We start from the raw sequence: 70,985 nt of genomic DNA on the forward strand, positions 1-70,985 counted from the left end.
AATTAAAAAGTTTTTAATAAACCGGAGGCTGAAATTCGCATACATTTCTATATAATAAATTTGTACCATTTCCCAATTTTCCATATCAATTTGTAAAAACAATTAAACCAGAAAATGAAATTAATGAAAAACACACACACACACACTCACTTTTGCCGGGGAAATGTAATTACGTAGAGGAATATGAATAAAATTTTATATATTTTCATGTAATTTCAAGCATCATTATCGATGGGTTTTGTTGGGATGAAGAGAGGTTTAGGATGTATGAGATGAAGTGTAATAAGAAGTATAATTGACTATTGTTGTAGTGGAATGCGAGTACTTAATAATAATAATATTCTGTGCTTTTCTACCAAGTGGATGAATGCAGTTTTCACTATAAAAAAAAGCATTTAGAAAATACACACCCTACAGTTGATTCCCTCACCAGATGTACATATAGAGCTCTTCCTATTCGATCTTTTTAGCAAGTGGGGCAAAAACGATACAAAAAAAATTGTATTTTTTAACTGTAAATAATTTCTGTACAAATGCGAGAAGCGAGAGAATGTATTTCCAGAGTATTGTTATTTAATTCTATTAAGACTATGAGTAGATGTATTTTATGGATATCCAATGCAGAGTTTTAAAAACGGTTGTTTTTTGTCTCTTCGTATCGCTTTTCGTTCGACTACTGTCGAATTGATTGATTGATACTTTTACAAATTTAGTGAAACGAGGTATTAATGAAATTAACTGCCAATAAACAATATCTATACATATAATGAGAAACAATGTACTTAATTGTAAGCGAGAAACGTGTATTAAAAAAAAATATACTTAAGTTATTTATTTCCTATTCGTATGATAAGTATTAATGAGAAATTGCAGTATTTTGGAGAGACGATGCACGCGTCTGGTTCGTTTCGACGTTCGGATTTGTGTGTACATTTTGATCATCATCAGGTTGGAAATGGAGTTGTATATAATTATTTAACGTTACATACAAGTATGATAATCAATCTTAGACAAGTTGTAAGTAGACTTGCACTATATTGTAATAAGCAATCACGAAATACAAGGAAATAAATGAGATCAAAGTAATATAATTAATAAAAAAAAAATTAATAAAAATGTTGTTTTATCTTTTATAATTCCTCATCATTCTTAAATCCAAAAAGAAAATGCGTCACAATTTATTGCAGGTAATAAAGGTAAGTGATGTAAATTTAATTTTTTAAACTTTTTTTAAAAGATCATTACATACATAAAAAAACAAGATATAATTTGATTAATTAATAAAAAAAAAATCAATATTTTAATTACAAATAATAAATTAATTTTCGTAAAAAAAAGTTTAATTATTAAATCATTATAAACCCAAATTTCATTTGCTAGAACATCCATTAGATATTTTATTAGAACTACTGACATATTTATTTAGTTGAATTATGTCTTATAAAATATTAGATCTAAATTGTATTAACAAAATTCGTATATTATTCATTGATTAGTTTATTAAAACTAGTTTAAATTGACATAGTTTAATTAGATCATATAAAATATTACATTATGTTAAAAAAGTGTGTTTAGTAGTGATTGGTTAGTTTATTAGAACTACATAAATAACAATGTTGAATTGAAATTAGTTTAATTATATCTTATAAAATATTACAAAGATATTATTTTAAAAATGTATATAGTTTATTGGTAAGTTTATTACAACTACTTTAGTAACGTTTATATATTGAAAATAGTTGAATTGGATCTTTTAGTTTAGTTTATCAAAACTTCATAAGTATTACAGAAAAAATAATTTAACCCGTAGCTAATACTGACAAATAAATAAACTACAAGTTTTACCTATGGATCAATATGACCCATACAACGCACGTCCTATTTGTTTCATAAAAGAATACCTAGAATTATGCTTTTCCAATGGTGAGGATAGAATGAAGTAAATCTCAATTTAGTCTCAATATAAAAAAATGTATGATAAATGTATTTTAATTCGGTGTTAGTGTGATGTATACTGGATACAATAATTACAGATTTTCCCCGTTTAGGTATATGGGAAACTAATGTTATTCCTTTTTTAAAACCAAATGCTGATGATATTTCAAGAACGTATATACTACTATAGACGGGTCATTTTGACCCGATATACACTCTACAATAAAATAAGTACCTATCGTCGCGATTGCTTTGCTCCTATTGAAAAGTGCATTAAAAAGGGATAGTAGGTGAACACCCAAAATTAAATTACAATAGAATGAAAACATATATCAGGTGGGTCATTCTGACCCATCCGTAGTTCCTATGACTTAAAAACATGTATAGTAGATATATGTTACTTTCTTATAAGTACTTAAATAATAATTTTAAATTGAAATTAGAATAATTGGATCTTAGGATATTTTACATAAATATATATAGTAGTGATTGGTAAACCGCAGAAGTTATTCTGTAACAATGAATTATTTACATACAGAGCTTAATTATAAGCTAATCCGTATTCGATTGAGTTACTATGAGCATTCCTAGCATATCTATATTCTCAAATTTAAGTTTCGTGCATGATTTCGCTGCCTTTGTTAGCGTGGAATTGATTTATATTACATTGACATGAAGCAATCCACACAATAATGTGCATTGCAAGGGCAAAATGTACACAAAGCACACCGCAACACTTGACCACTTCATCCTTACTAAACCGCTCCAATAAACCAATTAAAACATCATTATACTTGCGGTCTCTTTTTGGATGCATTAGCCTTACTAATACTACGATACTCTGCATCATATACATGAATTATGTAATGCGATCCATTTATCGAACAGTGTGTTGCTGTCAGACAAAAAAAACAGAATATTGTATCTAACCTGAATATAAAGTCAAACGCAAGATAAAAAAAAACCTTGCGCAAGTTAGTTTAAAAAAAGGGCAAAAATAGTGGGTGGAAGGTAATAAATTTACATATAATTATGCTGATGCGACGTTTTGCTATTTATTGAGATACTGTCTCGATCACTTTTTGCAGCCACTTTATATTTTTATTTTTTTTGCAGATCAAAGGTCACTTTTTCAGAAAAATGAAAAGCACAGAAAATGCTTTGTTTGAAAAGCATCGATTATTTTTTAACATATTTTATTTATAATATTTATAAATCATTTATTATATTCAATTGTTTCTGAATTTACTAAAGTTAAGCAATATTTGTGCTTGAATACTTGGATTGGTAAGCTGCGAAATTTTGCTAATTTTTGATAAAACAAAGTTAATAATTAGAATATATTGTAAATCAAAATTTATTTTCTTCCAAAATAATTTATTTGATAAAATCACTTTTCACAATTGATTATAGTTAAGCAATCTTTGTAATTGCTACTTGAATGGATGATACATTTAACCAATTTTAGACAGGCAGAAATAAAAAGAACATTTTCTTTCACATTATAAAGTTTTTTTTTATACAAAAAGGAAAATAATATTTATTTGAAATGTAAGAAAAATTTATCAAAATTGTATTTATAAATTAATGAATATACTAAATCAACTTTCATAGTTAAGCACGACTACAAGAGTCGGTGATAAGTACGCTTTTTTGCCAACTTAATCAATCAACATAGATGAAAACTTCGTATTATCTTACATAATAATTTCAAAATTAGCAAAAAAGGTAAGTATATGTTTTGATTTATACCATTTCCTTATTTGATTTCCTTTAAAAAAAATACTTTTTGAATTTTTTTTAAACAATTCGAAGAAGAAATTACATAAGATTTCGATACAATCGGGATTTCAATAGTTCGGTTGTCGGTCTTGAGATATAGACCCAGTATTAATACCTCACAAATAAATAAATTGTATTGCTTTAAATTAACTTTCTATTAACTTTAAACTGTCTTTAGTATATACTATAGAAAATTGAGAAATTAATTGCAATTATAATGCAATTATTAATAATAGTCAATAATTAAAGTTTCATTAAATTTAAACTTTAAAATAATCAAATCATAATTCAATTATTAAATATGGATTAGAGTAGAATTCAAAACATCTTTATTTCTTTGTAAAGAACACAACTCAAACTATAAATATTAGAGTTTTCAACAATTAAGATTAATAAATAAGTTGATCATTATAGAATGATTGGCTAATCTTTGATTTGTAACAAGAAAGTCACACAAAAGTATATTATTCAACGTTCCAATAATTGATTAAACTTCAACACTAAAAAATATATTTCATGAGGCTTTTATGTGACAATTGAAGGGCAATGAAAACATTGTTTAACCCGAATGAAAATCAATAATAAACGCAAAGAATTGAAAATGTGTTTTCAAAAAAAGCAAACTGCTGCACGAGAATAAATCGATTTCAATCGTCACGTAAATTTTTGAAGATTTCATTTGGACTATCTCCCCCGCATTCAATGGACGTTCCGGACCCCAATTGCATAATAGATGCAGGCATTGTTTAATATGAGCTCCATCAGAACGAGCCAGGATGATATCTGCGAACGCAGTACGATTTTCGTTCATTTTACAAATGATTGTTTTAATAATTCACCGACCATTGTAATTCGTGATATTCGCATTATTTGCAAATTTAAAATCCATCCATCATATTATCGAGCTCGTCGCATCCATAAACATCACATTTATTATGCATAAAAGCTCATAGTTCATTCAAATCCACACTGAACAAAAAAATATATATATATATATATATGAATGGATTTTGCACAGGGTGTGAATCATACTTTTCAATCATCGAGTTACATTATCATTGTTTATTAATATTGCGTTCGTGTAGATTATATTACAAAATTAGTTTGTCCATTAAAATGGAACGCGTATCAGATCTGAATGATGAATTGGTTCTAGTTCATTTCCACAAATTAAGTATTAATGATGCTTGTTAACGTGTCTTTCTAATGCGTATAGGATTACTACTGCCTTTTGAATATTTCAATATATATAATTGAAATACAATTACAAACCTAATTTAAATACTAATTAGTTTTACTAATTATATTTACTTTTAGAATTAAAAGTAAATATAATTTATTTTTTACTCAATTTATCTTAACAAAATCTTTTCAAAAGATTCAAAGAAAACACTTATAAATTTGTATAAGCAATATTTTTAAATTTACTACAATATAGTTTAATTGTTTTTTACTTATTGATTGAACAATTGTTATTATTCTATGAATATTACAAATATGCATTAACAAAATTTTAAATAATTAAAACTTATAAATAAAATGAGATACATTTTATACACATGAGTTCTGGTTTATAGGCTAATCTGATCACTCGCGGTTTAAACCATTCTTAATTCTTTGAGGGGTGGAGGTACACGTAATACATCACCTTTTAAATATGTGGGGTATTATTATAATTTTTTGGAAAATATCCTGAAAATAGTAATTACCTTTAATTTGGTGAATCTTGATAGGCCATGTCATCCGATGTTAATTCAGTTGACGTAGTTGTCTAAAAATTTGTTGGGTCTAGAAGTTTAGGAATTTATGGCTCCTCAAAGAGTTAAGTTACATATTTAACTCTTAACTAATCACCACTTAAAAGATTCACAAACTTCCAGGTTATTGACTAGTATACAAGCATATGTACTAATTAATTATACCATTACTTGAGCGCTTATGTCATGCATGTTTTTGATGTGATTTTTTACTTCGTGCTTTTGTTACGGAGTCTCCTTATATTTCATACAAGTTAAAAAAACGGTTAAAGTAAAAAAAATGGAATATTTTAGTCATGTGTACAACATGTGTTCAACATATTTTGATAGGTGGACGGAACAAACAGAACTCACCCACACAGAATCTGACATATCAGGACAGAAACATAATTTGATACAAGAGAACAGGACAAAACAATTATATTTGTATTTTTATTGGAATTTGTATCCATATTTTTTTCCGACGTACTATTTTTATGCTGTTCTCTTTTAGTACTATTCTGTTTCATCACTCTTCATTATTCTCTGTTAATATTGTTCTTTTTTAGTACTATTCTGTTTTGGTTTATCCTCTTGCATCACGTTCTGTTTTATCCTATCCTGATATGACATGTTTTGTCCTGTTTTAGTTTTGATATGCACTTGCTTTTTCTTTCTGATTTAGAATATTTTTGTTCAATTTTCCATTTTCCAAATAAGAACTTAAGAACAATTGTATAGCAAATAAGACAAACATTTGGCAATTATATCAATATTTGTCATTTAATTTGGTCGTATCCTTGAAGTTTTTGTTATAAAATCTATTTAAGTTTATCGAATATTAAATCATATTATCAACATTATAATTTATTTTATTAATGAATGATTTATTCAAAATTTTATTTTTTTTTTTCATAAAATTAATGAGAATTATTCAATAAAATTAAAATCTTTTACCAAATAAATTTCCTATACTGAAAATGTTCATAGTTTTTATTTTAAATTTCTTCAAATTTTATCCTTGACAATAATAATTTGTTAATAATTTCTTTCATTAAAATTCCTTGACTGAAACTAGAGAGATTTGTCTATGTACGTTGAGATTTATATTAATTTTATCAAAAAATATGACATGTTTTGTTCTGTTTTAGTTTTGATATGCATTTGGTTTTTCTTTCTGATTTAGAATTTTTTTTGTTCAATTTTCCATTTTCCAAATATGCACTTAAGAACAATTGAATTGAAAATAAGACAAATATTTGGCAATTATTTCAATATTTGTCATTTAATTTTGTCGTATCCTTGAGTATCCTTTTATATATTATTTCTCTCATAAATGAGGCCACTTCCGTTAGAATTATTGATTTAATAAGGAACATCCTCAAAATTTTATGATGAATAAATATTATTCAATCTGTTTCAAATTAAACATACGTTATATTTTCATATATTCTTCATTATTTATACATTTTTATATACTAATTTTATTAATACCGCATAGTGCGGCTTCGATTAATTTACTATAGTCCGATTTGCAAATTTCAAAATAAACTAAATTTTAATTGAGACACAAATTATTTTCAATACTTTTATTATCTTTCCTTAATACAATGTATTTTCTCTATTAGTCTCTGTTACTAGGCAAAACCTGGACTATACGAGGTATTGCTGTATATATATATTTTTTACATCCATTAATGTTTGCAAAATAATTAATTTTATAAAAAATGTTTAAACTTTGCTTTTTTTGTATAAAGTGAAATAATCTTTAAATAAGCCTTCAATTCAATAAAAACGTTTCTAAATTATATAGATGAGGGAAAATAAATAAAACAAACAAAAATGGATGTAATCCCTGCATTTATCCGGGATTAATAATTCCTTTCAGTTAATTAACACGAATATCCGAGTATAGGATGAAATTAAACGTGGAGCAGCGCACATACTGAAAGAACATTTCGCAAACTTAAATTGCTTAATTAATTACAGCAACATTGTACGTGTGTATCCATCCATCGCTGCAAGGAAATCTCTCCCGAAAGATTTTTCAATGTAAACGACCAGAAGAAATATAAATAAAGTTTTAATTAATTTCGCAACTGATTAAGTTGTTAATCGCGAATAATAAAGGAAGCAATTCCTTCGAAGATGGGATATTTTGAGAGATCGCTACGCTTCTACAACTCTACCTTTATTTCTTTGTTGTTTTTGTTGTATGTTTCTGCTCTCTGCTCGTGTTTCTCTCCCCTTCACACGCGCTTATGTGTAGAATCTTTTTCTTGTTGTTTTATTTTGGGTTATGTTGGAGGAGAGGTCTGGATCGATATTTTCGTCTGAGTGCGAGCGGAGGGCAGGTAGTAAGAGGTGCATACATAATTAACATCACCTAGATGTCACGGCGTCGTGTATTTACTGCATACCTTCTCAAACTTACACAACAGTTACATGTAGTGCTTGTAAATGTCACTGAACTAAGTGGCCGGAAAAATGCGCGCCGAGGATTCGTATTCTGTAAAAGCCCTTCTCTATTTTCATTTTTTAATAACAGGTTGAAGATGCATGACCGCGGCAGACGTGTTTCCACATTAGCTTCGTCAAGAACCGCATTGCTTTCCAACAAAAATTAATGAACTTTACATTTAAATTTCAGACTGAATACATTTCCTAGTCTGGATAAAATTTCATTAATTATATCAATAAAATTAATCGAAAAAGTAATCATATTAACACATAATTCTTTATATTTATTCAAACGTTTTTGTTATAAAATTAATAAAATCAATTTAAGTTTATCTAAAACTAAATCATATTATCAACATAAAAAATTATTTAAAAAAAAAAAATAAATCATTCATTAATGATTTTTTTTTTTTTTTTTTTCATAAAATTAATGAGAATTATTCAAATCTTTGACCAAATAAATTTCCTATACTGAAAATGTAGATAGTTTTTATTTTAAATTTCTTCAAATTTTATCCTTGACAATAATAATTTGTTAATAATTTCATTCATTAAAATTCCCTGACTAAAAATTGAGAATTTTGTCAATGTAAGTTTATCCATTCAATTATGAGATTTCCATTAATTTTATCCAAAAAAATGAACTTTTCATGAAAAGTAGATTTCTCCAAATTTTATCCTAGAATTAAGATGACAATAGTCATTGTTTGAAATAATTTCTTCCAAAACAATTATTGAACTTTTTTATAAAAAAAAATATTTCATTAAAATTCCTTAACTGAAACTAGAGACATTTGTCAATGTATGTTTATCCATAAAATTATGAGATTTCTATAAATTTTATCCGACAAATAAAAAGAACTTTTCATGAAAAATGATAGATTTATCCAAATATTATCCTAGAATTAAGATGACAATATTCGTTTTTTTAAATATTTTCTTCCAAAACAATTATTAAACTTTTTATCAAAAAAGAAAATCTTTCATTACAATTCCTTATCTGAAACTAGAGACATTTGTCAATGTAAGTTTATCCATAAAATTTTGAGATTTCTATTAATTTTATGCAAAAAAAAAACTTTTCATGAAAAATCATAGATTTTACCAAATTTTATCATAGAATTAAAAAAACTTTTTTTTTAATAATTTATCCCAAAACAATTATTGACCTTTGACTTAAAATTTCTGGAAATTTCACTTAATTTTATGAGAAAAAATAATAAATGACAATAATAATATTTTTTAATAATTTATTTCATAAATATGCTTTCACTGGAAATAGAGACATTTGTCAATGTAACTTTACATAAAATCATTGGATTTCTATTAATTTTATTAAAAAATCATAGATATATCTCCAAATTATTGAACTTTTAATAAAATTCCTGGAAATTTAACTTAATTCTTATTCTAGAATTTATATGTCAATTATCACATTTGTTAATATTCTATTACAATAAAAATATTGAACTTTTCATAAAAGATAATAGACTGGAAATAATATATTATATATTTTTATTAATATTTTTATACTGAAAATGGATGTATTGATCAATGTAATTTCATCAATAAAACAATGGATTTTTCTTCAGATATTTTGAGAAATTTGATAAACTTTTTATTAAAAATCATAGATTGTCATTAAATTTTTCTAAGTTTAATCAAAGAATTATACGACAACAATCATATATCTTTTTTTTTCAACAAAATTATTCAACTTTTCATTAAAATTCTAGTCAATGAAAAAATTTTGTCCAACAGAATTAATGAGAATTTCATTTATTATAAATATTGACTGTAAATATAACAACACTTGTCAGATTTAATTTCTAAGTGAATTAATTAATTACTATCGATTTCTTAAGAAAATAAATTAATTAATTTTGTAAAATTATAATTTAAATGAATCCACAAAATAGCATAACTTCTATAATATTTCTAATTTAATGATTAACATTATAGATAAAGATTTTCATTAAGTTTAGTTTCTAAAGACAATCTTATTCCTAGAAGAAAAGGCAGCGGGTGCATCAACCTGCGAAAATGGAAATTGCATGCGATGCGAAAGCTTAAAACGTAGAAGCACACTCAAATGAACATGAAGAGAGATCTTCGCATTCTCCACCTTGCTTTTCTCAGGTTTCGCGATTTCCATTATATTCAGTTCCTGTCCCGGACAAGAAAATTATCACAAAAACAAGAAAACAAAGACACTGAGGAGGACAGGAATCCGGTTGTGGTGATACAATTTTCTAGTTTTAATTAGATCAGTTGTCTGGGGAGGACGGAGGATTAAAATAATCCATGGTAGTTTGCTGGTGCGAATTTGTTAAATAATTTTGCTTGTGGAGCGTAATTAAATTTATCGCTTAAATGGCGATAGTTTGCACCAGATTACATTGTAATCCAGTTTACGCAGCGCGCATACAGCATAATAACAATAAATTTTCTTTGAAAAATGCTGCACGTCCATGATTTATGCCTGCCATAGCGAACTGTATTTACGACCCCTCTTTTTTTTCGATTATTTTAATTTTCACCATCACAAATCGAGGAGAGCAAAAAAAAATTAATATTGTTACAAATATGACTGTTGTCATCTACCCTACAATATTTATTTACTCATGACTTTAATTGAAACATTCATCATTTTTATTATTGGAAAACACTGATTTTATGAACTAAAGTTATGATTAATATAATCATTGACAATATTATATTTTAATTAAAATATTCAAGAATTTAATTGAAATTTTCAAGATTTTAGCTGAAAAAATTATAAGTTTTATTAAAAATATGCTATTTTTTTTAAATTAGAAAAGTAATTTAAACTTTAATTAATTTCAATTAAATTAAATACATAATGTAATTAATGACAAGAAGGTGAGTGACATTTCTTTATTAATTAATTTTAAAATTGTTAATGTAGAAAAATAATTATAACACTATTTACATGTGATTACAATAAGTGAAAATAAAGAAACACTGTATCTTGTTGAATTTACATCATGAATCATGCGATAAATATGTAATCAGTTTCTAAGTCCTTGATGTTTGTGGTATGATCGTTGAGATGTCCAGATGAATCCCCACAGCCATTAGTCCGTAGTCTGTAGGGATAGCAGGGACCTAATTTATAGGGATCCTGTAGGGTTTTCATGGCCAAGGTTGGAGCCGCCCTTACTGCTCCCATCTGACACCTTTCCAGAAATAATTGCCTTATATAAAATTCCTGTTTTTTTTTTCTCATTACTCCAGCAAACCCATCGACGCAAGAAAAAACCCTTCAGTCTTTTAACAACTATCAAACAATAAATTATTATTTACTCATCAAAACATTCAAATAAATATCAATATATTTTCGACATATTTTACTTTTTTATTTACGTAAAGGCGAAAAAACCGCTGAAACTCATTTAGCATTATGTGAAGTTTATATCATTGATTGTTTAACAGAATATTCGCGTCAAAGATTATAACATTTTGGTCTACCTACTGAAGTTTTGATGTCATAATTGAATCGGTTTGTAATCGTTATATCTATCATTAATAACTGAAACTCACTTAAATGTCTTTGTCTTATTAAGAATCTTGATATTAGCATGAATTGAAAAGATTCACTTAACATAACAAATCAATACTTGCAAGATTACGCTACCAATTTGGGATTAAAATTGTGTTATCTGCATCTAAGGAACCAAACGATCAATTCAGGTGTTTTCTATCAATAACTGATGAAACTTGTTTTTTGTAGAGAAGAGGAAACCTTATATAGGGACCACGAGTGGAATCGTGGTCCTGTGGGATTCTTACCGCACTAAATCCTCTCCTCTTCTTCGTCAGCATACAGGATCTGTATCACTGTACTTCTCTGCGATGCTGATTGTCCTTGCCTGTCTGGCACTTCCAGGTTCAGGTTTCTCCAACCTAATGAAACTAGAGGAAGCAAACAAAGAAAAATGGCCTAAATTGGCAAAATATGTTCCAACAAAAAAATGTTACTCATGGACAATTATTATAGCTAGGTTGGGAAGTAATGTCGCATCCCCCATAAAGCCTTGACCTTGTACCAATTATGATGACCTAAAATTGCACTTGTTTTAGTGTTTTGTTGATAAGTACTAGCAGTTTTATGAGCATTCCGGTTTTATTTCACACTAAAATACCGAAAAAAAACTTTCTTGTCGGTCCAACATAATTATTCCAGCAAACGGAAAAAAAACTTTAGGATTAACAACTATAATAAATTAAGATTTACTCATCCATAAAAATAGACTTATAATTACTATAAAACAATCAAATAAAATTTCACAGAACAATCAAATATAAAAAGAAATCTTTAATAACTAGAATAAAATATGATTTCTATCATTACAAATTAAAAAAAAAACTAGTACAAAAATAAATATGAATCACTTTTGAATAATAAGTTGTGTTGTATGTTGAAATATATTTTAATAACAAACAAAGGTTTATTGGAAAACAAATAAAAAACTTTTGTTAAAATGTATATTCGAATGTGATATTATTAACACATATTTATTATATGTAATAAACAGCGTTTGATCTGCGGAAGAGCGTGAAATAAATATCTGATGTTGTTGTTTGTTATTTTAATCTTTTGTCCTGGATTTACATAATAAATATTATTGAATGTATTTACAATAATAATAATGCTATAACAAAAGGTATAATAAGTTAAATAACATACATACATTCGTTCGTGCGTAAACACATATTAATGAAATTGCATTTTATAGTTCACATTTTTATTATTCTCCTTTTGTATTATATTTATTATGTATATAAATATCGTCATGATTATTCAAATAAAAATAAACGTTATTTTAAATTATATTTAATAGGGTGGAAAGTCCTATGATTAGTAGCCCTTTGCAACTGTTTATTATATAAAATTGTTATACTTCGTTTAACGAAGCTTTGATATAACGAAGTTCTAAAATTAAGGCCAGAAGTTTTACAAATAAAAAGGAAAAAACATACAATAAATTAATAATTAATGTATTCAGAAGTGTTAATCAATAGGTTTTGATGAAGAGAATGTTATAAATTGAATAATTTTAGGGGATGATGGTTTTGAAATAGAAGATTTAGATTACTTTGTTAACAAAGACAAAGAAAATGAAGACGAAATAAAAGATCTTCCAAAAACGTGATTAAATGCTAGAGTAAAAAGTATTTTTCTATTGAAAATGTTAGTGATTTAACAAATCCGTTTTTAAAAACAATCAATTTTAAACAAATGTTTTCTAAAATATCATAGTTATGAACAATATTTTGTAGTTGAATAACCCAAATATATTAGATTCTAACATAATTGCGACCCATCCCAGACATAAACTCAGTTTAAGATAGTTCTATATTAGTTTGCTTATAGTTTATAAATCAATTACAAAATACCTTTTCATACCATATTAATAACATTTTAGTATCTTGTATGATTTTCTTTATATTATATTAAAAAAAACAATTAATTTAATATATACACAGGATTGATTCAACTATAAAATAATAATTTTCAATATTACACAAAAAATTAATTAATATTAACCCGGCGCATCCACATGAAATAATCATTGGATTTTATATATTTCGAATGAATAATTTTTATACTCTATTTTTAATTTAAATATCAATCAAAATTTATTTTTTTTACGTTATTCATGTAAAATATTGTACAAACATATATTAATAAATATTAATAAATTTCAATGATTCCAGCATCTGAAAGCAATTTTTTTTCGGCATTTTTCTGTTTCAAAAACTAAGATGATTTTGAATAAATAAATGTTGAGTTAAATATTTTCTTGTAATCAAAAGAATTTTGTGTGTAGTTAGAAGAAAACTTGCTGACTTTATATTTTTCGAAGCTAACAAAATAGCAACATTGGATTTGATTATTTAATAATATGATATAAATTTTAGAAAAAAAAACCTCTAAAAATACGACCGTGCTATTATTTATGAAACAAAATTTAATAAAAATATATAAGTTAATAATTACTATATTTTACAAAAAAAATATGGCTCGAAAATATTGGTTAGTTGATTTATAATTATTTTTTATGAAAGTTTCTAGTCTGTAAAAGAATAACTGATGGAAGGACGATGATTACAATAAATGAGTAAAAGAAAAATTTTATGGTGGATCGGCGGAAATACACTTGGTATATTATGAAGGTCTTTTGAAGTTATCCCGTTTTCCAAGTTCTCGTTTTTTTCCCCGTTCATATCCCGTCCATTCAATATTTCCCCGTTTTTTATTTGGAACGTCGGGTCCCTGTAAGTTGTTGCGGGTTGAGATGGTGTGGGTTCGGTAAGGATCAAAAAGGATGTAGGCAAAGGCAAAGGATGATCACGAGAAGCGGCGTACGGTTCGTGATTAAAGAGTGGATTTCATTAGCGTCTAGACGTCTGCGGGCGTCTTTCATTAGATCCCCCGGATCGGCCGCTATCGGCGTCGCGACGCTCGCATCGTTACCCGCGCGATAACAACTAATTATCCTAATCCACCGCGCCGGAATTAATTGCGGCAAGAGTTATCACTTCCGCCGCTTAAACGAACTATCCTATACCAAAACCTAAAACCATGGAATAACTGCATGATGTCCCGAAGGCACAATTTTTCCGTATGCGCCCAATACCTGCCGGCATCTAATTGATTATTGATTTTTAACATGAACTCTCGCATTTTGATGAAAATCTAATGAAATACATCAATCCGCTCGGAGATTATAGCCCGTGGCGGTTTTATCCAACATTTTTCGCCAAAAACCATTCCACTCCCCTCCAACTGTTTTAATTACACCGCGCAACTCTGATTAATACCCGAAATCGAATATTACGCAACGTAACTTTCCGGTTAATTAATTTGAATGAGTGGTTATTTCGGTTGGAGCCGGACGTATTTATTGGACGTTCATGTATTCGTACCCATTCTAATGCAATTATCTCGAAGTTTGTTGTTGGAATAAAATAAATGGTATGGAGAGGAGGAATACGCGTATTTCCTGCTTCTAAATATGAAGGTATGTTTATTAAATTCCTGGACGACATTGTGATGGTCCTCTTCTCCTTCCAATGTAGAACGTACAATGCCTTAAGTCCACCTCGCAATTCGATGCAAAAATTCCCAAAACAATGCGACCATTCTTTTTATCATTGCATAAACACTATTCTTAGTTTGCATAATAACTACATAGTTCTTGCATACTTTTATGCATATCTTTAAATCCAAGAAAATATCTCAATTATTTTGTGAATCGAAATTGCTTATTACAAATATTTAATATTCATTCCAATTAGAAAGAAAACTAAAAGAAATTTTAAAGTTTTTTACAGAATAATTTCAAGTTTCTATATAGAAATTTGTAAGATACATTCGGATATGGAAAGAAAATTGAGGAAACATAAAATTTCAATTAATTATTTAGTAAAAATGTAAAGAAAGGAAATTACAAAAAAATTGTATTTTGAAATTAATTTTCTTTTTGCTTAAACAAAATTGAAATTTTAAAATATTTTTTTAAACATCAAAATAATTACTTTGAAGATCGAAACTAATTATTAGAATATATTATTTATAAATATGTAATATCCATTGCAAAAATGGAAAGAAAACTGAAAGAAATTTTAAAGTTTTATACAGATTTCAATACTAATTTCAAGTTTTTATAGAGAAATATGTAATATGAAACATATTATTTTTTTATTAAATTTTAATTAAATATTTACTACAAACGTAGAGACTTTTCTGAATAAAGAAAACAAATTACAAAAAAAAAATACTTTCAAACAAAACTGAAATGAAATATGAAATAATATTTTTTTTTTAAAGAAATTCATAAGAATGAAAAGAAATTCCTTATACTATAAATTTATAATTTATATGTTTCAATGAATTTTTATGAAAATTAATTTAGTTTTGAAAACAGTATAGTTGATCTCTTAAATGTGAATTATCCTATTAACATGATGTTTCTAAGTGAAAACTTTATGTATTTATTAAGTTTTTACGTAAATTAAGAAACTTTTGCAATTATATTAACCTTTAACTACTCGCGTCGGTGTAAAAAGTACACCAATATTCTAAGAAATGATACTAGCTATATCTGTATTATCTTTCCGCCATCTATAACACTTAACGTAACCTATACTCAAAGTGTTTACTAAATGCTGGTGCAATATTGTGTTGAGTGCGACACAGAAAAGTTGTTTTTGTGCACGTTCGTTCTTGCTCTGCAGTGTTGGTGTTATGCAAACGATGCTGATTCCTATACTGACGAATATATAGAGGGCAATGAATTGTCTTCATCTGATTTAGAAATTATTATAATAATGTATTACAAATAGTTATGAATCTAATAAATAAGCAATAATTAACAAGAAAAAAGTTTCTTGTAGTAATACAATCATTTATACATGTGGTGTATAAAATACACCGCGCGAGTAGTATTTAGAAATTACAGTGCGCGAGTAGTTAAGGTTAAATTATTATGAATAATAAGAAATGTTTTATGAAAAAAACTAAAAATCTCAAAAGTTTGTACCTGGCGCATCAACTTAAATGTATATAAAAGTCAGTTAAAAACGTAATTTCATTTGATTTCAATTATACCTAATTTTTATTTGCAAATATAAATAATTTCATAATTTGAACTTTTTCTAACATTTGAACTTTTTCTGAAAATTAATAAATTTTTTTTTAATTAATATTTTATTTTTTCCAACTTTAATCATTTTTTTTTGTTGCATTTGCACCTAATTTTGAATAAATATTTCAGTATATAATTTGTAACTATAATTTAATTTACACAAATCAGACATTTAAATGAAACTATGAGAAACGCTCTAATTCTAGATGTAAAATGTTTTATGGTAATAAAAAATAGTTGTGTAAATGCGTTGGTCCATCTAAATTGCTTTGAATATAATGAATGTGTGTTTTATAACATCATTTGGATGGACGAACGTTGTGATAAAACGTGGACATTTCCTAAATGTATATTTATTTGAGGACGTGCTATAAATAATGTTGGCGTGCTGGAATCGCGAAGGAGACATTGAATAATAAAATTGCCAGAATATGTTTGTTTGCCTGCAGAAAATGTGTGTAAATACTTAATCGAAAAACGGGGTTGTACATAAAATGTGCGACTTATCGGTGCTGTCGCGAAGCCGTAATCTTTCTGGTGGCGGCGGTTTGCGGAGGCGGCGCATACAGGACCGGGCACAGATCACAGCAGTACAGCACAGCAGGGTAGAGGAATATCCGTGTCCATGTAAATATTTAAATCGCTCCGAATGGGCCGAACGCGTTGCGAGAGTGCTGTACGTATGTAATTTGTGATTCCCTGCTGAACAACACGGGGATGGTCCTGCATGCACTACTCTTCAATATGTAAACACCAGAAACAACAATAAATACAAATGAGGATGGTGGTTTGGGCGAAAAGCCTAAGGAAGCGGACTAGACTTGAAGAGGAGAAGGCAGGTCAATTGGATGCGCGACTTTTTATTGCCGGTTGTTATGTGGATTTTACTGGTGTACAAGGGGGAGGATGTCTTAAAAGACGACTGACCGAATAGTGCGGAACTAAATTTTCTGCATTTTCTACTTCGTTGCAATTTATTTACCTTTATTTGCAAATAAATCGGGCATATATAAATGATCTTCTGAATCTTTGCCCCATACCAACGAATATATTGGATAACATAAACCCAAATATGTAATTTATAGACTTTACTGTAAGCTCATCACAAATTAGCAAAAGCTGATAAAAAATTACATCAATATTACACAAAATTTACTGTTACAAAGGGCTAATGACCATAGGTTTTTCCGAACAACTTTGAATTGAAAATGCAATTAATATTAATACAATTTTTTACAGAAAAGAAAAGCAGATGTTATATAAAAATCAGTATATTTTAAAATTAAAAATAAAATTGAAAATTGCTGTTATTAACAGCACCCAACTTTAACTGCAGTGTTTTTGAAACATTGAAGGCATTATAAAATATGTAACATTAAAAGCAACCAAATTGACAAAAATCACGTTTAAAGAGCACAAAATTCATTTTCACCTGAATTATTGAGTTTTATTTACAATACATTTTTTTGTTCAACGAAAATTTATAAATAATAATAATATTTATTACAATTTAATACAAACTTACCAAATAACATAAGAAAAATAAAACTAAATTGAATTGTTGCAAAGAGCTACTGACCATAAGTCTTTCTACCACGAAAATTTATTTGTAAACATTTTATTATATATTTTTTTTTAAATTCTATTTTGTGATATTTTACAACTTACGAGAATTAGATTTAAGATTAGAATAACTATTTTATAGTAAAATTTTCTAGACAGTAAATCATAATAAAATTTATAAACAAAAACTATCAAAATAGTAAATTATTATCAGTTTCTCTATTTTAATAGCAAATAAATTAATACATTTATTAAACAGTATTATCATATTAAGCTTTTGAATTGAATGCATTTCGAAGTTTAAAAAGTTAAAAAAAACTATGAATAAAACATAATCTATGATGAATGAAAAAATAATAGTACTTTAACATCACCCCATCCCTTTTGTTTCATACATTCTCTTTTACATCCTTCTCATTAATATTTCATTTCGCTTCTCAAAGTTTGCAAAGGCCGTTTGGCAAAAACTACTACTTTATCATTTTTTTAAACTGTATCTTTATGAATAAAAAAAACAATATAACATACTTATACTCTCCATAACTGTTTATTTATTTACTCTTGGAATCATTCAGTATTTCCAGTTTATTAGTATAGAGATAGAATGGTAGTTGATATATTAACGTTTTAAATATTGCTTTACTTTATGTTATTGTTTACTTATTATTAACTCTGAACTGTTTCAAATCAGTGAGACCAGATTAATTTATTGTCAATAGTTGAAGAAAAAAACTTTGTTTATTAAATCTTACAGTTGTCCAATATTTTCAGTAAAAAATTATGAAAACAAAACACATTTAGTTTAATTTATTTGTCATTTTAATTGTCAATAGTTTAACTATGTTTATTAAATCTAATGAAGTCAAATATTATGAAGTCATAAACACAATAATTTTAATTTATTTGACGTTTTAATTGTCAATAGTTGAAACAAAACTTTGTGTATTAAATCTTACAGTTGTCCAATATTTTCAGTCAAACATTACGAAATCAAAACATATTTAGTTAAATTTATTTGACAATAGTTGAAAATAAATAACTTTGTTTATTAAATCTTACAGTTTTCCAATATTTTCAGTCAAATATTATGACGTCAAAACAAATTCGTCGATTTACAAACTATTTGTCTGGTATTATAATTTTCTATTTCAAAGATTTTGAAGTTTGATTATGTCTGTTTCAATTATTTGACGTTATAATAGTCAATAATCAACAAATTCATATAAAAAGAAGATGTAACATTAATGTGAGTATGACTGTTAATAATTTAAATGTTTTCAGAAAAAAATGATTTTGTATCATAATAAAAAAAACATTAAATAGATTGAATTATTTATAAAACATATTTTTTGACTCAACATAATAAACTTCCTAATGTCATTTTTTTGTCAATATATATTAAAACCATGAGCTATGACCCAATTTCTAATGTAACACATATAGTAGGTATCATCTACTGTGTAGATTCTACACCATATAACAAAAAAAAACAGTGAGACCCAAATGAAGCCCCATTTGTATTATTCCGACCTCGGGTCCGTGGCTCTGGGGAAACCGCGCTAATTTCGTTGCCGTTTAATCCACCGCCCCCCTAACTGTATGGATTCCGTAATGAATACTAATACCGACACACAACTCCACTTTCGGCTGCAACCACCCATCATTTACCCGCGAGGACCGACCAATAAAATCGGCAGTTGCGTGGGCGTCAGAGGAGGCGGCGGCAGCAGCTTTATTGCAAACGTTTTTACGATTCCTTATGCCCGTGGACCGTTTTGCCACAGGTATCATAAAATAATCGTTAATGTAGAAAACTTGATTTTAAAACTTTGTGCACTTCCTTCCAGCTTTTCTTCCGCCCGCAATTTTTACAACCCAAAATACGCCCATTCATTCGACCATCTCGCATACAACATTCTGACACCCATAAAACTATCCAGAAACTTTTATTATTGTATTTTAACACTACACTTCCTCGCCTAAAGGACGAGATATGGTTCCCATAATTTTGCATTTATGAGAAAACGATTGCAACTTTACAAATATATCATTAGATTACATCATTCCTTTTTAGTTTTATTCACTACAAATTCATTAAATAATACTGATACTTTTTTTCTTAAACTAAAGACTGTAATAATCCATTTACAAACTAACACTATTTGATGATTTAATATTGAAATAAAAACCACAATATTCAATTTAATTATTTATAGTGTACAAAAAAACTAATCTAGTCAATGTAGAAAAGCTAATACTTCATTTTTGGACCCGAATTACAGCCAAATGGATGAAACCCACATCAATATCGTGATTCACGTTACATTCCTTAAACATCCACCTTTCTTATGAATCTTTTGGATCCATTCTATCTATTACAGTTTCTGAGAAGATAACTAAAATGTGAATCTTTTCTAGTCAATATAGAAATACTAAGAAGTTACGTAAAGTTTAATCAAAATATTATTAATTATCAACACAAAATAAATATTAAAAAATAAAAATGAATGGATTTCAAAAATTCTATATTTTTTTGTATGTATTTGATCAACTCAATAAATATATACAATGTTATTTGCATGAGTTAATAAAACTGCGTTAACAACAAATTGCATATACAAAACAAAAGTAAACCAATTTTATATTGATTTTGATTGATTAAAAACAAATAAAGCATCTATATTACCGGTTGATATAACAATATACAAAATCTCATGAATATTAATACAGGTTTCTGCAATTGTTAAATATAAATAGACGGACGTACCGAACTAAATCGTTCATATATTGGACCCCCGGATAGATTTACGAGCAATAAAGAACGAATATACAAATTGGACGCACGGGATAATCCGGCTAGGGATTATGCTCATCTCAGGAGAAGAAGAAAAAAAGAAGAGGATGAAAGTAGAAAAGAAGTCAAATAAAATAAGCGGGATTTAGTAATTTATTGTACCGGTTTCAAACGTATTGTAACTTTTCCTATACATTCGAAAGTCGATATTTTTTAAAAATTACGTTTGTATTATTGAAATTACTTTCAGTTTTGAAGAAACAGCATTAAACAATTTACTATTTTTATCGGAAATCGATGTTCACAGTCTTCTACAATAAAATATCCAACATTTATCGAGTGTTAATTTTTTTATTACTTCATATTTTAGCGCGAATTACAGCCAAATAGATGAAAAGCACATCAATATTTGAATACACGTTTCATTCTCCAAGTATGTGTCTTTCATATGCATCTTTTAGATCCTTTCTATCCATTACAGTTTCTGAGAAAATCACTGAAATAATATTTCATTACTTCATTTTTGAACACGAATTACAGCCAAACGGATGAAATCACATCAATTATTGAATACACGTTGGATTCCCCAAATATCCACCTTTCATATGCATCTTTTGGATCTAATATATCATCAACATGAAAAAAAAAGTCAGTTCTTGAAGAGCAACATTAAGGTTGTCATAAGTTATTCATGAACTAAACCCAACTGTTATTAAGTTGTATTGAATAATTTACTAAATCCTTATCCACTAACATTATCTTAAATCGTGTTGATTAAGGCTATATGTATATTTAATTTTAAAACGTTTGTCCGTTTACAGAATACAAGATTTGTGCGTAATATTCATTCGGTTATGAGTTTGATAAGGGTACGCTAGAAGTTTATAAAATCATCATTTATGAATGATAAAGGATCATAATTGCGTAGATTCTAAGACTTCTGAATTAGTTTAAAATCCTGTCATAACATTGGATAATATTTCTACAAAAGCCGTTCACGTCGCTCAGTATTCAACAAAATCATTGCTAAAGCTTGAATTTGAATAGTTATAATTTCACAATTAACTAAGTAATAATTATGTAATAATTTACTTGATAGTTTGATTCAATTCAATTTCATTGAAATGAAGACAAAGATTGATATTCCTTAAAACATCTATGCAGTAAAACTTTAATTGTAAAACTGAAATTCCTGAAATATCCAATTAAGCTGAAGATCTTCCTCATTTAAAATATGAATAGGTATTTGCTCTTGGTAGACATTAACATGTGCTAATACGAACTTCAAACTGACGAACCAAATGTCAAGTTGATGTTTGCTAGCAATATTTTCTTTAAGTTTATCAGAGACTTGTTTTGTGTGTTTATATATGTGCGGCTGTCTTCGCAGAATAAGCAAACACTTGAATCCGCGACGAGAGACGGCGGAAATCTGGCGTAAAAGTGTTTAAAAATAAATTACTTGGAACTTATGCCGAGTGTTAACTGTGCAAACGTTATTGCGCTTGAGTGAAGGAGGGGGGAGGACCGTGGTACGGATTATATAATCTGTGACAGGATTCCGTCCAAAAGGGCACCCCCGACGTCACCTTCTCCAACCCCCCCCATCATTTGCACTAGCTTAGCAAATCGTAAATAATTTCCGAATGGAAAACATTTAGCGGAATTGCAGCGGGGCGGTTGTAGGGAAAGGACCTCCGGTTTTCATCCCCTGCGCCCCCACGTTTCTCCCTCAAACCAGTTTTCGCGTTTACACAGTATACATATAATCCGCGGCTGTATTTGCATGCAGCGCGATATTTTCCCAAGAGCATAAACTACTAAAGTCATTACGCAAACAACTTACAGCGAAGTGAATTCTGTGTTTTATTGTGTCGAGCGCGGACCCACCTGACACATACCCTAATACTCCATGTATTATTTAAATAACCCTTCATTGTATTACTAATAGCAACGTCGTGTAAGTCTTGTTGCTTACCTTGTGTGAACTTTGGTGTACTTCATTCATGTTTTCATTGTTGCATTACATTCATCTAAGAAAGTTACATTTATTCAAATCATCATTAATTATTTCATAACAACAGTTGAATTTTTCAACACACACTTATTATCTATTACAGATACGACTTTTAAATGACTACCAAATAAGGTAAAGTTATCTAAGGCCTTCTTGTTATTAAGATCTTTCATAGACGTTAAATTTATTATGTAAATAACCTTATTAGCTATTACAGATACAACTATAAAATTACTCCAAAATAAGCTAAAGATCTAAGATTTTCTAAACCTCATTTGAGTCTTCTTGTAAACAAGATCTTTCATAAACAGAGAATGTCCTTAGATTTATTCAAATCATCATTAATTATTTCATAAAAAAACATAACAAATACAACTATAAAATGACATCTAAAGTAAGCTAAAGTTATCTAAGCTTTTCTAACCTCTTTTAGACCTCATTTGAGTCTTCTTGTAAACAAACCTTTCATAGACAGAAATTTTTCAGAAAATTACATTTATTCAAATCATCATTAATTATATCATAACAAAAGTTCTTTTTTTTTTCAACACATGCTTATTACCTATTACAGATACAACTATAAAATGACAACCAAAGTAAGCTAATGTTATCTAAGCTATTCTAACCTCTTATAGACCTCATTTGAGTCTTCTTGTAGACAAGATTTTTCATAGACAGAAATTTATTCAGAAAATTACATTTATTCAAATCATCATTAATTATTTCATAACAAAAGTTCATTTTTTTCAACACATGCTTATTACCTATTACAGATACAACTATAAAATGACATCCAAAGTAAGCTAAAGTTATCTAAGCTTTTCTAATCTCTTTTAGACCTCATTTGAGTCTTCTTGTAGACAAGATCTTTCATAGACAGAAATTTATTCAGAAAATTACATTTATTCAAATCATCATTAATTATTTCATAACAAAAGTTCATTTTTTTTCAACACATGCTTATTACCTATTACAGATACAACTATAAAATGACTTCCAAAGTAAGGTAAAGTTATGTAAGGTTTTCTAACCTCTTTTAGATCTCATTTGAGTCTTCTTATAGAGAAGATTTTTCATAGATGGAAACTTATTACCTCAATAATTTATCTTCGGTTGTTTGATTTATTATTGTTTACACTTACTTTCAGAATGACAATATACCTACGAATTGAATCACAAATATATAGAGTTTAGAATAATTCATGACAAAATTGTCAATAATTATAAAAACAAGAAATATAAAGCAGGACAAATATTTGAAATAACGACAAAATATGTATTCTAAATACTACTAAACATTGACTATACAGGTAGTTTTATTATTTTTTTGGTAAAAGTATATAGGGCTAAAATTTGTCTTTGTATAAATTTGGTATTTCAAAACTAGTTAATAAAATTTAGCCCGATAAATTTAGAATAATTTGCGACAAAATTGACAATAATTATAAAAACAAAAAATATTAAGGAGGACAAATATTTATGTATAAATTTGGTATGTTAACACTAGTTAATAAATTGTATACATAAAATACTTAAAACTAGAGCTGCAAAGATTCTTCCCTTTGTATAAGTATTTGTTTTATTTATGAATTTAATAAAGATCACTTTATTTACCACATAAAACTAAGCTTTTCCAATGCTTGAAATGCCATTAATTCTCATTTCAATTGCTCTCTATAAATAATGTATTGCATCATATCCTTTTATACTCAGCAATAAAAGATTGAAATCACTAATAAACACGTCTTCCCTGTTTATATCGCCCTTGGAAATAACAAATGACACAAAATGAAAATGTAAAAGTTTAAACGAGTTTCGCTGTGGCTTGGAAAAAACGAGGGTTGAAAAAAATATATATATACACGAAGCAAAACGCAGAAAGCACAGGTAGAAAAATTTATTAAATATTCATTGTTTCCTAGTGTGCGAGGCCGTAAAGTTTAGAGTTTTATTATCCACATACTAAAATATGAACATATTTGCATGTAAAGTATTTGCGGCAAAGAATTTCTTCGCCGGGCGGCAATTTAAGTCACACACATCCTAATACAGCATGTCTCCGTCCGACTCGACACTGTTACATTTTAAAATATACAATTTCTCGTATACATACGGCTGCATAACAACGACACAAAAAAAATTGTATATATAAATGGGAAATTTTCATTTCGTGTCATCGTCAGTGTTTGTCTCTACTTAGTTATAGTTGTGATATTTTTATAAATACAAATATTTTAAATACTATTTCATTCCAATTCTTAAAACAAGTTTAAAAACACAAAAACAACAAAGTAATAAAAATAATATATTAACCCTGTTTGTTTTTAGTCACAGTTTCGGAAATAAACATAAATAATTGTTTTATTTGTAATTTATGTATAACAAATTATGATAATCTGCCCTAATGATACAAATCATTTAATTTGGCAATCTAATCCTAATTTACACCCATTCAATTTTATTATAAGCGTAGTAAGTATAGTATATTAATACAATTCTTGTAACAATGAACTTTAATTAACAGAAACCTGCAAGTAAACTAGCGAAATATTAAATGTCCACTTATAGTTCAATGATTAATGTTAAATGTTAAATTAAATAACAATAAATGTACTCGATAATACTGCAAACGCAAATAATCGTCAATCAGAACATTAACTGCGAGCTTATAATAAACCGAAGGAAAAATAAAGGAAACCGTTATTTTATGGTCTGATTCTGCGGTTTAATAGGTTGCTTTTCAACAGTAAACCTTTGTTAAACGATGCGGAAACTTTAAAATGAAGGAAACAAAGCAGGGAATTTGTGTGCACAAGTATATATGTATATATAGTATAGCTTTGGGAGGAGGGTGGAAAGAAGGACTTGAGCTCTAAATAAATCGCGCTGTACCGGTCTCGTATCCGAGGCGTTGATAAATAATTAAAGGGAAGTTCGCGATCGGCTTCGCAGCCCATTAAAATGCAAACCACGGTCCACCTGGGATCAGGTGTCTACCGCAGCAGAAGACACAAATGCTACTACTGCCTTACCTTCCTTTCTTCTCTCTCCTTTCATGAATTTCGTTTCCGGTCCACCGACTTATCCAACGCTAACGTGCAAGATGAGAAAACCCTCATCCACCCTCCTACAATCCCTAATACGATAATGTGTGTTGCGTAATTAATTTAGCCTAGTAATGTTAGGGGGATGAGATGGTACCCGGATTACACTCGGCAAAAGCACGGAAGTATTTTAAACGCCGCAACAGCTTCTTTACCAAATTCTTCGCTCAATTTTATTCCTGTAAAATTACACCGAGACAAGAAGCTGCAGCCTCTCCCACACCCCTAATGGATTTCATGTAAACGATCCCCAGGGTGGAATGAGGCTGCTTGAAATTCAAAAGTAAATATGTTTGTATTATATATATATACATATAAAAAAAAAGTAAACGCTTTGTTGTCCATTAAAATGGGGAAAGCCTAAATCAATTTCGCGCGTAGTGCCGCCATTCTATTGCATATCAATTTTGATTTTCCCTCTTCGCCAATTTCAGGAGGCCCAGAGCTGTCTACCAAAGAGGGCATAATTAAAAGCAGCTAATTACTCCATGATATGTATATAGGCGGCTTGGTTGGTCAGCAATACTCGTAAATAATAGAGCCATAGTTTACCGGGGTGCACACACATTAACGTACGCACACATATACAAACTCGTTCTCTCTCTCTCTGTGCCCGACCTGAATTATTGCAGCCCTTTGCATTATTCAACGGGAAGTTCCCCTTATTTGACGCCGGATATAGTACTTAACAAGAAAATGGATTAATAATAGGCTCAGAACTATTTAAATTCAGAACAGCCTGCGTTTCGTGTTTATGAACAACCACGGCATATTCACAAGGACTTTAACCCAAACAAACAAATCCTTCATTAAGATATCATTTAGTTCATTGCTTCAACAAAAACAGTCTAGTCTATTACAAATTGCCGAAATCTGTAAACATTTGATCAAATAATTACTTTATTCATAATAGTTTTTAATTTTGAATTAATCTATGGTCAAGAGTATATTAAGTTAATTAGTTCCAATGATTGTTATTACATCAATCTATCTAAAGCAGACACAAAATAATAAGCAGAAGTTCTGTCATTAGCTGAAATGTTGAATTGGTCCAATCATGAAAATTAAACTAAATTAAGTTAATAACTGTTGTATGACTTATTAGTTATTTGTAATAAATCAAGGGATAATTGTAAAAAAAAAAAGAGATACGAAATAATGTGTATAATATAAAGAAATGGTTTTATTAATAATTAAAAATACAATCTTTAAATTTGTATAATTGTTGTTATAAATATCCAATTTGTTACATTGCAATCAGGTTTTAAATGTATAATATATAATTTATACTAATATTAAAGTACATTTGCGAAATCTTTTGTATATAAACACCAAAAATATATCACATATTTACTGCTGTATAATATATATATTACTTTTGTATATTTTGATTCTGAGATCCTAACAAGTTATATTACCAAAAAAAAAGTCAGAAATAGGATAAAATGATAAAAAGTAAATAGTGCAAGGGAATACTTTTATTCTTAACTAAAAATATGATAAAAACATAATCGATAAATTTGTATTATTTTTAAATTGAAAATTAAAATTTCTTTACTTTGCTGTTATTTTTTTGTACATATATAATCAATAAATGTTAGTTAATTAATTCGATTTAAAGTTGAATATTTACAAATTGAGGGTCTGCGCATGCAGACTAAATAATATACAATGGGAAATCAAAACCTATTGTATATCGATGCCGAAACAAAAATCTATTGGAACATATCACAGGCAGTTTTAATGTTCGAATTACTTGGATTAATATTCAAGGTACGCAAGTAATTGTAGAATCGATTGCCGCGTTTATTACTATTGTCTGACCTGACTATCTCCGACCTGGATATTTGCCGTAGAACAGGGAAATAGTCTGTCGAGAATGCGGCGCGGTCTGTCCAATTTGATAAAGGGGTAGCCTCGAGGAAAACGTTTTCGCAGTCGTGTCTCCTTTGCCGCCACCTAAAACCAAGCAATATTAATAAATTTCTTAAATTGTTTCCAAACGAAATTAATTCGTAGCTAGAACTTAACATACCTCAATTCTTCCAACGAAGGTGCAGCCATCGAAATCCCAGCTTCAGCCTCATCACTCTTGTGCAGCTTACAATAACCCTCCACCAAATGGTGCGTCAAATCGGTCTTAAAACTACCCCTATAACTATCCATGTTGTCCTTGAAGTTGAGACTGGTCTTCAATGGTGAATTCCAACGTTTCACGCACGGTTCTAAATCGTAATCGTCATGGTCTGTCCGTAATACAGCGTCAGCCACAGACATTGCATCAAAAACATTGGCTATACTCTCCAACTTCTCTAAATCTTCTTTGACTTCAGGCTTATCGCTTGCTTCAATGTTGTGATTTATGGGATTGAAATGTAAAATGGTGGGCAAGTTCCACCAAACGTTGCCCAGGTCAATTGGATAAGGTAACGAGAATTCGTCGATTTCGTGAACCAGAAACGTGCCGATGCAATTCTTATGGACCCGCTCCGTATTCACCGTAGCTGCTTCATCATCCTGCAGGAATGATACCTCATTCGTGTCATCGTCTAAATAGTCATCAGACTTGTTCAGCTTCTCCAGTTCATTGCAGTTCCTAATGTAGGATACGGCGTTGCTGCGAGAATTGCTGCAATCGCCACCAGTTTGGCCCCAGAACTGCAACTGCATCAAAGTTCTCCTTATATCACCCTTGTTCCACTCCAACAATTCACTCAGCGAGCCCAGATCCACTTTTAATCCCTCGACCAAACAAAGAATCTGCAGCCAAACTCCCAAACTCCTAGCTGATAGTGGATTAAATTTAAGTACAGGGTACTGCGAGGTGAACTTGTGCAAGTGCGAACAATCTACATCGCTCATCGTTAACACAATTGGCCTCTTGCTCGTTGAGAAGAGCTGAGAGAGAGCGTTCACGAATCCCTCATCCTGATCAAAAACTATATCTACATCCTCTACCAATAATATACACATTTTCCTAGATGATTCTACTTTATCCGCGGCGCTCACTTTCTTCTTATTTAAAAACGATGATAGAGGATTATTGTCTTTCTTCCTTACTTGATGCGATTGCGTGGCTTCCTGCAACTCTTGCAACAGCCGTTTCCCCGTTCTTTTACTGGAAGCATTCAACTCTATGACATTTATATTTAACTCATTGCAGATCGCATATAACGACGACGTTTTCCCGCTGGAGGTTGGTCCTCGCAAGATCATCCCATTTCCCGGCATTCCACCATCCCTACTTTCGTTATCAGTTGTTTCAAAATCTGAACTATCCCTTCGATAAGTTTTCTTGGTTTTACCAACTTCCTCAGTAAACTGTATCCAATTATCCAACCAACTTTTTAAAGCCTTCAAACTTTTCTGATTTCCAATAATATCATCGCTACATTTTGCTTTGTACTTTTCAGTCCACATCCGATCATCGTACGCTAACGTTATACTCGTTTTCGTTTCAACCGGCTTCTCTTCTACAACTTTCTTTTTCGGCCTACCTCTTTTCCTAACTTTTGGAGGAGAGACGACAGCATTAACTACTTCTTTGGCAACATTATATCCGCTTTTCTCGTGTAATATTCTGAAGAACTTATTGACCGGATATTCTGGATTTGCTTCTTTTATTTCCTGCACGCTTTTTTTGAAAGCGTTATTTCGATTTGGAGCATTTAAATTGATAATCTTCTGTTTTGCGTTTTTACTATTCGTAATCGATTTAAATTTAAAATTGTCAAAGTTCAGATCGAGGTCACTTTTGGTTTCTTGAAATTTCATGGTAACTTGTATTGTGTCCCAAAGATCCGATGAATCGTTTTGCAGTACGTGACTAATCTTTGGAAATATATCAAATTCGATCTCTGGGGGTTTTTCAATTTGCTTTTTAATTTTCTCTGGGATTCCGCTGCGCAAAAAGTTCATTCTGGCTTCCAACACTTTCGGATCCACCTTTGGTTTAACGTTGAAAATCGGGGCAACTTTCATATTTTTCTTTTGCTCTGTAGATGAGTTATCTTCATCTTCATTGTAATTCTTTGTGACTTTAACTCTTCCACTTGAACGTCTTTCTGGAGGACTTTCCGTCAAATCGATATGCAAGTTATTCTCCATTTTCAATTTAATTACAGCTTTCATCTTTTCCACACTAAAAATGTCCTTTTTAGTTTTTCTAGGTTTTCTTGCCTTCACTGAATGGTTAGATTCAGATTCCGAATAAATCGAGCAATTGCTGTTTTCGTCATTGCTTTCTTCAATTACTGCAACTTTGGTTGCAAGCTTTGCTTTTCTTGGCATTCTCTCCCGTTTCTCTTCCAACTTATTTGTATTTTCATTACTTATTTGATCAGTACTACTTTCGTCTATATTCAGAACATTTCGCTTACGAGATACTTTAGGTGAAAACATCTTCACTTTTATTGAACTTTGTTGACTGTCGTTTTTCGGTTCATCGCACATTACTACAGTATTTTCACTTTGAGCCTTTTTCGTATCCAAAACCCCAAAGAAACTTAACAATCCTTTCTGTACTTTATTGGTACGTGAATCTGTGTGCGTATGCTTTTTAAATACTTCCACATCAAGAGTATCTTCAATTAATGTTAAACAATCTTTGGGCTTTTTGCTGTTTGGAGGTGATATAATATCACTACTTGCATCTGAATTTGATTCCGAGGATAACAACCTACGAACGCGTTTTCGTTTTACACCGTTCTTCTTTGGTGTTATCGATAGCATTTTCTTCAACTTCTTGGATCTATGATCCAGGACTGCATGACAATATTCCTCTCTCTCCTCTTCAATTTGCTTACGCTTCAAACCCTTTTTATTATTCCACTCTTCGAATTTCCCTTTACGTTTAGCAAGAGCGTTCTTTTTACAATCCAAATTGATTTCCGAATTTTCATTGTTCGGTGATTCCTCAATCGGTTTTCCATCGTAATTCATACCTATGCTTTTATTACGTTGATGCATCATAAAATTGAAAACATTTTCTTTCGGAGACGGTTGTTTAAGTGAATCTTCACTTGATTTGTCTTTTGAGGAATTTTCATTATCAGCAAATGCCGATAAATCTTCCAAAATCTCTTCGCACGATTTTTCTAGAGAATTATCTATCTCTGAAGAAACGTCGTTTTCAACAGATTTTCGCAAAGAAATTCTTTTAGTTTCTTTGTTTTCCTTCTCTCTAAAAACAAAATACTATTAATATTATTTCTAAATTAGTTATAAACATCTAATACATACTTTTGGTTACTTTTTTTACTCTTTCCATCACTTGAACTGCTGTTCGTATTAATAGTTACATTAGAATCAGTCCTGAAAATAAAATATCAATAAAATTTTCATTACAGAGATAATATTTAAATGTACCTTTCTTTTTGTAAATTGATTTGTAGAAAACTATTTAAATTTCTTTGCGAGCTATCCTCATCTTTTATACTTTGAGGGCTGTCTTTCAAAGATAATTTGCTTCTTTTCTTACGAGTTTTCCTCAGGTTCAAAGTATTACCTATTTCTTCTTCAATTGAACTATTTAATTTATTTAAATCACAATCAAATGATTTATTGAGTTCCTTTTCAACAATCAGTCCTAAGCCTTCATTGCTAGCAACATCATCCAAATCACTCAACATTGTTGGAATTCCTGATTTATCTGGGGATATAATCCTCAGACTGGATGACATCAATTCAGAAATATTTATCACTGCTGGGTCAGGACTCCTTCGTTTCCTTTTCAATTTTGTCTTCAACTTTCTATGCTTCTTATTTTCCTTTTCAACTATGTCCACTTCCAAATATTTATGATCCTTTGCTTTGGTCACTCTGTCACTACTTAGATCTTCAACAAAAATAGGAATAACCTCCACATCACTGTTTATGCACTTTTCCTTCAACTTTAATTCAATCTCTACTGAATTTGTATGAATTTCACTTACATCTTGCGTTATCATCATACAAAACGAGTTAAATTTTAAAGTTATCACTAAAATGGAATAACATCAACAAAATGGGTTAAATATAAACAAAACTGATAATAATAACATTCCTGCAGATTTTTGGCGCGTTTTGCTCTTGAAAGGTTAAATACGTTGAATCATGGTTTCCAACAAAGAAAATGGTAGTACCACCAAACTCTATTCTACCAACTGTAAATAAGAAAATTTGAAAACTTCAAAGGTTATGATCACTTATTTTAAACAATAATGTTTTTCAAAAGGATTTCGTACCTATTTAAGCAAAAGCAAAGTGTTTTCAAAGATATTAAATTATGTAGTTCCAGTGTTGTAATTAATAATATTGAAGAATTGGAGCAGAAGCTACTGAAAGTAGCTATAGTTGGTGTACCAAATGTTGGAAAGAGTACTGTTATTAATCATTTAATGGATAGAAAAGTAAGCAAATCACACAATGATTTCTAATATCTAATCGATTCTGATTATAGGTATGTCCAACATCATCAAAGGTGCATACTACAAGGAAACGAGCCACTGCTATTTTTACTGAAGGCGATACCCAGGTAGTCTTTTTAGATACACCAGGATTGGTTAATATTAAAGAATATAATAAGTAATATTTAAAGTTAGTTGTTATATAAACATTCAGCGACATGTATATTTCAGATACAAATTAGAAAGATCATTTGTGAAGGATCCAAATGCATCTTTACAGAATGCTGATATTGTCGGAGTAATTCATGATGTGAGCAATCAGTATACAAAGGATAGGTTAGATTTGAAAGTTATCAAATTGCTGGAAAAGCATGTAAAAAAACCTAGTTTCCTAGTTTTAAACAAAGTGTGTATTTCATATATTTCACAACTGCCAGACTTTACTTAAAGTTAATAATATTTGTAGATAGATATGTTAAAATCAAAAAGGAAATTGTTAGATATAACAAGGCTTCTGACTGAGAATAAAATTAGAGGAGAGGAAATTCCTGATAAAGGTGATTTCGAAATGAACGAAGATAGTCGAGGATGGCCGAACTTTCAGGACATATTTATGGTATCAGCTTTAACAGGTGAAATCTTCAAATTCCTAAAATATTGATTTAAAAATAATGTTTTAATTTGTAGGTGATGGTTTGGAGGATGTAAGAAATTATTTATTGGAACAGGCGAAGCCCGGAAAATGGCTTTACGATGCGGAAGTTTGGTCTGATCAACCACCAGAAACGATCATATTAAATACGGTGAAAGCTAAATTCATGGACTTCCTCAATGAAGAATTACCTTACGTTTTGGTGCCTGAAATGGAGCTGTTCGAAGTAGATGTTAACGGTGAATATTAAATTTGATTGAACTAATTGAAACTTAAATTGTTATTATTTATTTAGGTGTTATTAAAACGATAGTCAATGTTAGGTGTCCGAGTGTAAGGAAAGCTCAATTGATAGCTGGAGCTAATGACGGGAGGTTGAAAAATATCACAGCAGCTGTTCAGAAAGACCTACAGCAGACTTTCCAGAATTTCGTTAGGATCAGTATATACTTGCATGCGCTTCCGAATAAATAGATTTTATTGTACAAACATAGAAAGAAAAAACAACGATATTTTATACATTTTGATATTACATATAGGCGCCCCAGCCTATATACATTTGGCACAAGTTCTCGATATTCATGGCTTCCAAAATCAGATTATTAGTTTGTCCTTCGACGGATAAAGGTATGGAAAACGACCTGCCTTTTGTTCGTACTTGACCTAACAACCTTCTTTTAATCTCACGTATGTGCTCGCAAGCCTACAAACACAAATGTATTGTATTATATATGGAAGAATACGTAATTGCTATTTTCTAAGTATTAGGATTTAATACCCTTGTATAGGAACGTTAAAATAACAAGAATGAAAAATTGGATGGAACTTTAGTTCCAAAGTCTGAAGTTTAGAAACAATATGTGATTATTTAAATTAATTGTGATGATACTATTATATATCTATATGGTAAACATGCAATGATTAAACTTACCAATTCATTTATTCGTTCTGCGTTTTGAGCGCTTGCGGCTGCTGGAGCGTTTCTTGGCCAAGAAACCAAAGGATCATATACAAATGGAGTGACAATGGACATTAACGTATCAACATGAGTTCTGAGTACTCTTAAAGTAGCAGCGCAGGACTTCCTATAAACGCCTTCAACACCCAACGGTCCCATTGCAGAAACCATATTTCGGGTAAGTCTGAAAGGCACACGTTCCGGCCACTCGAACGTCTCTCCTTTATTGAACAAACAATTAAAATCCACGTGAACCGTATCTCCGCAAGTCGAATCCAACAGGATGTTATCGCCGTGCCTATCGCCAAGTCCCAAAATATACCCGACCATAGAAATCACAGCAGTAGTACGAATGTATGCAGTTCTAGCAGACAACCAGCCCTAATTAAAATACGTAATTTAATAATAATTAAAACTATTATATAATAGTTTTAGCAAACCTGAGCATCTGGAAATGTTTTTCTGAACCACTCTCCCAATATAAGCGGATACTTTGGTATTAATTTTTTCAAAAATATATCTTTCTTCTTACTCAAGGGATCATTCAATTTAGGGCAAATCTCCTTCAATTCCTTATTTTTCATACCAAATCCTATAGATTTAAAGCATTAATTAACATTTTAGCTAAATGTCTAAATGTATACCTCTTTGTTCGTAAAGCGCTAAAAGGGCATGTCTAAAGCAGACCAAATTTGGAATCCATTCGATTAATCCGCATTCCTCGTTTAACGGAGCTACGGAATATAAACGAATCAGCAATCTCCTTTGCCTTGATTCAACCTCTCTGGATAACATTTGGTTAACGATGTCGTTGAATTCCATTAAACGGAAATCCTTGCGAAGATCATCTTTCGGTTTCAGCATCTGTATATAGGATTTCCCATCAGAACCTCTGAAAGTTATTTTACGTGGTTTCTGCAAACTCTGCAAAATTGTTATTTCATCTTCGATCCCAATGATATGCACGAAGCGATTTGGAAACGGATTGTGCTGGTCGCTTGAGAAATCTGGATTAGGAAGCACCAATTTCCGGCATAAATGCGTTGGTATCATTATCTGACTAAATCCCTCTTTCGTAATCAATCTGAAATGAAAAGTTCAAACGCTTTGGCTTAATCGAATGTTTTAAATATAATAGTTAGTACCTTGGTAATGATTTCATCAGTAGACTTACGCTAGTCGTTTTCACATTTTCTATTATTTCTTTATTACATAATTCGATGAGTTTCTCTGCTAATTTGACAAAGTCAGTAATGAATCTCACCATTTCCGGAGTCTTCAGACGAGAATCGCTCAGGATTTCGTTGCAGCGCTTGGATCTCAGCGAATAGCTCGATTTGATTACGGATATTATCATCCAGAGACTCTGCTGCGGGAATTGCAGTATCAATTTTATGATTATCAGCTTCAGCTCTTTATGCACCTCCTTCTGCGGATGGCAAATCCTTGAAACGAGTTGCGAAAATGCCGTAAAGAAAATGTATAGAGGTAAAATTTCCAATGAATTGTCTACTAATTTCGTCATCTTCAATAGATTTATTCTCCTTTCGTCTCTAATCGTAGTTGATGTTACGTCAAGAAGCCTCGTTCCGTAATCAAACCATATGCTGAGCATTCTAGGCATAGATTGATAAACGTACGAATTTCCATATAGCAATGATTTACCGAAAAAATTAATCATATGCAATTGTATATCATTTCCTTTGGTATCTTTTTCTTCGTCCGTATAACTTTGGAATATTCGGTCGAAGTATTGCGCCATTGAAACCTACATTGATTATTGATATAATAGAGAATAGCATTGAAATTTCAATGAACGTACCAAACTTTTCTCCCATTCCTTGAGCATATCCACAGCTTCTTTGTAATTTTGAAGATTTGTATCCATATCTACGTTGGAAATTGAATCGTTGTAAGAGGCTATGAGAAGTTGAGCTTCAGCGCAAATTTTCCTAAAGCAAGTTTAATAAGATTTACAAATTTATTATTGGATATTTTATACTTATTATCTTTCGGAAAGTTGACTGTTAATTGACTCCGTTTGCCATTCGAAGGATTAAAGTCAGGGAAGTACTTGTCTAAACCTCTTTTCAATGCAGTGAATGCCTGTTCGTGTTCTTCACGCATCCAATGCAACTTTGCTTTCTCAATGAACAATTTTGTAGGCGAGTACGTCTCGGCCTTCAATAAGTAGGTATAAGCTTGTTGGTGAATCTGAAAATATACTTGTAAATATTCTAATTGAAGTAGTATAGAATTGAAAGTACCCCAGCTCTTCTAGCAATCTCTGCGCTTTTCAACCATGAATCGCCTAAAACGGTATCCAACATTTGCGAGACCGCTGGGCACTTCTCTTCCAATACGCTCTTCGCTTGCTCAACAGAAACCCTTCGTAAACACAGAACTGGCTCAATCACTTTGACCGTTTCTTGAACCACTTTCAATCGAAGTTCCCATTCAGATTTAAGCTTTTTTACCAGATTCTGACATTCGCTTGGTCTTAGAAGAATCTCATTCAACATATGTTCGATCTGTTCTACTTCGTTCAAAGCGTGTAAACGTGATATATAAAAATATCCTTGTTGGTAGGCTCCCTCCTCGAGACTAGCAGCACTTAAGCAATCCACTTGAGCCATTCGCAATTCACCAAGTTTGCTTTTAAATTCTTCACGAGAACCTGTGAAAATTTCACAATTAATATATTAATTAATAATAATAATAAATTTTACCATTTTTAAGATGGATTAGAGCATGGCCCATTTGAGATCCCCAAGATGAGTTCGACATGAAGTCGTTTTTAGCCAAAAACTTATCCAAGTCATCGTAACGACCCAGTCTCCAAAACGATTCCGCCTGCACATCAATCAACCATTTCTGGTACTCAGGTTGTTTCTCCAATTCACCTTTGCAGAAGTTCAAAGCTGTATTTACGTTGTCCAAATCTAAATAACACTTCACCAATCCCTTGACGTGCTTCAATTTTAGAGGAGGATTTATCCGTTCGTAGCAAGCTGCAGCATCCGACAGTTTCCCAGAGACTTCCAACGCTAAGATGCGTTCCTCCAAAAACGGTTCTCTTTGCCGTAGAGCAGTCACGCCAGCAACACCGTCAGGTTCATGCAAGCAATAATAAATTTCAGCTAAAAATGATAAGTTGTCATTAATTCCGTTCTCAGCCATGTAATCTTCCAAATACATCAAAGCTCTTGGATATTCGGCACAGTCGTAGTTGCATTGTGCCAATTGCAATTTGCAGAAGTTCGAAAGGAACGCTTTAATCTTTTTATAATTTTCATTATTCCGTCCTTGGAATCCGGCGTTCCACAGCCATTTCCGTAACCATCTATCCAGGAAATCCAGTAGAACGAACACCACTTTCGTGTATTGTTCCGATTTAATTGTTTCCCCGCTCGTATGTTCAAACGATATGAAATTTTCAGTTCGAAGAGGTCTAACGTGCAATAGATTATCACTGATCTTAGCATTATTTCTGGATTGAATAACTGCCATGAATTCTTTGTAAGCCCTTTCTTGATCATTGTTGGAGCCTTCGATCAATGCGTGCAACAATATGTAAGGCAAGAAGTACATCAAGGTTTTCTGATCCTGCTTCATGCTGGGAGCGCAAGCTTCAAACATAGTTTTCTTATTGGATCGAATGGAATATATCAAAGATATGCTCCAGCTGTACAACCATGTTTGAAAATTTGATCCAAAATTGGAACCATATATTGGAGAAACCTTTATATCACCAATGGCCTGTACCATGGTATATTTTGATGATAAAAGTGGGATCATCAATTCTTGTTGAGAATCGGAAAATTGCTTCCACAGCTCATTATTTTGACTATTTCTATCTGGCGAAATACTATAAAATTTTAGTATCTCCTGTATAGCCAAAGCAAATCTATCCATCTGCTGGGTGTTTTTCTCCGATTGAAATGTTTTCGTTAGTTCGTTTAAAGTATTCACTATGAAATTAGGATCGGTTATGAAGAAGCTGAAGGAAGTGTCTTGTGGCGTATATTTCCTAGGCAAATGGCTCGGTTCGATGGCTCCCAATTCACCAATACATTCTCCGCATGCCAATTTCAAGGTGACATCTTCTTCTCTGCAACCTAACGTAAGGATATCCAACAACTCGACTACACAATCATCTATTCCGTTATATCCTAAGATCATCCGATCCAATTCCTCGCGGTTCTGCTTCAATAGAACCGTTATATATTTGATACCGTAAATCCTCACTTCGTTTGTCTCATACGACAAATATTTCAAAAAGTGCTTCAAATGTTCTTTAAAATCACTCGAAGTAACCTCTTGCATGTACCTTTTAACAATTTCAATTACCGCATAATCGACTTTCTCGCAATCCAACACGAAGAATAAATCAGCAATAAAATCTTTTAAAGCTTCTTCATTGTCTCTCACCAAATATATTAATATATCGTTGACTTTCTTTGGATTGATCTCTATTACCGGCAAGATTGACACAGCTATGGTCGCTAGATGAGGTCCCAACACTTCGATATCGCAACTCTTGATGAACGCGTTCCACACATCGCAGTTCAACTCAGGGAAAGAAGACTTCGTAACGTTCAGAGCAGTTTTCAGCATGGCTATGATCTTGAACCTCAGCGGCGAAATAATTTTGGATCCCATAAAATCAAAAATCTGTGCTAAACTCAGTAATACTTTCCTCTTGGTTACAGACTGCCCCATCAACTTCAAGTCGAAATATTGCAAGACTCCGAGAAACCTCGGTTGCAGGAAATCAGAAATCGAGTTTTCACTATCGAAATCTTTAGCTAAATTTTCCAAAGCAGATATAACTCTGCTCCGGTTATCGTGGAAATTCAACAATAACTCGTTTAAAATAACCATAACATTTTGCTTCCTCAAAGTGGATCCATCTAGGCCGGTATTGATTTCAATGTATTTCATGCTCATCTTGCTCACATCAGGAGGACAGTTCAAGAAGATTTGCAAAAATATATATCCGTACTTGGAAGTCAATAGTTCTGATAAATCGATTTCATTCATGTACGCCATTTCATCGATCAATTTCTTCACTGCATCGATTTTGACAATCAACGGTACAAATAATGGCAGCAAATATCGTGACTCCTCTACGATGTAGTTTTTAGGTCCGAAGAAACCAAACACGAAAGAGATTTTCTCCAAAGACGTAGCCAAATTGTAATTGACTAATGCTTGGTTTATAACGCAAAGATTCACTATGATCTTGCACAACTCACGACGAAATCTAGAATATAATTTAGACATGGTGGTGTTATGAATGGTAGGCAGATCTGTAATTACATTCACCGCGATGATGGAATGATTCGATATTGGCATCATTATGAAATACGCCATCAGCGTCATGGTGTGTAGCAAAATTTCTTCTTTATTTATGTGGCTCAGATTTCTTATGGTTTCCAGTATGGTAGACTGTAAGTCCGGTTTGTATTGGAGCGACTTCTTTGTTGCTTTCAGTAGAATATCGTAAATATTATCAACCATTTGACTTTTTGATTCCATAGTCAAACTATCACTTGCCTGAAATGAACTATACTGTTACACGCGTTTACCTTAAATGTAGTTAAGTTACCTGCGCATGTTTAACGATTTCACATATTGATGCTCCGAATTCCTCTCTTACAGATTTATGTTCATCTTCCAACAGTTGCATCCATTTAACAACTTTAATTTTATGGAACAGTGGTACATACTTTGAAAGCAATGGTAACGTTTTTATTGCATTCATTTTAATGATTTCATCGTCAAAACTAAGCAAGTTAAATATTGCTTGTATTACGATTGCCATACTAGAGGAACTTGTCTCGATGTTCTTTAACTTTCTTTGTAATTCTCCATTAGCAAAAAAATCCGCTGTTACTCGCATTTTGCTATATTTAATACATCTGCTGTGGTTCGAGCTTAATATAATCACCAATGTAGGAGCAATGTAACTCACTTCTCTTAACACTTGTAAATCTTGCGAAATTAACATTGGTATAATTATTTTCGAAAGCATATCGTCAACACGGACACTCGATGATAAAATATTACTGATGTAAGGAATCAACATTAATTGAAGCTCATATTCATGATGTTCGATTATCGGTGTTGCAGCAGCCATGAAATAATCTTCAATATCTCTGAAAGAACCGTCTATTGCTGAGATAAAAACAAAGTAGCAGAATTCATGAAAACTCGTTTTTCTCGGTACATCCAAATTCGCTAAATAAGTATACAAATATGTGATACTCTTTTTCATCTCATACGAGTTGTTGCACCCAATATAATTTGTGGGAAATTCTTTCGATTTCATAAACTTATAACCAATCAAATGCAAGTAAACATTCAAATTCCTAGTTTTCGTCAAATATACGATATTTGTTAACATAGAGGACATTATAAGGCACTTTGTTTTACAATTAATGGAATCATTCACAATATGGTTGAGAAGCATTGGCACTAAAGGCGTTTCATTGAAAAATGTAACCTGTTTGTTAGATACAGTTTTAATCTCTGTTCCTAAATTTAAAACATCTAAGAAATGCTTCATCTTATCACAACTCGCATTCAACGGAATCGAAACGCAACTATTTATTCCTTCAAAATACTCTCCAGTCTCCAACATTAAAGTTCTCCAAGTTCCACTAACATCTTTCAGATCTATTCTATTATTTTCACAGCTTGTTAAGTTACTCAAGATTGTCTTGGCATACAATTTAAAATATTTAGCGTTAAATCCCTCTCCAGTATATTTTACACAAATATCCACTAAATCTTCATCTAATTTTACTTTCTTGGAAGATAAAATAAATTCGCTGATTTGCCTTTTATTGAAATCTCGATGTCCATTCAATATCTTTTTAGTAACAGCTTGAAACTGCTCATAGAAATCAGGAAACTCATTGTTAAAAACTTTATAACACAATTGCTCAAATATAGAAAATGTTTCCCTGAAAATAGTTTCAATTTTATATGGAAAACTACTCTTTAGATTCATTACCCTTGCAAATATTTCAAGCACCATTATTTTCAACTGACAATTGGAATTTTTCAATATGTAAATCAAATTATACAAAATTTCATATATCTCATTTTTTATGTAATGAAACTCAAGTTTCTCCATAACAATTTGATCAATGATCTTCAATGCAATCTTTTGCATATGAATACATGATTCTCTACTTGAAACTTCAACAAACAATGGACTTAAATCAAGCACACCATCCAAATCTTCATAGTATTTGGGCTCAAATGCCTTCAACACCTTAGTATCCTCATAGTTATGCGATTGATAATCAATTAAGTCTTTTAAGACTTTGGCATATTCTAAAGTCAGTTCATGGTATATGTAACTTTGTGAGATTTCTATTATGTGCAGAATCTTCTTATGGGCATCAATTATTAAATTGTGCATTCTAGAACATTAACATAATTATTAGTATTGGTTTCATAGTTGCTCATAGTTGTTTACCTTGAAAGTTTTTCCAGGCTAAGCAGATAAAAGAATCTACCCAATAACCAAACTGCAAAGGCTTTATACTTGCCACTCATTTCTTTGTGTTGCTGGAATGTTAAAGAACTATTGGTGTTAAACAAGAAAATCCTAGAGAATTCAGGCATAGCTAAGATGTTAGTCAACATATTCAAACTGCTCTCGGATGATTCCATCTTCAACATAACTGGGATTGTATCATTGAACATTTTCCACATGGAAAATGCTGGTATCTTGTGCGGATGATTCATTGTCACTTAACAATAACTAAACTTAAATCACATTATAAACAATTATAAACACATAATAATATTGGTTACTTGTAGTAACCGCGCCAACTCGTTTTAAACCGGTAAAAAATTAATATCACTAAAGTAGTTCTAAAAGAAAATAAACAATCGAGTAGTTCCAATGTTTCTTATAAGAATTCTTATACATTGCTATATTCGTTGCATACGTGTTCTTTCTGTGATTTTTACATAATTATTACTTAATTGATCATTACTTTTGTAATATATTGTTTATTTAAACTAAAGCTTTTAAGTAAACAGTAGTAGGTTACGCAATAAAGACCTTTTGTTATGTTATGAATGGGATTTGTATGAGCTCAGATTATGCAACGTTGCAGCATGCAGCCATGTTCAGTGCGTTACATGACAGCCAGTGACGCAAGTAAATAATAAAAAAGGCTTAAACAAACAATAACCTAATTAATTTGTCCCCAGCTTAATTAGTTGGTCGTTTCAGTTGGAACATATTCAAATTTGGTTTATGGAAATGGCCTTCAATGGAATGGATCTCACGGATTCCCACCATTCATTCAATATGGGTTAGAGTGTAATACAGTAGTTTGTTAAAAAAGTAACTGTTTGCTGTGAGTTGCTGAAGTTATTTCATAAATCCCAATACAAATGACGTGAATAAAGCTGTGATAATGTCTGGACACGCTGTAGTTGTTTGGGAATATGAGCATAGGACTGGCTATTGGAAACCATACAGTCCTCCTGTAACCCAACACCTTGAAAGAGCTAATGTAAAGCAGCTTACAAGAGTTCTGCTCTCGGATGCAGACCCAAATTTATTAAATTATTATGTCAACCTAAGGACTTTAACTCAAGAGAATGAAGATACTGGTAATCTAACATGAAAAGTTGTAGGAAGCATTTGTTTCATTGTATATTTCAGATCAAGTTATTAGAGTGCGCAGGAAGTGCTATCCACAGAGTTCCCCAGCTGGTAAAGGGGCAAAATGGGAAGTGGCCAGTATTGAGCATAATATGAATGAATGGCATTCATTTGATATGGACATACAATGTCTCATTGAAGAAGCCTGGGCTAGGGTAAGTTTGGCATTCCTATTGGATTTGTTAGCTTTTGCATGCTAATCATTACTATTCACAGGGTGACCAAACTATTGATATGAGTAAAACTAAATTGGGCTTCCCTTACATCATTAATTTTAATAATCTCACACAAAAATGGTTAACCAATGGATATATAAGGAAAGTTAGGAGGATGAAGCAAGCTCCATACCCTTTAATTAAAGTCCATTTAGAAGAAATACCAACTGTTACAGGTAAATTCATTTCAAATTTATTAATATTAGGATTTTTCTATTTACCTATTTTTGAAATTAATTAAATATTGATTAAAAATATTAATTCCTATTGGAATTTGTTGATTGTTTTCAAAATTTAATAAATAATAACTACAGTCATAAAATGAATCACATTGTTTATAAATAATTGCATTAATAAAAGCAACACTAGAAAACTATACTGACTATTTTTTAAATTTTTACATTTCTTTGCAAATTGCTTAATCATTCTATCTTAGTATATATTTGAAAATTAATAAACTTTTTGAGATAAACAAAAAAAAAGTTGTTGATTTGTTAAATATTAATATGTAAGTCAATTTACTCTGTTTTTTAATATAGATCGAATAATTATATTTTCAGGTGAATATAAAATCCGTAAATAATACATGTTTCTTATAATTAAATATGAAGTAATGAAGCAGAACAAAAAGTTTTCTTCTTAATAATGTATCTTGGTATGACCTATTAACATCTTCTAAAAATAACATTGAGGGCAGGAAAACAATAGTTACTAGTTTATTAATCAAGCTATCAATATTTAAGATGCACCACTAAAGAAATTCATATAAGAATTGGGTTGGATTTCTTATTTGATTCTTACTATTTATTTTTCCAAGTTTGCGATTATTTTGAGGTATAAATTGTATAATAAAAATTATATTTTGTAAATTGGGCAAGTTTCTGTGGAATCTCGCTTAACGAGTTTAATTAATTCCAAAATTTTCGGATTTTTACTTGTACAGTGAAACATTCAAAAATTTACGTATGTGTACACAAGTTTTAAAAATGATGTAGCAGGCGCACAATCCGGGATTCCTCTTTTCATCGTCACTCGTTATGCGAAACATCGCACGTTAAGCGAGTCATTTTGCTCGTTATGCGATGTGCTACTATATTTGCAATATTGACCGAAAAGAAAATATAATTTTTGTTTAAAAATTTATAATTTACAAAACTGGGTTATTTCAAATAATATTTAATTGTATTATTAATGGAAATTCAAGAGAACGCCCTTAAATCTTTAAAGGGTATAGCTTGCACCGTGTATTGATTTCTTACGTTTACTAAAAGTAAAGCTAATTAATAGTCTGGTTTAGTTCACGGATAATGATAATTATAAACAAAATATTATAAAGGCAATGGTAGGTATTTCCACTTAAAAATCGCGGTATTATGTGTGTCATTTTACTGGAATTTTTGGGATACCTCTAGAAGCATTTATTTTTATGCATTTCCTCTTTCGAAGCGAACGGTATGCATTTGGCTTAAAGCCATCAGTATGCGAAACAATTTTGCGCATTCGTATTTGAAGAATCCAAAAGGAAGAAAACGCGGACTTTTTTTTTTGGCTTAGGTGCAGAATAATGTAAGTTTCTCTTTGACGGAATGCCGTCTTTGCATGCGTCGTTCTTTCGAGATTATTATACAATCTTATCAGCGCAGTTAATGTATGGGTGCCTTTGATCCTGAAAGAAATTAATTCTCCGTTCTCAGAAAATGTTCGGTGGAATTGCGTCGTCAGGGGGAGTTAAACATGCAACCCAAACTTGACCTACTAAAAATAATCGTTATATCGATTCCGTAATGCAGTGGTTCGGTTTCTTTTCGTGCACAATTGAAACGAAACTTAGATTGGCTTGGCTTTCAGTTTATTGTTGTTCTCTATCCATGACGATGGGTTGAAGCGTCAACATGATGCTCCTGTTTACTGCTCTTATAAAAAGAAAGTGATTCTCCTAAACTTTAGTCTTTAATTGACGAAAGAAATCACCGTTGCGCACAAATATGTTTGTTGTTGTTGCACACGTTTGTTTCGCAATTTGTTTTTTGAACTAAGCGTTGTTTATTTTTGTTCCTTCGCTGTTTCTTTTTTCGTTGTTGTTTTGGTCACCAGTTTTTGAAGAGCTTACGCATAGACTAAGATATTTGTTTAGGTATACGATAAAAAAAAACAAGAGCAACAGCTCTCGGGTTTGTGTGTTTGAGTGCGTTTAAGAGCGTGTGTGTGTGATTTTTGCATGTGACAAAACGGTATTCTTGGCCGCTCTCCAAGTAGGAAAATCCAGACAAATATAAACCTCTTACGGGTCCACGGGATAACTTACTTTAGAAGTTTTCCATCCAAATATGTTCTGCACAAATTTTGGATAAAGTTCGTGGCGCTTACGCGTTTGTGTCTGTGCGACGGATCAATTCTCTTGCCCAGCATGCGTCGCGACGCTGGGTTTACTCCCGTGCATTGAACCCCATTTTAGTCTCTTCCCGAGATGCGGCTATTCAAGATCAAATTCTGTGTAGGGCGCCGCAGCTCCGAAATCAGGAAATCGGTGAAGGCGTCGACGACGTCGAAGAACAACAACAACAATACTAGTCCAGTCAGCGAAAACACGAAGGCAAAGCCGACAAGCAAAAAGAAATCGAGCAGCAAAACGAAGAACGGTAGTGATAACAACAATACAAGCACAGTAAATTTAGCTAGGACAATTTTACACAATTTAAATATATTTGGTAAGTCATTTTGTTTGGGTTGGGTTTAGACTAATCGGAAGGTTTAGGTCACAAGTCGAGCAATAGTACGCCGGCACAGCAGAATATCAACAAGTCTAGCAAGAATTCCGTTTTGGATGTGGACAGTAGTAGTATTAAATCAGGGAGGAGGCCCAGTCTGGATACAGTTTCGACGTATTTGAGTCAAGAAAGTCGAGAGAGTCAAGCAACTTCTTCCACTGCTGATCTTCTCAATTGCAGCGGGGACAGCAGCGATGCCTTGGATTCACCAGCCATTGTCGGTAAGCATACAAACATAATTATCCAATTTCTTTATCAATATTAATTAAAACTTTACATGAATATTAATTATTATTTACATATATTTATAAGCTTCTAAAAAATAGTTTTTTATGAACAAACTATTATTAATATTTAAACAAATTTGAAATAATTTAATTTCATGACAGTTTTCAAGAATTTTCATTTCAAAAATTGAAATCAGAATTAGTTTTCGATTTGTTAAATTAAGTGACTTTCTTTAACTAAATTTTATACTAATAGTTTTCTTTTCGTGGATTAATAAATTAAAGTACGAAAAGTCGCTATTATTAGAGATAAAAACATAAATAATCAAACATTTTCATTACCCCAAATTGTACAGTTATAAATATATATTTTGTTTCATATTGGAATATCTGGTTTTTAATACTGTTGATAATAGCAAGTTATGAAAAAAATAACGAAATTACAAAGTTCTAATTTTATGTAAACATAGGAGTCGATGCTGCAAGTTCGATAATTTCCAAATACGTTAGAGTCTCACAGCCTACGGAATGGGCTCCAAGACAACCATGTCCATCATGTCGAGCAGTTCTAAAATCCACAGCCATAGTAGTTGCATTACCATGCAATCATGTAATCCATTTAGATTGCTTGAATTACTCGTTGACCGAGCAAATGAATCAACGCACTCACATGCACATACAATGCGGCGTTTGCGGATGCGTTTACGGTGAGAAGCATGGAAACCAACCTCCAGGTTCGATGGAATGGTGTTTACTGGAACGAGGCCTTCCCGGCTATTCGAACTTTAGGACCATACAAATAGTTTACAAGTGCGTATAAATAGAGTACTCATCCACAACCATGGGTACTAATCGAATGGCAATTCCAGCATTCAATCGGGTATTCAAGGAGACGAGCATCCAAATCCCGGATGCGATTTCTACGCCGTAGGCTTTCCTCGCACCGCTTATCTTCCTGATTGTCCTCAGGGACGTAAACTATTACAATTGTTGCACGTTGCCTGGAAGAGACGACTGATTTTCACGGTGTCGAGATCGCACACGACCGGTTGCGAAGACGTCGTGGCTTGGAACATTCCGCACAAAACCGAAATCGGGCCCAGCAAGAGCGGACACGGATACCCCGACGCCGGTTACATAAGCAGCTGCTTCCGAGAGCTCGAAGCTCTCGGCATCACCGAAGATGATTTCGACGGGGACCTAAGTTTTAATAAGCGATGAGTAGCTTTAGTTTTTTTTTTATATTATTTATATTTAACGAGTGTTTTGTGATTCTTTTATAAATTGGCACCAACGTAGATGAAATCTACGGACTTCGGAATTATTTAATGAATATTTATATGAACTATATAATATATTACCAATTTAATTTTTGAAAAATATATATAAATAAATATATATAATTTTAGAAGTTTATATATAAACAAAATAATGATACATATATAACTTTTAAAAAGAAAATTTACTTTAAAAAAGGATATTTTGCAGTGAGTGTAGAATTATATTCGGGTTTTCGTTTGCTCAAGGAAAAAAGAATAAAAAAATAATTTATATATATGTGAAGATATTTATGTCGTGTGATGATTTTTGTTTTGTTTCTGTTGCAATATTTTAGTCTTCCTGCAAAGATCGTTTGCATTACGGTTTAGTTTTGAGTTTACATTTGATTTTCAAGTGGACACGAGTTTTAGCTTTAATGGAGGAGAACGGATGTGCTTTAAACTTGCCTTTTTGCGAAGGTCTCTGTTGAAAAAATTAATTAAATTTTACGTGTGTTTCTTACCGAGAGAAAAAAAAACAATTAGCGAAAAGATATGAATATTAGGATCCAGAGAAATTTTATATTTATAGTACAAAATATATTTATATTTTATAATTATGCAGCTAGAGAATTATAGACTAAATGCCATATATTTGAAATATTATTTTCTTTTTGCATCAATACATTTTGTTGTTTTTCTTTTTTTTTTAACTCTTTTAAATTATTATTACTATAGTTTTAAATTAATTGATCGATGGAAACTTGATGTCGGTTCCCTCGATGTTCTTGAGAATCCACGCATCAGCCCGAGCGTTCAACTCGTTGTCGAACTTTTCCTTCCAGCTTCCGCTCTTTCCTTGTCTGATAAACGCCTGCTCTCCTTTCACGGAAACGCCGATGTTCGTTAACAAATCGAAGTTTACTGAAGCGTTGTTACGGAAGTTCTTGATATCCAAATGATCCTGCAGTTTGCTCATCTCTTCCGCGTTCACAGATTTCCCCAGGAAATTAGATACCTTCTTAATGGCATCGCAGATGTCCATTTTCATGTCTTCGTAAAAGAGGAAGAGGAGGTTCTTGTGATTCCTGATGGCCCAAGCCTCTTTGAAGTGTTCCCAATACGGAGACCAATCGACTGCAAATTAATCGAATTAATATACTTGGCAAAATTAATTATAATTAATTTACTTAGATTTTTTTCGAAATACTCCCAATGCCTTTGGAAGTCGTTCGAGTATCCTTGCGTCTTCATCAATCTGTTTAAATGGAAGAACGATATGGAAACGTCCTTAGGGTTTCTGGCTACATAAACCACCTATAATTCGATTAGGTAAGTATATAATTTTAATAATATTAAGTAATACCTTGCATCCGGAGGTTAACAAATTCGGCGGTAAAAGACTGAAAGGCATGTGCGTTTTGATGAATCGTCTCTCCTTACTTTTCGTTAACTCAACCCACATGGGCGCATCCATGCCTTCAACAATTTTAGTCTTTTCAATATCATGCTCATTCTCAGCCAACAACTCATCCTTGATATCCTTGTGCACAAATAAACTATACCTAAATAAACGGAACACTCAGTAAATTGCTTTTGATTACTCTCTCATTACACTTACTCCAAGAACGGAAACCTCATCAGCAGGGACGTTTCCGCAGCTCGTTTGTAATCCAAATCGTTTGCAATTAGCCAAACCATCTCCTGGGTCCATGTTGTGCCTGTGGTGCTATTAATTAGTTAATGCTTCCATTAGCGGCAGCAATTATACCTGATCTTGGGAAGGTGACGATCCAAACGTCGTCCGGTCTCACCTCGAAGTTGTAAATGTTCTCCGCATCGGATCGGTATTTTATTGGGAAGAAATACTTCTTTGGTCCCACTTGCACGAAGCCCGTCCTCTCACCTGATTAATTACGAAGGTAAACAAAGTGACAATCAGGAATTTTTTAATCCGAGATTTTTATAACAATCGCGTTGCGTAATTATTTACGGAGGTATTAAGATGTTTGCGAATTTACGAATTACACAAGCGGAAACGAGTAATTTAAATATGTAATTACGTGATTTTTCATATTATTTGTTTGTGTGCTAAAATATTTAGTAATGAAGAGTACATAATTAAAAAGTACGTAATAAAGAATTATTATATAATTATTTAAGACTTAAATCTTGTTTGTTTTAAGGCTTTAAAAGCCAACGGCGGAACGAGTTAAAATTCCTCCCTTTTTTGTTCTACCCAATTACTTCTACATATTAAAGTACTCGAAACAATACAAGTTTTCCGACTTTGTCCCAAATTCAATAATTCTACATTGTTGTTAAAAAATAGAACTGAATCAAAATGAAATTAAAAAAAGAAGGAATATGATAGATGTTTGTTTTTAAATTAAAAATTTATTACTAATAAAAATTATAATCAATGTATAAATATATACAAATTAAAAATTTCATTTTGAAAATTTAAAGTTGGAAAGAATTAGTAGATTTTAAAGAATAAGTAATATTATATGATATATTAGAGGTACTTAATATTGAAGAAGAAGTAACAAAATATAAGATTTTACCTGAGAAATCGGAGAGTAACTGGCTGTTGGTTTCCGGCTCAACATCTTTAATATCGTACGGGAATGTCGAGGCTCCGTTGGCCTGGATAAAGTCCTTTGGGGCCATTCTAACAAATAGCCGAGGAATACAAGAACAAATACGATGTGCGTTTCATTAACTGCCGCTTAAATACCACCGTTTCCTTATCTGCCACTTTACTTTATCGGATTTAGTGTATTATATCTTTGGGAGCTGGGCTTTCCACCCGACCGTATACCTCGCCGGACTGAACAACTATCTTGTAGCGTTTTAATTGAAAACTTTCACCCAAATGAAGAGATCTTCCTCCTTTCGAGAAAATACTCAAGGGAGAAATTCAGGTCACATATCATACGAGTTGCTTTTGTTTCTTATTTTGTGCGGTATTAAACTATCATTACTTTCCATATACATGTATAGTTTCGTTTTTACATTACATTACATGCAGAAAATTAAATAGTACAGATAGAAATCGCCAGATCATTATGACCTTTGATCTATATATCTATCAAACGTTTACATTTATATACTTTTTCTTTTCAAAGAATTGTAATCAAAGTAAAAGTTTGTATTTAAGGACACTCCAGCGACATCGTGCTCACAGACTTGTAATTATAAACATAATCTGTGTAGATTTCTCTATTTTTTTTTTAAATTTCTAGTTTTCTTTTTTCACTGATCTTAAACTTTGTATCAAAAACTTCCTGTTTTATTAATGTTTATTTATTTATTTTTAATTGGAATTTATGAGTATTATCGTAATCATTTCTACACATTTTCTTAATAATTAAACTTAAATTAAAATTCAAGAATCAAACACTACCAAAAATATCTAAGCAACTTAATGACTATTGATTTTATTTTTAGATTGTTTTTATCATCTGTATTGAATTATCACAGTTGATGTAATCAATAATATTATTGTTTATTTATTAATTTTCATGGAAAAGTAACATTTGAATGTAATAATTTGATTATACAAAAGAAGATAATAATTAAACAAAATATAGGTTTACAAATTCTATGAAAATCTCGAATTTCCTAGAGATGTAGAGGTTCTAATGCTTGCTTTAAATGTAAACAGAACTCAAGAGCGATTTAACCTTTGAGAATATGATATTTTTCTCGTCAATATTATTGCGGTTCTAATTATCGCAGTTCTGACTCCAACTTAAAGTAAATAAGCTGCTAATGCAAAATAATTTGCTATAAATATAATTGAGCGAAACTTTATATTTATCTAAGGTTAAATCAATGAGGAATTACAAATATTGCAATTTAATTCTTGCATTCTTTGCTATAAATAAATGTAATAAATAACAAAAACAAATCGGTGGCAATCGCAAGCCCGACAACCGAAATACCGTCAATCAAATTCCCGACGTTCAAAATCCCGACTGTATCGAAATCTCGACTATATTAAAATCCCGACTACCATAATTCCGACTGTATCAAAATCCCGACTATATCGAAAATGTCTACAATAGCATTTTTAACCATTGTGAACGCGCGCTCATTCTTATTACATGAATATTTTACCCACTATCTATTACATCAGTTTAAATACTATCTTATGTAATTATAATGTATAATTTCTTGGAAAAAAATATTTTAGAAGGCATTTAGTACACAAGTCGGGATTATGTTTGTCGGGTGAATGGTTGTCGAGATTTTGATATAGTCGGGATTTCGAACGTCGGCATTTCAATAGACGGTCTTTCGGTTGTCGGGCTTAAAGCCAAACATAAATGTTTTCATTTCGAGAAAATTTGTTGAAACAATTTGTTTTTTCATTATAATTAATAAAATAAATATGTATATAATTTTCAAGAAAGATTATTTGAAGAAATTTATAGAAAAATTGTGGAATCATAATTAATTTCATTGGAGGTTGATTTTTATATTTAGAATTTTTGTTGTAAAATTTAGTTATCAATCAAATCTAATAGATAAATACTTTGATGTTACAATATTTGCATCGTTTAGCAGATTTCCGTTTTATTTGTTTATTTCGTTGTTTTCTGTTGAAATTATTTCTTTATATTTAACTTTCTCGAATATTTTGATTTAAGTCAGCATTGTTTAAATATGTGTTATCTACTGCATATTTAGTATTTTAGATTTTTATTATCCTATTGTATACTTGAAAATATCAAGGTAAATAAGAATTTTTTTCTCTATGATAATGCAGTGAGTTTTATTTGCAAATTACACATTGTTCTTAAAATTATACTATAATAAAATTTCTTTCTATACACTTACATTAACTATGACGCATATTTCTCCAGTTAATTAGATATGTGACAATTAAAAACTCGAACGAAACTAGAAAGTTAACTTACGTGATGTAAGAAATAGTTAGAGAAACATAATTATATTGTTGAGAAGTATTCATAGATATTTGTGGTAAACTATTTCTTATGGAAAAAATAAATATTGGGAATGGATTATTTTTATCGAATTGTAAAGAGAAATCAACAAAATACTATTTAAAAAAGTAAAGAGGATAAAATTGATCCAAAATGAATACAGGTGTTCTATAAGTAAGTAGAATTGTAGAATTCTATATATTCTCTATAACAAATTTAAAAAACTTGAAATAATTTACTGAAACAGCAATACTTACGTTTTAGTTCCTTTCCAAATGGTTTTTCGTAAGTCGAAAAAATTCAAATTATACTTATCTTACGACACTTTATCATTATTTTTACTTGTATATATGTAAAATTTCGTTTTACTGACTGTATTAACTTAAAATTGAACAATTTTATTACAGATTTTCAGAAATAATAATAGCACAGCGATCGGCAACCTTTTTGGAGCAAAGAGCCATTTTTTAAGTTTAGGGAGCCGCAATTTTAAATGGTTAGTTGAGGATAAGGGAGAGAATTAAAAAAAGAGGTGATAACGAGGGGAGAGAATTTCCAACTTTTTTAGTTAATGGCAATGAGGAGAATTCATAATGTTCAAATGAATTTCTTCTAGAACTCTATTACAAATGATCCTTTACTTCTTTCAATAAGACGCTGGGAGTTACACTTTGTCATCAAAAGAGCCACGGTTTGCTAACCTCTGTATTAGCATGTAGTTTGCTGAAGAAAATGAGCTATATCAAATAATATAAGTAGTCCATGAAGCATTGTTCTCTGTGATATCCTGAAAAATATAAAATGTATTAAAGTGTTGTGGGAACTTTCCACAAGACTATACTTGATCAATAGTACACATGGTACTTATTGGTATGTATATATATACATATCAGTAATTAATAATAAAGCGGTTGGACACAACACCTCCCAAGTTGAAGTAGAGAGCATTTTTCTCATCAAAAGAAAATTAAAACATAATACGTAAGCAAATTATATAAACTGTTAAAAACACAGAACATTTAGTACATTCCCAATCTGAAAAAGGGACATAAAACAACAAGTTTTCTTACACAATATCGAGAATATGTATACTGCAAAATATGAGAAATATTTTCTTCTCCAAAAACAAAAATATAGTTTGTAATAACTAAGAGGAAAGTCATGGCCCTAACAAATAAACATATTAGTTATACAATAGATGACAATAAATTGGTCGGCCACGACAAAAGAACTAGTATGTTTCTAATATATTTCAGTAGAATAATCAAATTTTGCTGAACAAATTGATTGAATTGAATTTCTTCTTGAACTCCATTTTTTTACTTTTTTGATTGAGACGCCTGGAGCTATACTTTGTCATCAAAAGAGCCGCGGTTTGTCGATCTCTGTATTAACGTGTAGTTTTCTGAAGAAAATGAGCTATATCATATTTGTCCATGTAGCATTGTTCTCTGCTATATCCTGAAAAATATAATAAAATAATCAAATTTTGTTGAATTGAATTAATAAAAACATTCAACGATAATAGTTTCTCAACTAATATTCTTGACAAATGTTAGTAAATAAAATACATAATAAATGTTGATTCAATGACAGCATGTGTCCATAATTGATGTAAACGCTTGTAACAAGTAATCTCGCGCAAACGTCGATAAAATTAATTAAGAAATCAAGCATTGTGTTGTTCGGAAAGTCCTGTAGCGCATGACGCAAATATCCATCCGATACCAATGAAATTCGAAACACTTTGTTCGCACGTGCAGAAAGAATCCTATCTGTTTGATTTTCGAATTATTCGCTTCCAAATCCAAATCTTCTATTTAGAGAAAGTTCCACTGTTTGTCAACGTTTTTATTTTTCTCTCACTTCGTATTTATTTACCAGAGGCATTCGTATCAACATAAACTTGAACTGTATTATCAGAAGTTTGATGCGAAGTGCGAAGATTCAAATGCTGTGGCAATGTTCTACGAATACATAAAATTTGTTTATTTTGTTTATTATTATTATTTTGTACTGCGGACGAAGAACGGACAGAATTTGAATGATAATTATTTCAATAAATTAATATTTACATATCATTTGAAGTACACGTTTCTTTTGAAGCCATACTTGACCTCAAAATGAATACCAAAACTTGATTCGCTAACTAAGAAATGTTTAATCTCTAGATTTTAGACGCAACTTTTCACTAATCTCTAAGAAATTTCAAAGTGACATTTGTTTATTATTATTATTATTAAGTCATATCTGTTTATATTTTGTTTGTTTATTAACCGTTGATGAAGTAAAAAATATCCCCATATCATTTTATATCATTAAATAATTGTTCATTTGTGTTCACATCTACAACTTAAAATTTCGAACCAGTTCAAATTTCCATAAATCTTGTTGTGTAATAACAATTAGATAATTTGTAAACTTACAATTATAATAAAGTACATGCTAATTAATTCTGCACCTCTAGCATGTATTTATTTAATAACGTTTCCGCGAAGTTTCCGATATTTGTATACAAAAACGAATCGTCAAGGTCTTATTATCCTGTCCGTCCAAATGGGTTATCGCATCTTCGATCCCCACCAAATCCTAGAAGATCATCGGTATATAAGCCGACGCCGATCCGATTACAGCCATAACTAAATCTTCGCTTAAAAAAAGTACTAAAGCAAAACGAAAAATCAAACATGAAGTGCGTAACTTTGATCTGCATGTTCTTCGTGGTCTTGGCCATCGTCGATCTTGCCTGTAAGTACAATAAATTATTTTCAATGGGATTATTTAATAATGTTTTTTTGTTCTTGCAGACTCTGAATCCGATTGCAAGGCTGGTGATGTTAAGCAGGAATCCTGCAACACCTGCAAATGCGTCAACGGTGGATGGGCTTGCACCAGGAAGCGCTGCTTGGAGAAGAGACGTAAGCATCTCGATTCATTTAAAGTTGTTTTTCGTATCTCGAATTAATTAATGCTCGCGGAATGTTACTTAATTGCTATCATCATTGATAATTACTGTTTTTCTTTCATGTTTTGTTATAGAAATCAAATGCACACCCAGAGAGACTTTCAAGCAGGAATGTAATACTTGTATTTGCAACGAACGCGGTGACAATGCCATCTGTACTTTGAAGGCTTGCCTCTGAAGATGATCAACTCTCATTCTTTGTGTATTTTCTCTTGATGAATATTTATATTAATTCTGGATTTATTTTAACAAATACATTTTATTTTCATAGATAAATCAAATCATTTTTTTTTTAATATTATCCCTTTTTCATATTTAAATATAAAATAACGTTTATCAATGCTTATTGATATGTTAGAAAAAATAAATCAGTGGATGTTGTCAACCGGACCAATGAAATGTTATCAATTAAATTATATAACACAAACATGTTTCTTAGTTTGTTAATTTCTGAGTGTTGAAGAAATCATATAGAAAATTACTTAAAGAATAGACATTTTTTCTTAAATTTTACCCAATTTTTAATCAAATAAACTTAATAAACAACATAATCCTTTGTTATTACTATAGCTTAAAGAAAAAGACATTTCTAAGAACAATTCTTTCAATTTATTTATTTAGTCTGAGTTTCGAATACATCACAATTGTATAGAATACTATGAATTCTTTATGTTTTAAGACAATATCAAATTATTATTATTTTCTTAATGGTATGATTACAATTAAATATAATAAAAATTTCTTCAAGTTTAATTACAGATTTAATTAAAAAAAACAAGTCAAAAGTAAATCTGCATGCTTATCCATTTTAATTATTATCTAAATATGTTCATTAAGTCATAGTTTTTTTGTTGGAATCTTATTGGAATCATTTAGTATTCACCTAGGCAACCAACTATACTTATATTAGCACTATAATTTATCGGTGGCAATCGCAAGTCCGACAACCAAAATACCGTCAATCAAATTCTCGTCGTTCGAAATCCCGACGTTTAAAATCTCGACTGTATCGAAATCCCGACTATATCAAAATCCTGATAACCATAATCCCGACTGTTCAATAACATTTATAAATTATTCTGGAGCGTAGTCACCTTTAAATTGTTATTAATAATAAATAATAACAATTAATAATATAATTGTATTTGAGATTATTTCACAATGTTAAGGTTTATTATGAATAATTCAACAAAATCAAATAATTTATTGTTATTAATAATGAACGCTCCGAAATTATGTAAAAATGTTATTGTAAAAATTTTCAATATAGTCGGGATTTTGATATTGTCGGGATTATGGTTGCCGAGATTCTAATACAGTCGGGATTTCAATAGACGGTGTTTCGGTTGTCGGGCTTGCGATATAGACCTCTATAATTTATATAAATAATACAAATTAATTGTTACCTCTTGTTTAACTAGTTTTCCAATACAGGTTTAAATTCTCAAAAGAAAATTTAATATTATGTAATTTTCTTTTGTAAATTTGATCACAGCGACACCTTTCTTACACTAGTCAAATTTGAAGTTACTTAATTAACTTTTGTTATTACTTTGTTAATTTTTCAAATTAACAAATATTAAGTGAGTGATTTTAAAATAAGATGCAATTAATAATAATATAATTATTACTTATAACATTATTAAATTTATTTTAAACTAACTTAAGTATTATTTTAATTACAATTTATTTAAAAAAAAGTTTAATATTTTAGAGAATAAATAATTTATTTACCAAATAATGTTGATTTAAACAATAGAAAATTTAAAAAATATTTTTTATTGACCTGAAAAATGTTAATAATTCTGAATTCTAGTGATTTTACTAAAAAGATAAAGAATATAATTTATAGTCATTTAGCAACGGGTCATTGCGTAATTAACTTATAAGCTTGATTCTTAAGTATCGGTTTGTAAATTTTCTTATAAACGTGTATTGCAACTGAATTTTACTTTAAAATTAACACAGGTAACTGTAAACAGTAATGATTTATTTCCTAACACGATACTTGTTGCATAATTAAGTAATAATGCACAATTAGTAAATGGTTTATAGTTTAGAGATCTGTTACTAGATGGCGCGAATGTATTGATAGAAATATTTAGAACTGTTCTAAGAAAATACTTAAGCATAATTATTTAAGATTTAGAAGTAGTATAGAATTTATTCTATCAACTAAGTTTCAATACTGTGTGCAAATACATTTTGTTAACATTCATAATTTAAAATATAAACTTAAGTATTAATAACTGTTATACTAACGTTAATATTTATGATATTTTTTTAGAATAATTCAAACACAGTTAAGAACTTTTTTAATTAATTAATTTCATTTATTTCAATTTATAAATTATAATAATATTTCTTGCAACAACTATGAATTATATAAATAAACAAATAACAATAATAAGAAAATGAAGGTCTTTGAATTTAATTAATATTTTTAAAATATTCAATTTGTTTCCTTTTAGTTTTTATTTCTAATTGATTCATATTTCACTGAGAATTATGGAAATTTAAAAAGTTTTGATTTTTTTTATAAAGATTTTTAACAATATTTGTAATAAAAATTTGAGTTTTTTATATTAAGACTTGTCTTCATCATATAAAGAACTATTCAATTTGTTTAGAGTTTAATTTTATCTAATTATGTTCTAATTCTTTTAATAATTCATTGGTCCATGAAATGGTAATAATGATTCTAATAAGAACTATGGATTGTTAAAAGTATTAATTTAAAAAATATTTAGATTAATATTTTAATAATTAATTAATTAGAGTAGTATTCAATTTCACTAGAGTTGAGGGTGTTATAATTATTTTCAATGTTTGTTGAAACTTGATTGTTAACCATTTGGCGCCTCCCCTCCTCACGCCACTTCATAACATAGATAAATATTTAGCAGTCATTTGGAAAATTGCTCACTATGACTAATATTCGCGCTTCTCTTCAGTCTAGTTTTGGAAAACGCCTTTTTAGGGTAATAATTTAATTAAAACAACAATTGTTTATATAAAATTTCGTATATTTAATAAACACATTTATACACATATATTATATAAAAAATATAAGAAAAGTCAAGAAGAAGAAAATACAGAGAAAAAAAAACACGTATAGAATATAATAATTATAATAATATATAAAATTTAAAGCTCTTTTTTTGAATCACATTAATCAATATCGATTGGTCCCTTTCGAAGGAAATAAACAGTAATAAAAAAAAACATTCGTGGCGGGACCTTACCAAGGTCTCCAGATCTTCTGCTTCTGCATATAATCAGCGTGCAGGTTGTCATATTCCGAACACTTCCTCCGTTCAAGAATGGTCTTCCTTAAGAGCTCCTTGGTGGAGCGACTCCTGTTCTCGTATCGGAAAACTTGAATGATATTGGTGGCACCATCCGAATTGTTGCTCAATATATTGTCGTGAAGCGCAACTATTTCAGTTTGAGGCCCGGACTTTGTCAAGCACATTTTCTGCAGGTTCCGTTTGACTAATTTCAGGATTGCCGTTTTGTCGCTGGTATTCGGACAATTCTCAATCTGAAAAATGAAATTATAGTTAGAGATTTGTTTATAATTGTTTGTTATTGTTGACTTACATCTGAGGTTTCTGTGATGATTTTCTTTATAGCGTCTAAAGACTTGGAGTGTTTGACTGCTTTGGTGGTGCGCTTGTTCTTCTTGGAGCTGGTGATGTTGTTGCACTGTATCTCCGACGACATGGTTCTTCGGCGTGTGTATTTATAAAAATTCGGAGAGAAGAGTCGAGCCGTGCTCATCGGAGGTGGTTTAAAGAATGGCGCATTTTACACCAAACCCACTATATATAGAAAATCTCCCCCACTAATAAACATATGTTACAAGAAAATTCTAAATTTAGACGGTGAGAATAGTTAAAAATTATATGGCCATTCCAAATATAATTTCCAAACATATTGTTTTATTTTCATGGCACTGAACAGAAATATATACATATATACAAATAAAAAAAAAAGAGAGAAGAGAAATACAAAACACAAATAAAGCCGAAGAAGAGTCGCAACTAAAAATAATCGAGTGCAGATATATTAAGGGACATGTATAAATAATTAATAACGAGCGGAGAAAAGGCGCGCGCGCGCGCCTCAACGGCTTTTCTTTGTTATGCGCTGTTATTTTTAATAGTTCTTGCCTCGCACTGCAATTATCACACAATTATAGCTTCGTCTATTTTCGCCTCGAATTCCCAAAAATATATTTAGTGCAAAGTGCACGTTGTTTTTTTTTGTGTTACACCTTCGTTTCATTTATAAAACACATCAAAACAGATGACCTGTACATCAAACAAATCTATTATGAATTTTGTACTAAAAATATCGGGTGTGTATCGAGATAACCAAATTCCCGACAACCATAATCCCAACAATATCGAAATCCCGACAATCATAATCTTAAACAAATACAATAATATATTGTTATTAACAATTAATAATCTAATTATATTTTATATCATTTCTTATTGTTAAGGCTTATTATGAATAAGTCTATATCAAATAATAAAAGATACTGCCAGGAAAAAAAATTGAGTTTTTTTATAATAAGACTTGTCTTTATCATATAAAGAACTATTCAATTTGTCTAGAACTTAATTTTATCTAATTATGTTTTAATTCTTTTAATAATTCATTGGTCTATGATTTGGTAATAATGATTCTAATGAGAACTATGGATTGTTGAAAGTAGTAATAAAAAAATATAAATAAATATAAAACACATCAAAACAGATGACCTGTACATCAAACAAATCTATTATGAATTTTGTACTAAAAATATCGGGTGTGTATCGAAATAACCAAATTCCCGACAACCATAATCCCAACAATATCGAAATCCCGACAATCATAATCTTAAACAAATACAATAATAATATATTGTTATTAACAATAAATAAAAATAATTAATAATCTAATTGTATTTTATATTATTTCTTATTGTTAAGGCTTATTATTATGAATAAGTCTATATCAAATAATAAAAGATACTGTCAGGATTTTGATACTATCGAGATTGGGTCTATATCGCAAGCCCGACAACCGAAAGACCGTCTATTGAAATCCCGAGTGTATCGAAATCCCGACGTTCGAAATTTCGGCTGTATTAAAATTCCGATGCTTAAAATCCCGACTAATCAAAATCCCAACTAAATCGAAATCCCGACTACCATAAAAATGTTATTGTAGAAATTTATAATAATAAAAGACACTGTGGGGATTTCGATATAGTCGGGACTTTGAGTGTCGTGATTTCGATAGACTGGATTTCGGTTGTCGGGCTTGCGATTGCCACCGATCGAGATTACTAAATCATAATTTCTTTAATTTTGTCAAATATATTTTTTTATATTATTATTCCCCGGACAGAATGAGCTCTGGCCAATAGCCCTTTGTATCAGTTGACTTTTCTGAAATTATATATATATATATATTTTGTTCTTTTTATATTTTTATATGTTTTTTTGTAAGACTAATGCAATAAACATTGTTAAAAAATATATTTGTTTGATTTTATTTTTAATTAATATATTTTTTTTAATCAGGAGATTGAAAATAAAATAATTATTGAGATTGAAAACTGAATCATTATTATTCTGAATAGTAGTTTATCTGAAATAACGTAATGTGATTTATTACATAAAACAATGTCGAAACTTTGCTTCCATGAGCTTCTAAATAAACAGAATCCACTTGTTTTGAGTGTCAATTAATTTTCAAGTGGATTTAATGTTGATTGAAATCCAGATTGATTCTGTACAAAGTAACTTAATTCAATAATCTAGTTTAAGAATCATAATACCTCGCATAGTCCGGAATGTTTAAAAACTGTACTAATTCCTCTCTCTCAAAAAAAATCAAGAAAATAATTTTGTGTACTAATTTTTTAGACGTTATTTTTAATCAATTTTAAATTTAATCACATTATAGTAAATCGAAGCTGGACTATGAAAGGTACTGTTGAATATTTAGTATATATTTTTAAATTGAATCACATTATAGTGAATACGGACTAATCGAAGCCGCACTATGCGAGGTACTGTTGAATATTTAGTATATATTTTTAAATTTAATCACATTATAGTGAATACGGACTAATTGAAGCCGGACTATGTGAGCTACTGTTGAATATTTAGTATATATTTTTAAATTTAATCACATTATAGTGAATACGGACTAATCAAAGCCGGACTATGCGAGGTACTGTTGAATATTTAGTATATATTTTTTTATATTTCCAGTATATAAACTACACTTTACTTTCTGATTATTTTCTTATTTACTTGAATACAATATAAATGTGTTTTACTTATGACTTTATATGTGCAGATGCACAATATACATATAATTTTATGAACTTCAATGAATTGTCGTACCCGCAGAATTTACAAATAATGTAAACTAAACATTCTTCTGTTATTTTACAGAACATTCTTCTGTTATTTTTTGCTTTAACGTTTTTTTTTAAACAAGTCTGTAAATAATAAATATATTTGAATCAAAATGCATGAGAGAAAGAGAGCAAAATGAGTTGTGTTTAAAACGAAACAGATTATGTTGTGAAAGCCGAAAATGGTATCAGAATTTCAATCCATAAATCATGCGCACGTCACTAAATGCCTTGTTTATTTTACAACCCTCGAATTCTTCTGGCTTATGCTCCTTTTTTTTTCCTCCTCGGTTTCTCTTTATATAGATCAACCGACCTTCGAAACGCTCTTTGGTAACCATTATGTGACACATGTAAAAATATGACTACGTTTCGGTTTTCTTTCGAAAAAATGCACTTCCTATGTCTGCATTTTCGATTACATATTTAAAAACTAAATTCATTTTTTTAAATTTTGTATTATGAATGTTAACTGTTTTTATTTTATGTAAAATTTGCAATGTTTATTTTCTAATCTAGGTTATTCAAACTTTACTCATACTTTACTGAAAATTATTATATGTAATAGAAATATATCTATTTCATAATAATTCTTATTAAATTGTAAATTTGTTTATTTACATTTTGTATTGGCACAATTAATACTAATTAATTGGTTAATTAACAAAATAATTAAACAAATCATTACAAATCTGTGTAGTACATATGAATCAAAGTATAGTTTTTAGCAATGATTGTAAATTAATTCTTGTGTTAATTATTTGTTAAAGGTGGAAACGTATACTTATTAGATATAGTGTGTATACACCTTTATAGCTTTGAAAATCAAGTAATGAACTTTTCATATCCATTATTTCTTGGTTATTGTAGTAATGTTATTGTCGGTGGTTGACAACAGGAAGAGGAATTGTATGCATTTATGCAGATACGAAACCTTTGAATGACGTTTGTTAATTGTCTTGCAAAAGTAAAACAGAAACATCCTGGTGGACGTTATTTTGCAAACGTCGCGTTCTTTATTTCCTCTCCACTGTCCATGGATGCATATGTATTTATGTCTGTGCTTAAGTGCTGCTGTTGCTGTTTTGGTTTATGCTTGTGTGTGTGTATGAAGAACGTTCGTCGCGTGTTTATTTCTGTATATTGAAATTAGAAAACCCCATACCACGTGTGTTGTTACTAAAAATGTATCACATGCATATGTAAAAGTGACGCATCGGCTGCACGCGTGTGAAAGGATCAACAAGTGGCGTTCCCATGCATCAAGTGTGCCGGTGTCGGGGGCCGCGACGTGGTACGGGGGGAGGCGGCGCGCTGACGCGTTTCCTCCTCTTGTTTAACACGCGCACAATTACACTGATTGTAATTTGTGCTCCGGTTATTTATTAGAATTCCCCGCTTCCGATTATTCCGTCGATTTGCAGACATCCACAATTTTCGCCATCGACGATAACTATTGGACTATGGAAACTGCCTCGAACTTACGCACTTATAACTTGATTACTACTTCATACTTATCGCAACCTTGATCCAAAAACAATACAAAAAATAGTTTGATTACTTATTCGTTTACTTATCATCCTCACGTTTGTGACAAGATCCACATATATTTGACAGATGTACCAACTAGTATTGCTTGTCTAAATGTAGATCAATGACTATTCACCTTTTGCATCTGCATTTGCCTTAAATTACAAAAATTGAGATCTGCAATTCTTATTTTTAAAACGTTGTTACCTTAGTCTCAGACTCCATTAATAATCAGTACTTTCAGTATAAAATCTTAGAAAACCGAACAAACTAAGATAACGATTTGATTAGTTTCCAAAACTATCTTTGACGCAATCAAAGATTTATTATCTAAACCAAAAAATTACATGTTCTAAAATTTCATTTACTTGATTCGTTTAAAAATCGAAACTTTTTTTTTATTATGATTTAATGTTAGAAAACCGAACTATATTTTATATAATATAAATGTAATAATATTTTCATAAGGTTAAGTTGGCGTAGAAAAAAAATTATATACAACTCGAGTTGCGTAAAGGACATGCAATGAAGAAAGATAAGAAAATCTAATATTGTTTAAAACTTTCAGAACTTTCTGTGAAAATCGAATAAAATTTCAAATAAAATAGATAAATAAAGAAGTGAACACACAAGGTTAACTAATACTTAAAATTCACTTTTTAATTAAAAGTTTTGATTTGAGCCAATAATTCCATGTTCATTTTTAACAATTTTGTCAATAAGTAAATTATTTATTTATTTACAAATTTTGACTATTCCTCGTGGATTTATGCCTTTCATTTATTTGGAAATGCCTAATTTCTTTAATTTTTTAAAATATAATATATATTTTATATAATATACATTTAATAATAATAATTTTCATAAGGTTAAGTTTGCGTAGAAAAAAATTATAGACAACTCGAGTTGCGTAACGGACATGCAATGAAGGAAGAGAAGAAAATCTAACGATTTGTCGAAAGTGAAAGAAATCGTTTGCGTTCGTCGGTTCCCACGCCCGATTTACATAATTAAATCAACAACAAAACTCGTTGACTAATCCACACCGGGAGCGTTGAAAATCCAATGCGGCGATCGTGCGTTCTCGCTGCAAAAAAAAATACAGACAAGCGGAAAGATGTGTGTGTGTTTAGTGCGCGATCTGTGCTATATAAACAGTCTTATCCATGGTCATCCGCTATCGTTACAAAAGTTCAAATTTTTAAATTAAACTTTTTTTTTTAAAGATATAATTTATATATTTGAACAGTTACAACATAATTATTTTCTATCCTGTACGATTTGTAATAATATTATCGTCATTACTATTTACAATTGGATAAGAGCAAGAGTATGAACTAACATGTATTTTATTTTGTATGAAAGTAATAAGTTTTACATTATTATATAACAATATTTAAAGACGTTTATTAGGTGAATACAATAATTACACAATATTTATTTATAAGTATTATAAGTAAAGCTTAGATAAAAATTTTCAAATATATGTATAGATTGATATATTAAAATAACAAATTGGTTTCCGTACTTTTATATACTCGAATTAGTTCTTAGTTAAATTTTGATGATTAACGCTAATTTTGGAAATACAAATCTATATCGTTAGAATCGACAAACGAAATCATGCCTGAGGACCCTGAATTTAGGATTAGGCTTCCTGAACCTTCATCTTCATCCTCGTTTAAATCCTGCATTACAGTTGTGATTGGTATTTCTGTTGTAGTAATAGTTGCTGGTATTGTTGTTGGTATTTCTGTTGTAATAGTTGTTAAATCCTGCATTTCAGTTGTGATTGGTATTTCTGTTGTAGTGGTAGTTGTTAAATCCTGTATTTCAGTTGTGATTGGTATTTCCGTTGTAGTAGTTGCTGAGGTTGTTGTTGTTGGTATTGTCATTGTCGCCATTGATATTGTAGTTGTTGTCGGTGGTGTTGAATCTTCGGGAGTATCAGTTAATATCTGGGTAGTGGTTGGAATGACAGTAGTTGGCTTCATAGTTATAGGAATTTTTGTAGTTGTTTTGGTCGTGGGAATCTTACTAGAAGTAGTACTTTCTTCCTTATAACTCCACAATTCAGCAGCTTTGCAAATTTTATGAAACCGATAGCAATCGTCTCTGCAACATTTATAACCAAATGGGCAATTATGATCCGTGTTACATGCAATTCCCCAAAGTTGATACTGCCCTTTCCGATCCAAACATCCAATTGGACACGTGCCTACTTTCTCTATAAATCAAAGTTATATTTTTTGATAAGTATCATAATAAGTAATTACCATCACAACTGCAACAATTCAACACTATTTTTCCAAAGTACACATAATAGCACCATTTTTGGCATTGATTATAACTTTCTACATAAACGACTAATAGAATTACACCTAGTAATAAAAGCTTCATCGTTGTAGTTGTGGACGAACGGAATGTCAGGATAAAAGTAACTTGACTACCAATAAATAGTTTCTAACTGCAGTATTTTTTTTAGATAACGTTTGTGAAAAATTAAACATATGATCTTGCAAAATATTGTATTTACCTTAGAATAAGATAACTTAAGTATTTTTGCTTATTTCATAAAATAATTAGGTAAAAAACAGATTATAGAAATATCAGATCACTATTCAATACTGCTATTGAAGATGTTCGATATAAGTGTCATCTTAATAAACATAATTAAGTAAAAACTCTTGTTTAGCAATAGTTATTTAAGGATTATTATAAATTGGAGGAATACTTAAGTATTTGTACATAAGTAAGATTTTTTTTAATAAAAAATATATTCATTATAAATAACACTATATATAAACCTTAGTTTAATTATGAACAGAAGTAAATTATTGCTTCGATTGCTTTACTAAGCTTCAGGAGGAAGACTCTCTTCCGTTGTTGTTGTTAGTGATGTTTGTGTATCTTCAGTTGTCGTATCCATGGATTGTGTTGTTGTTTCTTGTGATGTATTTGTATCTTCAGTTGTCGTATCCACACTTATCGATTGTGTTGTTGTTTCTTGTGATGTATTTGTATCTTCTGTTGTCGTATCCATACTTATTGATTGTGTTGTTATTATTGTTGTTGTTGTGTCTTCATCTTTTGGTACAGTAATATCTGTAGCGTTCATAGTAGATACATCAGTAATTTTCATTAGATCTGTTGTGGTTTCCGGATTCATTGTAGTCGTATATTGAATATTTGTAATTAGAGGTTTGCAAATTTTTGAGAAGACGTAACAATCATCCGGACAGCATTTGTAGCCTGGAGGACAAGATTTGTCGCTGTTACACGAGAGTAAGCTCAAATCGAAGAAGGGTTTCTCGAATAAGCATTTGTTTCTAGGACAGGAACCGAATTTTTCTGCAAATATAGAATTTCGAAGCTATTTGATATCGATCAATCGAAATCCTTACCATTGAAATTACAACAGACCAAATACAATCTGTTCGGCGAAAGTCTGTAACACCAACTTTGACAGATGTTTGCTGCATTCAAATTGATTGACAATAATATTAATAATAATAATAGTGAAAAAGTAAATTTGCGGAGATGCATTTTGAACTAAATGCTCTCGTGCACATCGTGCTATTTATACTTTATGATGTTTTATGTAAGATAATATATAATTGCACTTAAATGTAACGACATCGTTTCTATTTACTATCCTACATTAATGTTGGGTCACATTTAAAAAAAAATATATGATTTTTTTTCATACACTGTTATCATAATTTTTATTTACATTAAGATAATATTACACATTCGTGTAAATAAATATTGATTTGATTATTGAAAGCGTAAAAGTTATATAACACATATTGTATTTCCCAAACATTTATATAATAGAAATGAGCGTTTTTCAACCTATTGGTTGAGACACAAATTAAGTCATGACAGCTGTCACCATGTGTCAAATTGGTGTAAAGCTGTTACCAATTGGATCACCGTACAACTATAAAGAAATATGTTGGATCGCCCTGCAAAAAGGTTGAGAAACACTGATATAAAGACTGAAAAGAAACTTGTTCCACGCTGAAAAAAACTTTATTTATAAACTCAAAATATGTACAGTATTACCTCGCATAGTGCGGCTTTGCAGAGTCCGAATTCACTTTAGTCCGGTTTGAAAATTTCAAAACAAACGTAATTTTAATTGATAAAGTAAAAATAAATTCTAAAAATTAGTACACAAAATTATTTTTTTTATACATAAATGATCAAGTCAAGTCTTTTTTTGTCCACTTTCTATTATTTGGTTTTCAAAAACATTGAAGCGATTTCAAACTGTCTCGGATATTGGCGAAACCGATTACCCGCACTATCTGAGGTATTTTATAGACGAATTACATAAATGTTATTGAAGCATTAAATATTACTTTTTATTTACTTCAACATTTAAGGAAAACCTCTAACTTTGAAAGTACAAATCGTCATCATCGATATCGAAAAATTGCGCTTCTGGTAGAGGATAGAATCCGCTTCCTGATATAATTTCGTTACTATCTTCGGTCGTTGTTTCTGGGAAATCCGTTTCGAATGTTGTTGGTATATCTGTTTCATATATTGTTGGCATCTCTGTTTCGAAAGTTGTTGGCATCTCTGTTGTTGTAGTTGTCGGTGTTTCCGTTGTTGGAATCTCTGTAGTTGACGGTGTTTCCGTTGTTGGAATCTCTGTAGTTGTAGTTGTCGGTGTTTCCGTTGTTGGAATCTGTGTTGTAGTTGTTGTGGTTGTCATTGTTGTTGTACCATTCAATTTCGGACACTTTGATTCCAAATATTCGATTGCTGGTTTGCAAATTTTGTGGAACCTGTAGCATTTATCCCGACAGCATTTGTATCCGAAAGGACAGTTCTGGTCCAAATTGCAGGCGATTTGTCTAAAGTTGTAATATTTACCGTTGTTTGCCAGGCAATCATTCGGACATACTCCTTGTTTATCTGCAACGCAAAGTTGTATTGATAACAAAATTCCTACACACAAATAAAAATATTTACCTCTGTAATTGCAGCACTGCAAATACACTGTGTCTCCAACCATGGAGTAACACCACTTTTGACACTCAATACCAATGTGATGAAAATACGCACTTGCAGTTCCAAGGAACAGAAGCGGCACCACCCAACTGTATACTTTCATTTTTGTGCATTGAATGACGGGTTTGTGTTGCAAATAAAGGTAACCCACCTTAATCTAATCTGATTTATTTGAAAATGATACAAAGTTTGATAAGGTAAAATATTAAATTTCACAGATTAAAATTTTCGCTACATCGAAACATTTATATTGTACTTATGGTGGAGTTAACAAAAATCGGTTGTTTGCATATATTGTGATCCAGGTTGCATTTGTCTTTGCAGCATTTGTAAGGGCTTGGACAGTCCACGTCTTCTGAACAAAAAATGTGTCTCAGACTGATGCTGCTGTTATTTATTAAGCAATGATCCTCCGGACAAGCGCCGTTTCTGTCTGAACGATTCGCTAATTTATTTAAGATGTTCTTCGTTATTTTATTCAACTAATCTTACCTATATAACTAACACATCTCAACACAATTTTATTACCAAGTTGATACGGTTGATAATCCAAGCATTCGGATGCGCATGGGGACCAATTCGTATTCCAATGCGCGTTTCGAAGGCCATCACTGTATTTGGCTACAAGAGCCATCACTGATAACACGAGAATTGCTTGCCGATTCATAATCATTAACACACTGACTGACCTAACGCTCCAGATTTGCATTTATATATGTTTGTAAGATGATATGATAATGGTCAAACTTCAACATATATGCAATAATCAGTTTCGCAAATTAACATTCGTCAAGATCATTTGAAAACGAGTATAAAAAGTATGAACGTTGTATTTACAAAATTTTTATATAAAATATATTAAATACAGTAAAACCTGTTTTTGTGCGGTAGATAGGGAGCGCATAACAAAATCGCACAATAAAAATTTTCGAAATTTTTATAAATAACTTTGTATAATACATTACAGAAACTTTTTTTATTCGGTGCACCGCATATAAATAATCGCGCTTAGAATATACGTCAAATATTTACGAAATACATAAGAAAGAAAATAAATAATTAAATTAGACATGGAAACATTTTAAAAACTTTGAATTTCTCATTTTACATATGGAGAAATTTTCAAAAATGCACTTACATAATTCACTACTACTTGTATTAATCCAAAACGCGCATCTTCTTATGATGAATTGGTTCATAATCGACTAACAGAATCGTGTGAACTGGCTGTAAATATGGACACTGATAGAAGACATTGTAATGGTGCCAACGCCGTTGGAATTGATTGGATTTCGTCAACCGCATAAAAATGGACCGCACAAAAACAAGTTATACTGTAATTTAAATTTCAGTAATGACAATCAATTTAAAATGAACATTTTGATCTTATGCAATGAAATATCTATGCTTTTTTTTTGTACATAAATCAATTGTATAATGTTTTGGGTCTGGGGAAATTTCTGGACGAAACCTTTATGTTTTTTTTTTCAAGTCTTCAGAGAGCGAAAAGGTCGTGAAAAGAAGTTGCGGACTAGAACTAATGCCAATTTTCCAAGCTCCTTTTTGTCCTCGGACATAATTTATAATTTATGGTCTTTTCTTACTCTAAACAAAGAGAAAAAGAAAATGCAGTTTTTTTATGGATAATATTTTTAAAATGTTCTTATTCATTACTCAATATAGATTTTATGTAAATATTACATTTCAACGATAAATTACATTAACTTAATTAATATTTCCTTCACTGCCAATAATGAAAAATGCACATATATATATATTTTTCATTGATTGTTATTGATTGAGAATTTGTAAAATATATTGATTCAATTTCTTTATTTTACAAATATTTATAAATGTTGAATTATTTTGAAAGTTTATAGTTTTATACATAACTTTTCTTCGATATAAAAAAAACTATTCTCGTATTCATCCAAAATAGATTTGTTTTATTGGCCATTTCTTCTAGGATTTCTGTAAACACTTAAGTATTTATGATTTAGTAATGTTACTTAAAAACAAATTTTGATATTTTTGAACTAAAATTTTGCAGAATATTCGACTAATCTATATAATGAATATTTATTATAAACAATTTTATAATCGTTTAAACTTTTTAAATTTGATTTCAATAAATTTCCAATTTTTTTTTACGTTTTAATAATATATAAAAAAATATGTAATAGTTAATTTTCAGAATTTCATTTTTGTTTTGTTTATTTTAAACAATGAGTTTGTTTGTTTGGGATGTGGGTAATTATAAAATAATAAATTGTTTGTGTTATTTTCAAATAATTTTTTATTTATTTAAAGGATTTGCTAGTAAACATAACTAGTTAGATACTATAATACCTCAGGTACGTATATACAATTCATTTACAAAATAGATCATTTTTATTATCACAGAATTAAAGCTACAGTATTATAATAACTACTTTCTTTTTTATCTTTTTTTTTTGTAAAACATTTTTCGTACTGGAAGACATTGTTTTAATTATTATTGATTTTTATCATTTAAAATTTTCTAAAACTTAATAAACTCTCGATGAGATTAAGAGAAAAAAACATTTATATAAAAGTGGGTAAAGCTGAATGATTGATGATTCGATATTACAACTAGTTGGAATGCGAACGATGGTTGTTGCTGTTTTCACCACGGCCTCCACATGGGTTGATTCGTGGGTGTATTAATTGCGTTTGCGTTCGGTGATGTTGGAGGTGTGTAGCTTTGTTGAGGGTACTGCTGCATTTGCGTGGAGACAGTGTCTAGCTGCTGGACGCATGCACCAAGATGTTGAAGGAGACGCTTTCCGGCGGTGGGTTCGATCACTTCACTTGGTGTTGTGATGAACTGGGAGAC

The 70,985-nt window shown here is 30.5% G+C and overlaps 10 protein-coding genes across 10 annotated transcripts in view; 3 read left to right on the top strand and 7 right to left on the bottom strand.

Moving 5' to 3' along the window:
- Positions 1-27,672: 27,672 nt before the first annotated feature.
- On the bottom strand, positions 27,673-32,126 carry LOC108558143 (ATPase family AAA domain-containing protein 5). The gene is made up of 4 exons (XM_017914962.1): positions 31,434-32,126; positions 31,308-31,379; positions 28,102-31,248; positions 27,673-28,025 (listed from the first exon to the last, which is right to left on the bottom strand). Exons 1-4 carry the CDS (start codon positions 32,015-32,017, stop codon positions 27,782-27,784), a joined length of 4,047 nt encoding a protein of 1,348 aa, XP_017770451.1. The 5' UTR covers positions 32,018-32,126; the 3' UTR covers positions 27,673-27,781.
- Positions 32,127-32,238: 112 nt separating this feature from the next.
- LOC108558134 (GTPase Era, mitochondrial) lies at positions 32,239-33,616 on the top strand. Its single transcript, XM_017914953.1, has 6 exons — positions 32,239-32,455; positions 32,506-32,630; positions 32,684-32,858; positions 32,919-33,084; positions 33,140-33,343; positions 33,400-33,616. The coding sequence occupies exons 1-6, from the start codon at positions 32,267-32,269 to the stop codon at positions 33,576-33,578; spliced, it is 1,038 nt and encodes a 345-aa protein (XP_017770442.1). The 5' UTR covers positions 32,239-32,266; the 3' UTR covers positions 33,579-33,616.
- Positions 33,617-33,621: 5 nt separating this feature from the next.
- LOC108558133 (serine/threonine-protein kinase atr-like) lies at positions 33,622-41,947 on the bottom strand. Its single transcript, XM_017914952.1, has 11 exons — positions 41,555-41,947; positions 39,674-41,498; positions 36,792-39,621; positions 36,330-36,739; positions 36,065-36,276; positions 35,885-36,014; positions 35,208-35,830; positions 34,707-35,146; positions 34,503-34,654; positions 34,036-34,443; positions 33,622-33,807 (listed from the first exon to the last, which is right to left on the bottom strand). The coding sequence occupies exons 1-11, from the start codon at positions 41,824-41,826 to the stop codon at positions 33,634-33,636; spliced, it is 7,476 nt and encodes a 2,491-aa protein (XP_017770441.1). The 5' UTR covers positions 41,827-41,947; the 3' UTR covers positions 33,622-33,633.
- Positions 41,948-42,215: 268 nt separating this feature from the next.
- Positions 42,216-47,292, top strand: LOC108558149 (protein deltex). Its single transcript, XM_017914969.1, has 8 exons — positions 42,216-42,247; positions 42,301-42,708; positions 42,761-42,915; positions 42,977-43,151; positions 45,474-45,683; positions 45,731-45,964; positions 46,441-46,780; positions 46,840-47,292. The coding sequence occupies exons 2-8, from the start codon at positions 42,510-42,512 to the stop codon at positions 47,189-47,191; spliced, it is 1,665 nt and encodes a 554-aa protein (XP_017770458.1). The 5' UTR covers positions 42,216-42,247; positions 42,301-42,509; the 3' UTR covers positions 47,192-47,292.
- Positions 47,293-47,421: 129 nt separating this feature from the next.
- Positions 47,422-50,239, bottom strand: LOC108558109 (sulfotransferase 1A1). Its single transcript, XM_017914917.1, has 6 exons — positions 49,797-50,239; positions 49,001-49,135; positions 48,851-48,950; positions 48,596-48,794; positions 48,420-48,546; positions 47,422-48,366 (listed from the first exon to the last, which is right to left on the bottom strand). Exons 1-6 carry the CDS (start codon positions 49,900-49,902, stop codon positions 47,975-47,977), a joined length of 1,059 nt encoding a protein of 352 aa, XP_017770406.1. The 5' UTR covers positions 49,903-50,239; the 3' UTR covers positions 47,422-47,974.
- A 4,565-nt stretch (positions 50,240-54,804) lies between these two features.
- Positions 54,805-55,430, top strand: LOC108558111 (serine protease inhibitor I/II-like). Its single transcript, XM_017914919.1, has 3 exons — positions 54,805-54,932; positions 54,992-55,102; positions 55,224-55,430. Exons 1-3 carry the CDS (start codon positions 54,872-54,874, stop codon positions 55,325-55,327), a joined length of 276 nt encoding a protein of 91 aa, XP_017770408.1. The 5' UTR covers positions 54,805-54,871; the 3' UTR covers positions 55,328-55,430.
- Positions 55,431-58,324: 2,894 nt separating this feature from the next.
- On the bottom strand, positions 58,325-59,040 carry LOC108558118. Its single transcript, XM_017914927.1, has 2 exons — positions 58,753-59,040; positions 58,325-58,693 (listed from the first exon to the last, which is right to left on the bottom strand). Exons 1-2 carry the CDS (start codon positions 58,930-58,932, stop codon positions 58,391-58,393), a joined length of 483 nt encoding a protein of 160 aa, XP_017770416.1. The 5' UTR covers positions 58,933-59,040; the 3' UTR covers positions 58,325-58,390.
- Positions 59,041-64,677: 5,637 nt separating this feature from the next.
- Positions 64,678-66,272, bottom strand: LOC108558098 (integumentary mucin C.1-like). The gene is made up of 3 exons (XM_017914906.1): positions 65,959-66,272; positions 65,380-65,387; positions 64,678-65,330 (listed from the first exon to the last, which is right to left on the bottom strand). Exons 1-3 carry the CDS (start codon positions 66,270-66,272, stop codon positions 64,678-64,680), a joined length of 975 nt encoding a protein of 324 aa, XP_017770395.1.
- Positions 66,273-67,289: 1,017 nt separating this feature from the next.
- Positions 67,290-68,799, bottom strand: LOC108558106 (hepatitis A virus cellular receptor 1-like). Its single transcript, XM_017914913.1, has 3 exons — positions 68,621-68,799; positions 68,090-68,561; positions 67,290-68,032 (listed from the first exon to the last, which is right to left on the bottom strand). Exons 2-3 carry the CDS (start codon positions 68,229-68,231, stop codon positions 67,503-67,505), a joined length of 672 nt encoding a protein of 223 aa, XP_017770402.1. The 5' UTR covers positions 68,232-68,561; positions 68,621-68,799; the 3' UTR covers positions 67,290-67,502.
- Positions 68,800-70,670: 1,871 nt separating this feature from the next.
- The window catches only part of LOC108558107 (enhancer of split mbeta protein-like), a 725-nt gene continuing 410 nt past the window's right edge, over positions 70,671-70,985 (bottom strand). Inside the window, exon 1 of the mRNA XM_017914915.1 lies at positions 70,671-70,985. This exon is cut by the window's right edge and continues 410 nt beyond it. Within this exon, the coding sequence (XP_017770404.1) occupies positions 70,776-70,985 (210 nt within the window). The 3' untranslated portion in view covers positions 70,671-70,775.

This window comes from Nicrophorus vespilloides, unplaced genomic scaffold, assembly GCF_001412225.1.
Source record: "Nicrophorus vespilloides isolate i.1.1-1 unplaced genomic scaffold, Nicve_v1.0, whole genome shotgun sequence".
Classification (NCBI taxonomy): Eukaryota; Metazoa; Arthropoda; class Insecta; order Coleoptera; family Silphidae; genus Nicrophorus; species Nicrophorus vespilloides.

Excerpts from the sequence above, each read along its gene's own strand:
- LOC108558106 (XM_017914913.1), bottom strand. The coding sequence starts at position 68,231 with ATGAAAGTATACAGTTGGGTGGTGCCGCTTCTGTTCCTTGGAACTGCA. Across the intron at positions 68,033-68,089 it reads GCAGTGCTGCAATTACAGAG|ATAAACAAGGAGTATGTCCG; the intron begins GTAAATATTTTT and ends TTTGCGTTGCAG.
- LOC108558133 (XM_017914952.1), bottom strand. The coding sequence starts at position 41,826 with ATGAATCATCCGCACAAGATACCAGCATTTTCCATGTGGAAAATGTTC. Across the intron at positions 39,622-39,673 it reads AAATCGTTAAACATGCGCAG|GCAAGTGATAGTTTGACTAT; the intron begins GTAACTTAACTA and ends AGTTCATTTCAG. Across the intron at positions 36,740-36,791 it reads TCTAATCCATCTTAAAAATG|GTTCTCGTGAAGAATTTAAA; the intron begins GTAAAATTTATT and ends AAATTTTCACAG.
- LOC108558098 (XM_017914906.1), bottom strand. The coding sequence starts at position 66,272 with ATGAATCCGGAAACCACAACAGATCTAATGAAAATTACTGATGTATCT.
- LOC108558111 (XM_017914919.1), top strand. The coding sequence starts at position 54,872 with ATGAAGTGCGTAACTTTGATCTGCATGTTCTTCGTGGTCTTGGCCATC. Across the intron at positions 54,933-54,991 it reads GGCCATCGTCGATCTTGCCT|ACTCTGAATCCGATTGCAAG; the intron begins GTAAGTACAATA and ends TTGTTCTTGCAG. Across the intron at positions 55,103-55,223 it reads GCGCTGCTTGGAGAAGAGAC|AAATCAAATGCACACCCAGA; the intron begins GTAAGCATCTCG and ends GTTTTGTTATAG.
- LOC108558118 (XM_017914927.1), bottom strand. The coding sequence starts at position 58,932 with ATGAGCACGGCTCGACTCTTCTCTCCGAATTTTTATAAATACACACGC. Across the intron at positions 58,694-58,752 it reads TCATCACAGAAACCTCAGAT|ATTGAGAATTGTCCGAATAC; the intron begins GTAAGTCAACAA and ends TTCATTTTTCAG.
- LOC108558134 (XM_017914953.1), top strand. The coding sequence starts at position 32,267 with ATGTTTTTCAAAAGGATTTCGTACCTATTTAAGCAAAAGCAAAGTGTT. Across the intron at positions 32,456-32,505 it reads ATCATTTAATGGATAGAAAA|GTATGTCCAACATCATCAAA; the intron begins GTAAGCAAATCA and ends TTCTGATTATAG. Across the intron at positions 32,859-32,918 it reads GTTTCCTAGTTTTAAACAAA|ATAGATATGTTAAAATCAAA; the intron begins GTGTGTATTTCA and ends TAATATTTGTAG.
- LOC108558149 (XM_017914969.1), top strand. The coding sequence starts at position 42,510 with ATGTCTGGACACGCTGTAGTTGTTTGGGAATATGAGCATAGGACTGGC. Across the intron at positions 42,709-42,760 it reads TCAAGAGAATGAAGATACTG|ATCAAGTTATTAGAGTGCGC; the intron begins GTAATCTAACAT and ends TGTATATTTCAG. Across the intron at positions 45,684-45,730 it reads ACACAATTTAAATATATTTG|GTCACAAGTCGAGCAATAGT; the intron begins GTAAGTCATTTT and ends CGGAAGGTTTAG.
- LOC108558109 (XM_017914917.1), bottom strand. The coding sequence starts at position 49,902 with ATGGCCCCAAAGGACTTTATCCAGGCCAACGGAGCCTCGACATTCCCG. Across the intron at positions 48,795-48,850 it reads ATGAGGTTTCCGTTCTTGGA|GTATAGTTTATTTGTGCACA; the intron begins GTAAGTGTAATG and ends CCGTTTATTTAG. Across the intron at positions 48,367-48,419 it reads GTATTTCGAAAAAAATCTAA|TCGATTGGTCTCCGTATTGG; the intron begins GTAAATTAATTA and ends ATTAATTTGCAG.
- LOC108558143 (XM_017914962.1), bottom strand. The coding sequence starts at position 32,017 with ATGATGATAACGCAAGATGTAAGTGAAATTCATACAAATTCAGTAGAG. Across the intron at positions 31,380-31,433 it reads ATCAATTTACAAAAAGAAAG|GACTGATTCTAATGTAACTA; the intron begins GTACATTTAAAT and ends TTTTATTTTCAG. Across the intron at positions 28,026-28,101 it reads CCTTCGTTGGAAGAATTGAG|GTGGCGGCAAAGGAGACACG; the intron begins GTATGTTAAGTT and ends GCTTGGTTTTAG.